The sequence below is a fragment of the Hemitrygon akajei genome, unplaced genomic scaffold, assembly GCF_048418815.1.
Source record: "Hemitrygon akajei unplaced genomic scaffold, sHemAka1.3 Scf000062, whole genome shotgun sequence".
Taxonomy (NCBI): Eukaryota; Metazoa; Chordata; class Chondrichthyes; order Myliobatiformes; family Dasyatidae; genus Hemitrygon; species Hemitrygon akajei.
This window is the reverse complement of record NW_027331948.1, coordinates 4,077,404-4,149,492: the sequence shown is the minus strand read 5'-3', so window position 1 is coordinate 4,149,492 and position 72,089 is coordinate 4,077,404. Positions and strand designations below refer to the sequence as shown.

The 72,089-nt window shown below is 45.9% G+C and overlaps 1 protein-coding gene across 4 annotated transcripts; it reads right to left on the bottom strand.

Annotated features, from left to right (window-relative positions):
• Positions 1–14,318: 14,318 nt before the first annotated feature.
• LOC140721815 (uncharacterized) lies at positions 14,319–66,305 on the bottom strand. Of its 4 annotated transcripts, XM_073036622.1 has the most exons (10): positions 66,154–66,305; positions 33,750–33,824; positions 32,810–32,881; positions 29,177–29,242; positions 28,524–28,569; positions 24,339–24,450; positions 21,926–22,047; positions 21,076–21,224; positions 18,879–18,911; positions 14,319–15,403 (listed from the first exon to the last, which is right to left on the bottom strand). In XM_073036622.1, the coding sequence occupies exons 1-10, from the start codon at positions 66,213–66,215 to the stop codon at positions 15,352–15,354; spliced, it is 789 nt and encodes a 262-aa protein (XP_072892723.1). In that variant the 5' UTR covers positions 66,216–66,305; the 3' UTR covers positions 14,319–15,351. The 4 variants fall into 4 exon arrangements, with proteins under 4 accessions (XP_072892723.1, XP_072892722.1, XP_072892725.1 ...); XM_073036621.1 differs by lacking the exon at positions 66,154–66,305 and having other exon boundaries at positions 33,750–34,149; XM_073036624.1 differs by lacking the exon at positions 32,810–32,881 and having other exon boundaries at positions 14,320–15,403; positions 66,154–66,300.
• Positions 66,306–72,089: the final 5,784 nt, after the last annotated feature.

Sequence of the window (72,089 nt, the reverse complement as noted above, 5' to 3'; positions counted from 1 at the left end):
GTTAAAAATAGACTGCAGACAAGGAGAAGGAGAGTCCAAAAGGTTTCTACGGATACGTTAGGAATGAAACAATTGGGGCAGGGTGTTTAAGAATTTGCTCAGTATTTAAGAGGAGGTTGTATAATGGATTATGCTTTGGATTTATGGGAGGAACCAGCGAGTGCCTTTAGAAGGTTGCCTCTGACTGGAGGTCTGTGACATGGGGCGTACCGCACGGATATCTGGTGGGTCTGGTATTTGTTATCAATATCAGCGACCTGGATGATAATATGGTCAACGGCATCAGCATAATTGCGGGTGCCTAATATCGGTGGTGTAGATGATAGCGAGGATGTCTGTCAAAGCCTGATGGAAAATGAACTGAGAAATAGGAGATTAAATTTAATGCAGACAAGTACGATATGTTCCACTTCAGTAGACCGAAACAAGATAGGTCTGAAACAGTGAAGAGCGAAACACTGACGTGTGCGCTAGAAAAAAGGGAACCGGGGATACTACTTATTAATTTATTAACAGTGGCGTCACTGTCAGATGGGGTCGTAACTAAGTTGTACAGGGCGGTAGTGAGGCTTAATTATAAGTATGGTGTGAATTTTGTTCACCTACCTACGGGAAAAAGAACGCAAGTACTTTTCAAAGAGTATAGAGACAATATACACGGACTCTTCCGGGTCTGGAGGACAAGTGTTGTAAGGAAATAGTGAGTAGGACCGGGCTTTATCCCTTGCACTGCAGAAGATGAGGAGAGGTTTGAGGGATGTAATCAGAAATTGTGAGGGGAATAGATATGGTAAATGCAAGCAGGTTTTTGACCAATGAGGCTGGACGGAACTACAACAGGAAGTCGTGGGTAAAGGGTAAAAGGTAAAAGTTCATGGGAACATGAGTAGAAATCTCTTCACTTATAGGATTGTGAGATTGGGAACGAACTCGCAGCGCAAGTGCTGCAGGGAGCTCGTTTGCCATTTTTAAAATAGTTGGAAAAAATACTGAAATTCTCGGCTGGTCTGGCCTCGCCTTGGAGAGCTGCAACGACCCATGAGCCTTCAGGAACACTGGGAATGAAAGAAAACAAGATGAATTTGTGTTGCAGTATTAGTGGTGTGCAGCAGTCAGAACCCGAACACACTTTCTGGGAGGACGTTCAACAAGAAAGTAATTTCACAGTTCGGTTAAACTTGCAGCGTGGGTGATAATTGTAAACGCCATTCTCGAATGGTCCGCACTAAACTCCTTTGGAAGAGGAGCACCAGTCTAGCTGAGACACTGCACGAATGGTGGAAATATGTACACGTTTCCTCAGGAAGGAATAGATCGCTGTTTCTAATCAGAAGTCTACTGGGTTCACTGAAGACCTGCAAAGACTTTTAATAAGAGAGACGAAGGCGAGATGGAATGGTTTTACTTCATATAAGAAATTCCTGGAGCAATATTAATCCAAACGCGAACACAAAGAAACGCAAAACCGCAATTATTCGGAAATCTCAGTGAGACGACAGGTCAGCAACACAAACCAACACTACTGAAACTAAGGGGATTGGCAGCAGAAATATAGACGTGAAGTAGTTAGGCAGGGACAATAACAACAACAACGACAACGACAGTAACTACAATAACTTCAACAACAACGACGACGACGACGAATGACGGATACAAACAATTACTCTATCGAATGCGTAGCAACATATATTTCAAACCTAAACACATAGAATGCAACACAAGGTTGTCACTTGTCATAACCTGCTCCATTTCAGCTTTCTTGGATACGTCCGCATGCTGATTTTGCTTGGTCAACTGTGGAAAACTTGGTAACAGAAATGTGGTGGTAAAACTAATCCTGCTTGTTTACCAGGAATTATTATATTAGATCGGTTATGGGGATTTTCTCATCGGTAATAACGCATTGATCATAATAGAATTTGTGGGACTCTGACCCTAAATCTGGGTCAGGTGTGTTTAGAGTAAGTTTGATTTCTTTTACGAGTTTCTGTTTTAAAGAAAGATTTTGGTGAACGATGTTTGACACAATAGTGCATGTGTAATTAATCTGATTGTGTTAAACTGCTACAGGATCCTACAATGTGTAGGATTGTTTCTGGTTTACGTCGGCATTTTCTATATTCATCGCCTTCAGTCTGTTAGACTCATGCTGCAGTTTTGATTTTTTTTGTGTTAACAACCTGGTCCTCTATTACCACAAGGAACCCTTGGGTTTCTGGGACACGGTCTCCACTCTGAGACAGACGCTCGACGATTCCTTGTTTACACCTACTCTGCTCAGATCGCTGTGAAATCTTCCATGGAGAGTCATGCTCTTCCATTGATTGACTTCTCCTTCTGTAGTGATCAATTCTTCATTCCGTTTCTGGGTTGTGCTTTTTGCAAGTACTACTTTCTCTCAGAATTGCATTTGTTCGTTTGAAGTGCTGAATCCTCTTTTTCAGATGAAAATATATATCGCTGGCACTTTTATCTGACCGTTGTGCATTTGTTATATGTCTGCTCTTCCTCCTGCCTCGGGTTGTGTTAATCGAAGCGCAATTCGAGCGTACAGAAGCTTTTTTTTCTCCTGTTTGTTATTTATTTTATTTTGCTTTTTAAATGTTCATGATTGGTTTCCGCTCCATACGTTATGACAAAAGAACACGTTAATTTGTACTATTATATTTTTTTCTCAGATCAGTCTGGTACAGCGCAAGGTACGGGCAGAGCCACGCATAATCATTTATCAGTAGCTAAGATATTTCGCACGAACATTGGCATAGCAAACGTGTCTATTTCCTCTGTTATATTTGTACTATTGAGATATAATTGACCGATTTCCTTAAGCCTTGAATTGTATATTGTCAAAATATTTCCTTTGACCGCACGATGATCTATTTTCTTTGCTTGTTGCTATCGCAGAGACTCATATATTTCAAATCTATTCATCGGTTCTGTTGTATCATGTTTCACCGAGGCTACTCTGTTTAATATTCTACTCCCTCTATTGTACCGTGCTTTGTGTTTAATATTTTGCACTTATCTAGTCTAAAATATTTAAATCTTGAAGTAGTTGTTCCACTGTTTGAAATAATAGCTTTAGCTTTACTGATGAAGTTGTGGGAAATTTCAATTCGTCAACGTTTAGCACTTCTGCCACGGGATAATTAATTTGATTGTTTCTGACTTGATACACTCTTTTTCGTCCGTTTCAATAAATTGGAGAGTGGCATCTTTTCTTCTCTTCTGTAAGAATATTGTGGTTTTCTATGTTAGTGGCTCAATTATCATATTATTATTATTATTATTATTATTATTGTTGTTGTTGTTGTTGTTGTTGCGGCTATTGTTTTTTTTCCTCTGATCAAGCTGTTAAAAACTGAGGTGCGGCATAGCCAAACATGCTCATTTGTTAATTGCTGAGAATTTTCGTAGTATTTAGTGATGTTTCGTATTGTGCCTTTCGGAAACTTTACATAGATATTATTGTGTATCCATAATTGTTTAATGCTATTGTTCGGTGCCTTTGGGATGATATCAGTAGGAGATACTGCTAACGGACAATGTGCACCCCGTACATGTTCCGAAGACTTTCAATTTCTTCTTTTAGTGCAGCGTATTTCTGTTGTTTTTCCATTAATGATTTAGTAAAGTAAGTATACTGGAATGCCTGTATATGTTTATCAGACTGTTCTTGCTCGTTTGTGCTGAATTATTGTGAATGATCAGTTATTAGAGATTGTCCTATAATTTGTGGTAATTTGCCTCTAAAACTGAATCAGGCTGTTACCTACTGGTAGGTGTGATTTCATTTCTCAGATTGCATTTTAACTCAAGATTTTGATAATGGATGTTTACCACGTGATTGTACCTATATAAGTTATAGTACTGAGTTAAACTGTTGCAGGATCCTGCAATGCGTGGTATTGTGTCTACTGTTTCTTGGCATTTTCGACATTTATGATATTTTGTTGTGCACTTCAGGCAATATTCTGTGTTAACATTCTGGTCCTGTACTGCCACGAGGAACTGCCCTGTTTCTGAGAAGTATTTTCCAACTTTGAGCCAGGCTTCCTACGCTTCCTTGTGGATATCTCGCCTGCTCAGATGGTGAGTCTTTTTTTCCATGGAGGACAATGCTATTCCATTGGTTATTTTATTTTCAATGATGATAATATAGTGTTGTTTTTGTTGTTTTGACGATGATGATGATGATGATGATGATGATGATGATGATGATGATAATAATAATAATAATAATAATAATAATAATAATAATAATAATAATAATAATAATAATAATAATAATAATAATAATAATAATAATAATAATAATAATAATAATAATAATAATGGTAGTAGTAGTAGCACCATCGACATCTTCTCCGAGAGAGTTGTGGGGGTTTGGAATGCACTGCCTCGGAAGCCAATTCTCTGGATGCTTTCAAGAAGGAGCTAGATAGGTATCTTATGGATAGGGGAATCAAAGGATATGGGGACAAGGGAGGATCCGGGTATTGATAGTAATTGATCAGCCATGATCTCAAAATGGCGGTGCAGGCTCGAAGGGCCGAATGGTCTACTTCTGCACCTATTGTCTATTGTCTATTGTCTATAATTTTGTTTGTGTCTGTCTGGTTTCTTGTTCAGAAAGCTGTCATTAATTCAATTATGGGAACTGGATTTATTTGAGTATACTCGCAAGAAAAGGAATCTCAAGGAATATGCCGAGCTTGAAAGTGCGGTTGAAAGTGAATCGGTGTGTCTGTGCATTAAGTCCTTGTGTATTGCATTTGGATTCTGTGAAACAAGGGCGGCCTTTAACGTAAGGTTTTGCTCGCAATTGTTGCTGAATGTGTAAAACTAATTCAAGTTCAACGATTCAAAATCAAGAGATGCATTGGATTTCACCACACGCGAATTTATGTGTGTGCACGCGCGCGCGTGTGTGTTTCTGTGTGTCTGCATGTGTCTTTAAGCGAGAGTAATTAACGTTATTGCAAAAGAGGTCGGGGAGTCGATGCATGTTAAAGCGAGACCGCTTTGTTTCAGCAATCACATTAGATCTTCGCAAGTGGGCAGTTCGCCAGGTGAAAGAAGGAAAGCGACACCTCCTTACCGATCGTTGCAAGGCGCTCACTTGCAGGATGGGACGCCGTCTTCTGGTTTATTTTCCTTCTCACGATGGCGGTGGAGAAGGCCAGATACAGAATATCAGTGGATGAAACATTCAAGTGTGGTAAAAGACGGAGCTCAGTATTAATCACGTGGGCCGCGCGCGCAAGTATTCCACAGTCCGAGTACATTAATCCTGCGGCCATGTTTTGTTCTCCAATACAGTGGAAGCATCACTGTGAACACTGAAATCGCAGTAGCCTAAGTCGGCAGGTATGCAACTCAATTGCTGAGACATTCTCTTCCATCAGATTTAACCGGAGAAATTCAACACCTTTCGCTATGGTACTCCAGTCAGGCCAATATTATTGCATCATGAATTTTCCCGTCCGTGAAGGCAGGTATTCGGAATGTGTTGAACACCACGTTATCAACCTGCTTGATTACCACCATTGATGTTGGAACTTCAAGTTCCTTGTTTATCTCTACATCAGCCCTCTTGGGAGCCCCATCACTGATTGTGAGTATCCCAGCCCTACTCATCCACGGAAGGTAATCACCAAGCACCTCATTGTTAACCCCTGCCTGTCCTTCAATGGCCGTCTGGCAAACTGATCAATTTCTTTCCAGAACTAACAAACGAATCACTTTCTACCGGAAAGTCCTTTCAAAGCCACGGATTCGGCAGCGCAGTGGAGAGGGTAATTACGCTTGCAAATTTGCACGTTTCAGCTTTTTTTTAAGTTTAGTCATGATAGTATTTAACTTCATACTTGCCGTCGTAGTGCTTGTCCAGACTTGGACAGAGCATAGCAAAGTGTCGCCGCTGTTTTGCTTTCGGCCTTCCCTGAGCTATTGGACTTACAAATCAACTCCTTTTGAGAGCTTCAGTTAACGGCCCTGTTCGGCCCAGCGTTTATTATTTATTTTCCCTTTAACACTGTTCGTATTAATGTCAGTTGACTATCGACCTGACTTTCAGTGTCTCTCACTCTGCACTTGGACCATATCCGAAGCCGGTAGCAAGTCTTTCTGGACACAGTGAAAGGTGGCATTTAAATTAACTGACGGGTTCAATGCGTTCAGTATCATCGTAAGTCTGGATGCTATATTAGTTTAAAACTCTTCACTGTTTCACCTTACGAACAAACATTCCCAGAGTGAAACTGAGCTGCCCAATAGCAGGAGATCATTGGTCCATATGAAAAATTCCCTGGAGCTTGGGAATGGACAAGATCAAAGATTATAATCATGAAACCGAGAGGTGAGCCTGAGAGCGTTTTGCAACAACATTCACTGACTTCTCCAATCGTCGTCTTCTCCTTTGAGATTGTGTAATTTCCTGTCAAACTATCCATACCTGATCACAACTGGGATTTTACTTTAATTACATGATGTTTATTTTCACCCCAGCTGTTGGAAGACACGTCAGCCTTGTGTAGTATTGAATATTCAGGGTCCTGGAGCAGGTATAAATGAATAAAAGTGGAGATTCATCAGCTCAGAGTTTCTTCAGTGATATCGTGAGCGGCTGGAAGACAGACTGAATCTCACACAGAATACGTGAAACATTTTACCGTGTGAGAAAGATATATTACATGCTCATTGCCGTTATTGGTGTTCCTGGTAAGAACACAGGTGAACCAACATTAGCAGTTCTGTGTGAATGGTCTTTGGACTCGTTCAGTTACCGACAGCATTGTGATGCCGGTGTATCAGTGAGGGCGATGCAGACATTGTGACAAAGCTCTCCGCTCGGTCAGAAGTGCCCTTGCAGTTTAATCAGTTGCCTAGGCTGAAACTAAGCTCGCAATTAAAACGGATGTACAGTGAAGATGGAGGAGATGGATTCCTGTTGTGAAATCATGGCAGGCAGTTTTGACTTATCAATGCAAAGCCGTTCTCAGAGTAATCTCCGATACTGCAGCGGGCTCGGTGCCGTTTCGGGGCTCTTGCTGTTATTCCATTTCAACAGTGTAGCATATTTTAAATTCACGAAATTGCTGCAGGTTTACAGGCGATGCTGGAAGCGGATCGCCGGTGAGATTCAGGCGAGAGGGTGAGAGTCAGACAGCACTTGTGAGTTAATCTCCGAACCACCGGGAGTTTTGAAAATTGATATAATGGTCTGTGTGCAGTTTCGTGTACCACGGTTTGCTTCCATACCCTGATTGAAGAGAGGTTTACGAGCTAACCCAGAGATGCACGATGGAGATCAGACCAGATAAGTTTCTTGCGATACTCCGCTCTGGAACAATAAGCATCAACGCATTTAGAATAATGTTGCAGTGGCTTCGAGCAATCCCAGAAAAGGGAACATGTTTTGAAAGATCAATGTTGTTCTTCCTTGGAAATCAGATGTTTTGAGCACTAAATTCCAGAATACCCGAAACATTCGGCGGACAAGGTAAGACGTTAACAGGCGAAATTTGAAAATTTCTGATCGGATACCATAACGTGGAGTAAAGGAACCGCGGTCATGCGCAGTTGCAAAATTTAAAATAAGGGAGACAAGCGAAGCTCCTGGACGCAAAAGGCAAACGGGAGTTGAGGTGGCGCCGAAGACATACGAACGGGAGAAATAAATTTTCTCGGAAATTTGTAAATAGACTGGAGCGGAGGAAGTGGGGTTTAACTGCGTGGGGAGATTCCAGAACTTACGTGATAGGAACGGGGCAATGATGATCGCTGAGAAGATCCTGATGGTGGCAGATTCAAGTTGATTTCTACAAATCGCTTTCGGTGATCAGTTAGCAATGCCCTCTTCCCGAACCCTGCTCCTGTTCCAGTACCGAGTACCATACCCTTTCACCCAGTATAAAAACGTTTGAGGGATCTCCGACTCCCGCCTTGCAACTTTGAATCCTCCAGAATTAAGCTGTTTACTCAGTTTGATTGTTCTCAATTTCCAGATTTGTTGTGCGTGGAGACCCATGGAGCGGCGAAGCAGTAATTCACTCGTCTTTTTTTTCTGTTCCTCCAGTAAATGTAGTGGCGATGGTGATCCTGTCCCGGGGAATATGCGGCCTCTCCACCTGCACCAATCGCTACCTGGTGGCCATGGCAACGGCGGATCTACAAACCATCATCGCTGAGGTCATATTGTGGCGAATCAGTTATTATTACTTCCCCGGAACTTTTCTTGATATCACCCCCGTATGCAGTGTGCTCTCTGCCCTGGGAGAGGCTGCCACGGACTGTTCTGTCTGGTTCACCGTCACTTTTACGTTTGATTGGTTTGTCGCCGTCTGCTGTCAGAAGTGGAAAGCAAAGTATTGCACCGGGACAACTGCGGCTGTGGTTCTGACAACAACCGGCGTTCTGCTCTGTTTTAAAAATGTGACCTTCTGCTTTAAATATAATCCTGCGAAAGTGATTGACAGTATACCCTGGGACTGTATTATTAAGCCGGGATATGATTGGCTTTCTACCTTTCTAACGCCATTACTCCCTTTCTCGTTAATACTGCTGTTCAACGCACTGACAGTCAGTCACATTTTAATGACTAGTCGTGTCCTTAAGGGGCTGCGGGGTCAGAGCAATGCCGAGAACCATAGTGACACCGAGATGGAGAGCAGGAGGAGGTCTGTGATCTTACTTCTCACCATCTCCGGTACGTTCATCATCCTGTGGTCGGTAAATGTTGCCGAATTTCTTTATTTCTCCATTACCGGATTAGATCACAGTAATTACAACGATTCGGAATACATATTTTACTAATCGGGATACCTGCTGATGATATTAAGTTGCGGCACAAACACGGTTATTTATGGGGTAACGCAGTCCAAGTTCAGAGAGCAGATCATCAGCGCAGCGAAATATCCGCTCACGTCAATTATTCAATTAATTAATAAACAAAATACCTTAGTTCTTCTCAGTCGAGAGGCGCTCGCAGAGTTATCCATCTTCACACTACCGAACTGGCAGTCATCGGAGAGTGTAGAAACGAGACACTAGTTGGGGGGAAAAAAACTGGCGTCACAAGGAGAAAGAGGAAGTGGGAGGGATGAATTGAACATTTGGGAAGCTGAGTGGTGAAAGAGATATAAGGCTGGAGAAAGGAGTGTCCGACAGGAAACATGTTCCCGATGTTGGGGGAGTCCGTAAACAGAGGCCACAATTTAAGAATAAGGGGTACGCCATTTAGAACGGAGTTGAGGAAAAAACTTTTTGACGCAGAGAGTTGTGGATCTATGGAATGCTCTGTCTCAGAAGGCAGTGGAGGCCAATTCTCTGAATGCTTTCTAGAAAGAGTTAGATAGAGCTCTTAAAGATAGCGGAATCAAGGAATATGGGGAGAAGGCAGGAACGGGTTACTGATTGTGGATGATCAGCCATGAAAACATTGAATGGCGGTGCTGGCTCGAAGGGCCGAATGGCCTACTCCTGCACCTATTGCCTATTGTCTATTGGTTAAGCTACCCAGATGGAATATAAGGTGTTGTTCCTCCAAACAGAGTGCGGCCCCATCCCGACAGAAGAGCAGACTATGGATTGACATATCGGAATGGGAATGGGAAGTGGGCTTAAGATGAGTGGCCAGTGGGAGATCCCGCTTCTTCTGGTGGACAGAGCGTAGGTGCTCGTCGAAACGGTCTCCAGGACTACGTCGGTTCTCACCGAGATACCGGAGGCCACAGTCTATGACTCCAACAAACTTACAGGTGCGGTGTCGCATTGGGGCTGTTTAGGGCCCTGAATGGTAGTGACGGGGGAAGTGCACCGGCTGGTGTAGCACATGATCAGCTTGCAAGAGTAAGTGCTCGGAGGGAGATCAATAGGGAGGGACAAATGAATAATGGAGTCCGGTAGGGAGCGATCTCTGGGGAAAGCAGAACATGGAGGGGAGGGTTAAGGGAAAGATCTGCCTTGGGCCGTGATCCCGTTGGAGGTGTCTAAGTTACGGATAATTATGTGCTGGACGCTGAGGTTGGTGGGTGGTAGGGGAGGACAAGAGGAACCCTATTCCTGGTAGGGATAAGTGGGTGGGGTAAGAACAGACATGCGTGACATGATGAGATGCGGTAAGGGCATCGTTCGTTGTAGAGGAAGGGAAGCCACTTTTTTTGAAAAACAAGGAAAATCTCCATCGTTCGTGTGAGCAGAGGCGGTGCAGACGGAGGACTGGAAAGAAGAGAATGCTTCACTATCAACAACGCTGCAACTTTTGTGCATCTGTATAACAATTGCCACTGTTGGTAAAAATGTAATGAATGCGGTGGTTCCAATTCGAGGATCATACATGGTGATTGATCTGCTTTGCTTCATACTGATGCGAAACGAGATGCGAGCCCGGTTTACCAGGTGAGGGACGAGGAAATAGAAAAAGCTGGAGGAATTCAACAAGTCAGAAGTCAATAAACAGTTGACTTTTCGGGCCGCGACTCTTCAGCAGCACCGGAAAGTAAGAGGGCGGATTCCAGAATAAGTATGTTGTTATGGGGGAGGGAGGACGAGCTAGAAGCTGATAGGTCAAACCAGGTGGTTGGGAAAATTGTACGAAATCAAGTGCCCGGCTAGTGATAAGGGCAGAAGGCAAAGTTCTGGAAAAGAAGGAATCTGATACAAGAGGGGAGAGTTCCTCATGGCAAAACCCGGAAGTAGGAGGGAATCAGGGGGAAGTGATAATGAGTGAGGAAAAGAGTAAGAGGTCAGAGTAGGGAAATGACGGAGAGGAGGAGGAGAGGGAGAAATACAATCAGTTGGAGAAATTCATATTCATGCCATAGGATTGGAGGCTACATAAACGGAATGTGATGTGTTGCTCTTCCACTCTGAGAGTGGACACATCATGGCAGAACAAGAAGGCATGAACAGACATGCCGGGACGTAAATGGCGGATGGGAATTGAAATGAGTGACCACTGAAAAATGCTTCCTTTTATTGACAGATCTGAAGTACTCGACGAGGCGGTAATTAATTTGTGAGGTCTCGGACAGAAACGTTGAACGTTTATTAATTTCCATAGATGTTGTCTGACCTGTTGAGTTCTTCTAGCATTTCGGACCATACGACCCTAATAGCATAAGATGTAGAAATCGAATTAGGCCATTTGCGGGTCTCATGTCGAGTCTACACCGCCATTTCAGCATGGCTGAAGCAATTTTCCTCTCGGTGCCAATCTCCTGTCTTTTCTCCGTCTCAGTCACAGAAGTTAGGACCTCTGTGCACGTGGATGTTGTCTGCTCATAGCGTGTTGAAGGGCGTGCCGATGTAGAGTGCAATCAGCTAAATCTCTTTGCCGTGCTGCCCACTCAATCCGATCAGGAACCAGGCCCGATCTGTTCTCAGGAGTGCTCAGGGCGAATTCCGCCAGTTCCCCTCGGGACGGCAGTATTTCCGCTAGCATTTCCTTTTCCTCCATGTCACAGGAAGCTACGGCTTCGTCGGTCACTTGACCGATGGAAATTTACACTGGGGTATGGGATTCATTATCGAACGTGCTGTGGTTCTGACGATACCGGAGATATAATGAAAAAAGAAAAATAAAAGGGAGGAAGAGTTTAGTAATCGGTAGGAGGTGAAGATCGGGAGCTGTGTTCGCCGAAGGTTCTGTTGCCGTGCTCTGTCACTCCCGGATTCTAAACTAGTTTTATTCTACCTGCTGCCATGTTCTCTGATGAGCGCCAATTCTATAGTGTCAAGATGGAAAACACTGCGACTGCCTCCGGGAAGAACTTAGATATTATGTTTATCAATTAATGGAATAATTGACAGAAACGGACATTTCTTTACACTGATGAACTGTTGCTTGAACTTGGTCTTCGTTACCCCGTAAATAAAAGTGTTTGTGCAGCAACTTAATGCCAGCAACATCTCTCCGGAGTTGTTCTGCGCGTTAGATGTGGGAATTCCGGGATATCTCCAGCGTTCCTGATATACACATCTGCTCCAGGGTGGGGAGCAGGTGGTCGCAGTGATATGGTGTCTGGCACTTTGGTAGCATGGAAGAACAGAGAGATGAAGAGGACTGCGGTGGTGATGGAAGATGAAATAGTCAGAGGAAAAGAGGCTAGATTCTGTCGACTCGACAGTGGCTCCTAGACGGCATGTTTCTCCGAGGCGTCAGGGTCAGGGAAGTCTCTGATCGCTCCACGGCATTCTCACGGGGGAGTGTGAGCAACCAGAAGCCGAGATACATCTGACCACCGGTAACATACACGGGGAAATAAGCAGACACTGTAGAGAGATTTTATGGAGCTAGACAGAAAGCGGACGGACAGGACATTCAAGGTAGTTATATCTAGACCACTGCCTGTGCACTCGCCAGTGAAGGTAAGGATGGGATGATCTGACAGGTACATGTGTGGCTGAAGAACTGGTGTAGGAGGGAGGGATGGATTATCGGGATCTTTATTTTTAGGGAGACAACTGTGGAGGCCGGATTATTTGATATATAAAAGGCAGAAATTGATAGATACTTGATTAATCGGGGCATGAAGGGTTACGAGAAGACAAGATTGGGCTGAGAGAGATCGGAGCAGACTCGATGATCCAACTGTCTTAGAGCTTTTTTCGTATATGTTACGGTCTTATTGTCTAAAACAGAGCTAGACCGGAAGGGTCAGTTGGGAGATAACCCGACAGGACGCGTCTGATCGCAGAGTGTCAGCAGAGGATGGAAACCGGAGGGATTCGGCGAAAGGTATTTGGCGGGGAGGGAGTTGAGTGATGATTGCAGAACGCAGCAGAAATTGGACAAGGGGCATGGATAGCGAGGGTGGCACTTCACATTGGTTTAGAGCGGAACAAGTTTCAGCCTTGAGCGCGGCACGGGGTCATTTGTTCTCTCATGCAGCTGCATCCACTAGTTAAAGTGGAGACCGGTGCATACTTAAATGATGGAGGAGCTGTGGGCGATGGGGTCCGGCATAGGAGAGGAGCTGAGACATGGGAGGATTAACCATGGTCATGCAGATTGCCAGCGCTAATTTTAGGGGCCGTTTGGCCTCCTGTGCTTTTCTCTGCTGCGAGTACCGGAACAACCACAGGGTCGGTCCATTGCAGTTCGCAGGCAGCCTGTGTGCTCCGCGTCCCTCACTGTGTTAACGAGATGGGTGGACAGTCAATCTCCCAGAACTGCTACTCCTCCATGAACTCTCAGTGATCAACCCTCCGACGCTCCACCCATTCCTCAGGGGGCCACTGCGCAGGATCGGAAAGGCTACAGAAAGTTGCAGTCTCAGCTAAATTGATGTCGGACATTGTCCTCTCTCGCTCCAAATGCATCTTCGACAGGCGATGATCAGAGATAGGGCATGGATCACTAAGTATGTCCATCACCCAGGGCACGCACTCTTCTCATTGCTACCGTCAGGGGGAGTTAACGGTGCCTGAACACCCACATTCAACAGTTCAGATACAGTTCTTACCCTACGCCATCAAATTTCTGAATATTAAATGAGTCCATATGTACGCCCACATAATTTTCCTGCCTTTATGAACTACGAATACATTGGAAAATACGTAATTAATATTAATACATATTTCTCAATCTAATTTATTCTTTTATAACTTTGTATCTTCTGTCTTAGTGCCATAAGAGAACAAATGTCTAGATACGCGCCAGTGATATTAAACCTGATTCTCACATCCCCACCGTCAAACACACGGCGCTCCCTCCCGGGACCCTCGGTCATAAGACTCTCCGAACTCATCCACATCCCCCGCCCCCCCCCCCCCCATCACTTCCACAGTCACGCCCAGCCACAGCTCCCTTCTCAGATCTGTTACTGATTACGTCTCCGAGCCCCTCGTCCAACCCAATCCTTTCTCTCTAAACAATTATCACCCCCTCCGAAAGCAATATCCCCTCCAACGGTATCCACACCACGCCCCTCCCTGGCCCCTCATCGAATGTCCCCTCTCCACGGGCAGATTCTTAATATCACTGTTCTCTGATTCTCACACCTCCCATTCCAGATGTCACTGTCTCTCTGCAAGATACCGTTATGGGCTTGGTGTTTCGCCCCGAGTAGATTGACAGCCGTGCGAAAGGATGGAGGTGGTTAAGAGGGGGAATGTTGTGGGTATGACGTCTGTCCAGTGATAGCTGCTAAGTCTGGCATTACCCCACCGACAGGTTATCCTCCTGCGCTCTGACTATCCGAGCCGTCAACTCAGACCTATCTAACCTCACGGAATGTGATACCAATATGTTGGGAGAGACCATTTGGTTATAGGCCCACGTTAGTAATGTGACTGCTCGCATTTTCCCTGACGGTGTACCGCTCCGGTTCCACACGACCCTCCCCGCACCCCAGGCGGCGTCACTATCAGCTGACAGTTTTCCACAGAGTGGCTCAGTGTTGGAAGGGAAGAGGGGTGAGCTGTTAGTGTGGGTGTGTCAGCATGCTGTTTTCACTGCCCTAGGAGCTGGTTATTCCCGGTGGGGCTGAATGTACCTTCCCAATGAACAGTCGGATTTGACAGCAGCGAGCGTTTGACAAGAGATGCAGACCAAGTTAATGCAAACAGCGTTGGCTTTATTGATTCATGCAGTTAAGTTGGGAAATGGTTATCCCACCGCGGGACAGATGTCAGAAAGGCAGTGTGGTCAGTAGTGAGCTCCGAGAAGGAGCTGCCACATGCCGTGGAAAAAGAAATATTAGAACCCCTGCTACCATCAGAGTACACGAGAGTGTTTACAGTTACATCAACACAGGAAGTGGATCATATCAAACATCCGCCGGCTGTTCTGCCCAGTATTTACACAGCTCTGGTGCCGAAAACCCGTGCGGTCCGACAAAAGTGGCCCGTGTCTCTTGACTTTCCGTCGTGGACTCGCATTAGAGACACAGACATCCACTCGAACCTCAAACGTCAGTCTGGGATTCCTCGCGGTTTTGGACGTGTTCACTATCGTACTGTTACGCCGGGAATGAAAGAGATCCTAGGAAACGTCCAATCTGTCTGGTAATCGTGACAAATCGAATCAGGCTGACAAGGTAATATCATTTCTGGGCCACATCGCATTACAAAGGTCAGATAGTCCTGTGTCAGCCGAAGGACCACAGTTGCCAACGTCCCAGAACTGGGCTCCCAATAAAGCCACTCTGCGGCCCCTGTGAGAGTAGTTGATGATCCCACACGGGTTGGTCACGGGTATTCGATGTCTGGCATTACCCCACGGGTGAGCAGGCCACTGCTGAGATTACTGAGTGGCGGTGTTGGGAGTGAATTAACAGTGGAGAGCATGTAGAAAGTGGCGTTTAACAGGAAGCAAGTGGAGGATCCAAAGCGTTCTCGTTGGCCTCACGGGGCCGGGCAGTCGAATCCGCCGGTGGAAACGAACCATATCTCCTGACTGAAAGATATAAAAGAGAGTTGAGGGGAATGTTCCTGAGTGTGGAGGAGCAGTGCCTTTACTGAAAGTATTGTTCTCTTCATCATTAAACCGGTCCTCCTCCAAAGAAAAAAAAACAGCGGCGTCACAGAAGCAACGGGTGACTTATTGCTAGAATTTTCTAATCTAGAAACTCCCGTGTCTGTAGTTTGACTTCCTACGCCCATGGGATTCTTTGTTTCCACCCTCACAAGCAAAATCACATCCCTTCAATATTATAGTGACCACAGGTGTACACAATCCTGCAGGTGAAGTCTAAACAACATGATGAACAGTTGTGAGGTGACCTCCCAACTCTGGGTGCCAATGATTTTACAGCTGCAGGGCAACGGGTCAGACATCTTCACCATCTCTCTGTCTGTGTCTCCAATCCCACCGATCCACCTACATTTATCCAGAGGGATCCATTGTATGTCACCTTTCAGCTATCTTACAATTTGGGACCGTGTCAGACCTCTTGTTTATCTGTTCAAAACACCTGATCAAATTTATGGAACATGATTTTCCTTCTACAAAGACACCCTGGCTATGCCTAATCACTCCAACCTTTCCAAATAGAGGTGGATCCTGTATCGCAAAACCCGCTTCGGTAACTACTTCGCCTCATGAACTGGAGGGAAATCTTGCAGACAGGTTTGATAGAGGTGGTGGGGAACGGAAACATAATTCAGGAGGGGAATGGGATATGTCAGAGGAAAAAAACAGTGGCGTATTAGGACATTGTGAGGAAGGAGAGGTGGTGAACCTACAGACTGTAGGTTGGATTGTACTGCGCCTATTTTAATGCGAGAAGTGTGGGAACAAGGGAGATGTATTTCAAGAGCAGCTCAGTACATGGAACTACGGAGTTATGGCCATAACTGAGGCTTTGTTGTTACAAGGGCAGGAATCGCTTCTGGATGTTTCAGTGCTTCTATGTTTCAAACGGGACTGGGGGAAAAGTGCAAGAGTCGGATAATCTCACAGCAGCACAAATGGAGGAGTCGTGATCGGATCATTCAGTGAGTCAATGTGGATGGAGGCAGAATCCGGAAGAGTAGATATGCTATTGGAAGTATGAAGTAGACGGACCAGTTAAATAGCCAAATAATGACCGAGGAACAATTCAGAAGATTGATTTTGGAAATATGTAAGCATAAAGACGTTTATTATTGTGACATTAATTTCCCTTATATTGACTGGAACCTCCTTAGAGAAAAAGGTAGATTGGCAGAATCTGTTCGAGGAACCCATAAGTGGTTTCGACTCATTAGTGGCAGTACATCTGAAGGAAACGCCATATTAGACCAATGAACCAGGTCACCTGCCATATTTCCCGATGCGATACTGCCAGACCTCCTATCACAGACAGTGACCACAACTCCTATTCTTTACCCTGGCATTGAATGAGGATGGGAAGAGACGGTATTATAAATCAGTTGATTGGTGGGAGAGCGAATTACGATGCTATTAGTCAGGAAGTTGGAAACGTAAATTGGGAAGAGATATACACAGGGTAATGCACAACTGAACTGTGGAATTTTTTTCTTAAGGAAGAGCTAGCATTTTCTTCTGGATAGGTTTGTCCCATTGAGATAGGGTCGGCGATGGTAGAGTAAAGGAGTCATGGTTGATAAGAGATAGTCCAGAGAGAGGAAGAAGCAGACTTAAGATTTAGGAAGCAGGGATCAGAGAGGTTTCAAATGAACTACAAGTTAGCCAGGCAGGAGCTTTGAAACCCAAAGGCCATTTACACCTATGTGAAGAACAGATGGATGAATGCGTAGGACTGATCAGGAATAACAGCGGAAATATGCGCTTGAGGTCGGCCCGGATAGTGAAGGTCCTTAATGTATATTTTCTTTCAGTGTTCACAATTGAGAGGGAATTTTTCAAATTTGAGCATGATGTAGAAGAGGCTGATATACTTGAACATATCAATGTTTAGAAAAAGGATGAGCTGAAATTTTCGAGAACATTAGGGTACATAAATTCCCATTGCCAGAGGGGATCTATCCCAGTTTTCTACAGGAAGGGACGGAACATACTGCTGCGCCTTCGGTAATGACCTGTCTGTGTCATCCGGCTATTGCAATAGTATCACAGGATTGGACGTTGCCAGCTGTTATTCCTTTGACCAAGGAAAGAAACAGGGAAAACGCTGGGAATTACAGACATGTAGGCCCAACGTATGTGCGGTCAAACTGTTGGAGGATATATTTCAACAGTATTTCTGGACAGTTGAATAACGATAGTCTGATCATGGCTGTGAGAGGGGCAGGACATGTCTCAGGAACAGAATCAAATTCTTAATTATTAGACAAAGCACACTGATGAAGATTTTAGGAAAACTTTCTCAGCTATGGGTGGCAGACAAACGTGGCTACTGTAGATAGAACTAGCTTACCCACAGAAAACAGAGTGTGGTAACAGGTGGAGGGTATTTCGCTTGGAGGTCGGTGACCAGTGGTGTTCCACAGAAATCTGTTCGGGAAGCGGGTGATTAGGCTGTTGCATTTCCAGATGACATTTCGGGATAGTGTGGATTGTGATGTAGGTTACAACAGGGCAATGAGGAATGCAAAGTTGGGCTGAGAATTGGCAACTCTGAGCTCAATGTGGAAAAGTGTGAAGTGATACACTTTGCAAAGTCGAATTTGAATGCCAAATGCAGGGTTCATGACAGGTTCATTATCACTGTGCAAGAACAGAGTCATCTTTAGTTTCACACTCATAGACTCATCAAAGTTGACACGCAAGTTGAACAGGTTGTTATGAAACTGTATGAGATGTTGGCCTCAATCGTCAAGGGGTTGAGTTCAAAGCAGCGAGTAATGTTGCCGCTCATTTAAACTTGGGATATTGTGCTCAATTCTGGTCGCCCCATTACAGGAAGTATGTAACAGCTTTCGAAGCTGAAAAACTGAGATTTACCAGTATGCTGCCTAGACTAGAGGGATATTCATATGAGGATAGGTTTAGCGAGCTATGGCTTTTCCTTTTACAGAGAAGTGGGTGAAAGGCGACTGCATAGGGTTGTACAAGTTAAACGACATAGGTCATGTGGATGGCCAAAGACATTGTTCCCAGTGTGTAAATAACTATCAGGAGATATAATTTTAATGTATTTAGACGGAGGTATAGGGGCTGCCTGGCGTATGTATTTACACATAATGGTGGGTGTGTGGAACGCTGTGTCAGGAGTCCGGTAAGAGACATATCTATCAGGTACATTTAAGAAACTCTTAGACACATGGATAATAGAAAAAAAAAAGACGGCTCTCAGGAATGAAGGTCTTGAGTCGGCAACAATCAAGGATAAAGGGCGAACATAGAGGTCTAGTGTTCCATATTTTCTGTTCCTGACCGACCGTCAGCATGAGCACCCACCTGATACTGCAGCGTCTCTGATTCATTAACTGACCCGATCACAGTCACAACATTCCCCTGCACTTACCCTTGCGACAAACTTTGGAGCACCCTTGAATCCCTAATCGTGGTTGTGGAAACAACAAACAAAGAATTAGAGACCGCACATCAACCAGTTAACTGTGACCAACTCTTCCCTTATCACTGCCACCCGACGCCTGAACCCTTCCAAAGATGCTCAGTGGCAGCGCCGGGATGCCAGCCCACCTTCCCTCTGGGCACACTGACCCCTTAGAAGTCAACATCAAGTTCAACAATCCCACCAAATTCCTTCCCTCTATTGATGCCTGAACCGGAGAGTTCTCTGGAACACTGACCGAGCTTCTCTCCTGGGACACACAGTGTAGCCTTTCACACCGTTTCACCCCTCGGAGGAGCAGTGTGATAAGCGAGCCTTCTATCTGACAGCGCAAGAGCGTTCCCACCATTCCGTAGGGACGGACACCCAACCGATACTGCAGCGGCTCTGGTTCATTCACCGCCCCGCTCGCACACAGAACATTCCACATCCATTTAAACTCTTTTACCTAAAGCTACAGACTGTTTCAAGGATAAGATGAAGGTATAAAATTAGAGAGAGACTCTCAGCTCAACGATAGATGTAGTTTTGAAGAATGAGCTGGAAAATCATGGACCATTGAATGGCCTGGTTAGAGTAGCTGGAGAGAGGACGTTTCCTATGGGGGATTGTGGATTGGAGCAGAGTGCGTCGCCTAAGAGAGGATGAAGAATTCCTTTCGCTAGAACATAGAACATAGAATAGTACAGAACAGTGCAGGCCCTTCGGCCGCAATGTTGTTGTCGACACTTAAACCCTGCCTCCCATATGACCCCCCAGCTTAATAGAACATGCTGTAGTACAGCACAGCACATGAGGATCAGTAGATGCTGAATTTGAAGAATTCATCGCCATGGATGTGGAGGCCATGTTTGTGATTTTATTTAAGGTGGAGTTTGATCGGCTTTTGATTCGTAAAGGTAACAAAGTACAGAGATTAAAACAGGAGAAATGAGGCGAGCGGGATAACAAATGAGGCAAGATAACATTGTGGAGAGTCTCGATGGGCCGAATGGTTCAATACTTCTCCCACATCTCATGATCTTATCGAAAACTAATTATAAATCGTCCGTGTACAGCTACCTGCTGATGAGATTTTTGAGTCATTATTGAGGGTGAAACTTTGGAGTATCTTGTGATAAAACAGTCTCAGACCAGCAGTGTTTTGTACAGGGGAGATCTTGACTGAGAAATCTGTCCGGAAAATTTGAAAAGCTTAAGAATTTATTGCAGTGCTCTGCGATCGAACAGCATTCAGCCATTCACTTTTAGAGTCGAGGACAGTCGTTCAAACGGTCCCTTCCCTTTGAAAGAGCAGCGTGAGGAGATGGGTTTCACCACGGGAGCGTTTCCACCCCTCTGTCAGCGTGAGAATCCTAATGATACATTGCCTCTGATTTATTTATCGCCTCGCTCCCAGAGACAATCTTCCTCATGCATTTAATCGCCAATTCCGAGCCTTTGGCCGCTAATTGTTTTTTTGGCGCCAGAATCTGAAGAAGCCTCAGTCGTGTGCAGCGAGGTGCACCCGGAGACTTGGTTCACTGCTCGCTCAGCAGGACGTACACAATGCCGCCTCGCACAACACGGTGATTCATGGTGCCTTCATGCGAGGTGTTGTCTTTAGATGGGACAGTGATAATGGTCTGATTCTGACAGTGCATGAAGTGACTTTGCAGGAAGGTGGGACAAAGATGCTGACTAACTGTGTCTGGGCATCCAAAACGGGACACTACATGGTGGCTCTGCTTTAGGCTCTCCGTTGTCTCGGAGCACCAGCAATGAAATTCAGATCTTTTGCCCGGGACAGGGATTGGGAGACGGAAGAGTGGTTGTTTGTTAACCTAGGTGAAATCTCGTGTTTCACTTTCCAGTGCTGTATCTGCATGGGGTTAAGATATTTGCTATTGGTGACGTGTTGAGAGTGATGGATTCACCCTCGGAGTAAGTGTTCCTCACACCACAGGTGTGGGGTTGTCCTGTGTGGAGGCATGCTGCTGTCATTGGATATTGGGAAACTGTGGGTTCTGATGAGGAAGCTGTGCAAATGATATGTTAGCTCCGGAAACATGGCAAAATCTTGCGAGCCGCCCCAGTACATTCTAGGAAAGCCCGTTGGCCACAGATCGTAGAAAAACCTAAATAAACGTGTCGCTGTATGACCTACCTCATGCAGGAATACACGAAGAATTTGGAATTGTTGACATGGACATTCTGCACAGTGAGCGTGCGGTTGAAATCACCTACGTCGGAAAAGAGAAGCCAACGGATTTTCCTGGCGAACACATCCATCATTGGTAAACGAGTGACGAACACCTGAGAGATGCAAACAGCGTAATATGGCAACAGGGAAATTCCGATTCACCAGCTCCCCGCTTTCCACCCCGTTCTTCCATTCAATCAGTTGTCAAGTCATATCTGAGATCACTTTGCAGTTCCACTCAGCGCCCAGATTCCGGACCCGCGATACATTCCCCTACACGTCCTCTCCCTTCAGTATCCCGGAACAGAAACAATCCGTTAGAAACGCACCCACCATGACTCACTGCATCTACCTCAGGTTCAGATTCAGATACACTGATTTATCACACTTCCTCGCCTTTTTTCAGACCGGCCTGTCGTTTCCTCAAAGAATACCTGCATATTTGTCAGGCATGATTTCCCGTTAAGATAATCATGCTCTGTTCGTCCTTTTGCACCGTGTGCATTTAAGTAACCCCAAACTCTTCCTTCATATTGGACAGCAAAAGCGTCTTGAGGTGCCGAATTCCACACCCTCCTGGAAAACATTGATCTTATTCTCTGCTGACAGATCTCTGGGACTTAATCTCAAACAACTAAACCAACTCCAGCTTTTCCTCCTGGTCAAGTATTTGTGTCTGATTTCAGCAGCTGATAAAGAAGAAACCATCAGACTATTCCATAGGGCTCCTTCCTGAACACCTGCCTCTCTAGAGATTGGGGGGTGGGGGGTCAGACATAATACAACGTATTGACAGCTTTCAGCTGGTACTCACTCGTGTATCGGTTGCTGTTGGAGGATTGTCCCAGAGCTCTTCGGGAAGCAAATTGTAGATTGCAAGCACTCTATACCCGGTCAATGAAACGAGAAATTGTCCAGTGTACGGGATCCACATCTCTAAGGGTTTTGTAGAATGTTATAATACTTCATACAGGTCTTTGGAAACACTAATGTACTTAAGCATTAGTTTCAAAATAGAACCCTACGTTCCGCGATGTTGTGACCTCATTGTAATCTATTTTAAGATCAATCTGAATCTTCGCTCCCACACAGACCTCCATATGCTTATCAAGGAGTTTCCTAAGTGATCCATTGTGTCTGCCTCTGCCACCACCCCGGGAAACACACCACACGCCTTCTCAATAACCCTGTCAATTTCTGCTGCAGGTTTGATGGACCTGTGGTGCGGATCCCAGATTTCCTTCTGCAATCTAACTTCACACTTGTCGGGCTTTAACAACAGCTGCCATTTCTCAGCCCACTGCCACATCCTGTCACTATCTGCTGCAGCTGACAGCAATTCTCTACATTATCTCCAAGTCAGCAAAGCTTCTTGTCATCTGTGAACTTAATATCCCAACCTACACTGCCTCATCCAGTTCATTCCAAGTCGTGGAGTCAGCGGATCATTGAACAGAACAGACAGAAACAGGCCATTCGGCCTATCTGCTCCGTGTTGACCGAGTTAAACTGCCAGCTTCCATCGACCAGCACAGGGACCCTAACCCTTCATACCCCTCCCATCTATGTAAGTGTCCGAACTTCACTTAAACTTTGAAGACAAGCTCGCATGCACAACTTCTGCTGCCAGGTCTTTAAACATTGCCATAACCTTTGAGTGAAGACCAAACTTTTCACCTTTCACCCTTAACCTCTGCTTGTATTCCCACCTAGCCTCAGTGGAAAACGCCTGAATGGTTCAATCTATCTATACCCATCATAATTATTAAACCTCTGTGAAATTTCCTCTAAATATTCTGTATTCCAGAAATTAAAGTCCTAACCAATACAATTGTCTCTCATAGCTAAGGTCCTCAAGACCACGAATGCCCCTTAAAATTTATTCTGCCCTCTTTCAATCTTGTTTAAATCTTAGTTTAGACAAGTTAACTTTCCATTTCCTTTACTCAGTTCTTTTATTTATTAACACCAATGTACAAACATCTTGAATTACGACCCGATCAACCTGTGATGCTACTCTCAATCAATTGTGGACCTGTATTCCCAGATCCCTTTGCTCTGCCGCACTCCTCAGTGCCCTGTCTTTCACTGTTTAAGCCCTACCGTGGTTGGTCCAACCGAAGTGAAAAATCTCGCACTTGACTGAATTGAATTCCATCTGCCGTTTTAAGCACAATTTCCAGCTCGCCCAAACCCCGCTGCAGGCCATGACAGTATTCCTCACTGTCTACTACATTCCCGATCTTAGTGTGGTCCCTGAATTTTACTAATCGACTTAACCACATTATCATTCAGATCCCTTAGATAGATGGCAAACAACAACGGACACGACATCAATCCCTACGGCTCTCTACTAGTCACAGGTCTCCAGCCAGAGAGGCAACAATGTACTTCGCTGCTCCACAAAGCCATTGTCTAATTCAAATTACTACCTAACCTTGAATGCATCGAAACTTCTTGACCAAACGCCCACGCGGGCCCTTCTCAACTGGAATACTGAAATCCATGTATACAATGTCCACAGCCTTGCTTTCATCAACTTTAGTGGCAACGGCCTCAATAACTTAGAGGCAGGAAACTAAGCTGATTAAACTTCATCCATGTCAAAACAAATACTTATGTATCATTTGTTTAGAATACCTTCAACTAATTACAGCAACAACATTACCACTTTTCCACTTGCATCCCTAAGATGCGACAGGACAACAAACACGTCCTTCTCTGTGAAGATGTTGCCACTTTGCCTCTGTGCTATTGACTCTGTAGAGGTCTACTGACTAAATACAGATGAAAAAGAAAAATCATTTATGATCTCCCTACTTCTTTTATCTCCACATGTCTCCATACAGTATTAGTATCCCCAATCATCCCGATCATTCCCTCCCCTTGTCTGTTGGGGAAATCTCATGTGCTCCATTGTTGCTCCTGATTCTTTAAAAAAAACCTATTCCATTGCATTAAGGTTACTCCATAAATAGATATGTTGTTCCTACCTGCTTATACGTGATGCACATCTCCACTTTTTCTTACCAAGCGCCTCCACATCTCTAGAAAACGACGGTTTTCTACACTTATCATCTTAAACTTTTACATAAAAGCATTGCACTCTCTCGACGGCAATGTTCTAATACTCCAACTTATCAAATACATATGTGTCTGGAACAGTCTGCCCCAGTTGACAGTCGACAGATTGTTTCTGATGTCATCAATATTGGCCGTTTTCCTACCTTCCAGGTTTCGCCCAGCGAGATATAGGTACAGCGGTGCGATATCAGTTTTAACATTGTGGACGGAGCTGCCGTGTATTCCAACCCAGACCGAGTCTTTGTAACGGCGGAACTGTTGAGAGAGAATGGAGTTCTTACTATAGGAGTTGTAAGAGGGGTTCGGTGATGTGTGTTTCGTGATTGAGGAGCAAGGATGGCACACGACGAGGCAGAACGAAGTGAGCACAGCGACGGATAGAATGTCATGACACTGAGCAGCGTAAGGGCTTAAAGTGGCACAAGTTCCTCTGAATAGGTACACTCGGTACTCCGCACATGTGTCAATAGTCCCTTCGTGCACCGAAGGTACCCTGGCCAGGCGGCAGCGTATTGTAACAACCAACGTAGGGTTTTATAGCACTCGCAAATGGGTTCAATTCCCCGCCATCCACATAATCATTCTCGGCTGTAAAGAATTCTCCGTTCTCCCCGTGATCGCGTGGGTTTCCTCCGGGTGCTCTGGTGTCCTCCCATATTACAAGGACGTATTGGTCATGGAGAGTCATTGGTGGGAAGATATGTTGGCACCCGAAGCGTGACGATCCATGTGAACTGCCGCAGCACATCCTCAGAATTTGTTGGGCGCAAATGATAACAACGGATTCACTGTCTGGAACAAGGTAGTTGTGACAAATCAAACATAGAACAGGAACATAGAGAAGTAGAGGGACCGGCCTTTCAGCCCACAGTACTGTGTCAGGTCAATTAAATTTGTAATCATCTGGCTGACTAAACTAAGTCCCTCTCCCTTCACATTGACCGTACCCTAACATTTTCCTTCAGGTGCCTGTATAAACGCCATGGAAAAATCTCTAATGTATCTGTTTCCGCCAGCATGAAAGGGATGAAAGGGTTACCTTATGAGGAAGGTCTGGCAGCTCATGAGCTGTATTCCCTGGAGTTCAGAAGAATGAAGGGGGATTTCCTAGAAACATTTAGAATGTTAAAAGGCCTGGACAGATTAGATATGGTAAAGTTATTTCCATGGTAGAGGACTCCAGAACAATTTGGCACGGCTTCAGAATTGAAGAAAGTCCTTTTAAAACTGACATGCGGAGAAATTACTTTAAGCAGAAGGTGGTAAATCTTTGGAATTTGTTGCCACGAGCGGCTCTGGAGGCAAAGTCATTGGGTGAATTTAAGGCAGAGAGAGATAGGTTCTTGATTAGGCAGCGCTTTCAAGGGTATAGGCTGAAAGCCGGGCAGTGGGGATGACTGGGAGAATTGGATCACCCCATGTTTGAATGGCCGAACAGTATCGATGGGCCTAATGGCCTACTTCTACTGATATACTTTATCGCCTTATGGTCTATCAACGTAGATCGCACACTCGAAGCATTCAGCGCACTCGGGGTGACAAACCTTGTCCGTACAATCTCATGGAGAAATAGAGAAGTACAGCACAAGCCCTTCAGCACATCTAATCCATGCAATGACCATTCAAACTGCTACTCCAATCGACCTTCACCGAGACCAAAGACTTACATAACCCTATCATCATATAACGATCCAAACTTTTCTTAAACGTTTACATCGAGTTCGCATGCCTCGCTTGAGCTGGGAGCTTATTCCATGCTCTCACGATCCACTCAGTGAAGTGGTTTCCCCTCATGTTCCTTTATAACTTTTTAACTTTTCACACTCAACCCAGGACACTGGTCGTTGTCCCACGCAACACCAGTGGAAAGAGCCTGCTTGCATTTACCCAATTGACACCACTCGTAATATTGTAAACATCTTTCAAAACCACCCTCAATCTTCTGTCTTCTAAGAAATACTGACAAAACCTTTTCAATATTTCCTTAAAGTGCAAATGTTCTGGACGCGGCAATATCTTCGTAAGTTTTCACTGTGCTCTTTCAATCTTAATTACAACTCTCCTGTATGTCGGTGACCACAACTGCAGACAATAGTCTAAATTGGGCTTCACTAACGTCTGGAACATCTTCAACACAACATCTCATCTCCTGTACTCAATACATTGATTAATAAAGGCCAATGTGCTGAACGGTTTCTCTAGGATCCTATCTACACATGGCGACACTTTCAACGATTTATGGACCGTATTGCAGATCGCTTTGTTCTACCACACTCTTCAGTGTCCTGACGTTCACCGTGTAAGGCTTACTGTGTTTAGTCCTGCCATAGTGTATAGCCTCACACTTGTCTGCATTAATTTCCACCTGCCATATGTTAGAGCATTTTTCCAGCAGTTGTATATCCCACTGGAGCCAAGATAGTCTTTCTCGCTGCCCATTACACCCCCAGACTTGGTGTCTTCGGCATTTTGCTGACACAGTTAACCACATTATCATCAGCTGCGTTGCTATAGATGAAATAAAACAACAACAAACACAGCACAGCCTGTAACACATTAATACGCCCAGGTCACAATCTGAGAGGCAGCTATCTACTGTACTATCTGGTGTCTCCCACAATGCCTTACCTTCATACATTTTCCTGGTAAGTTCCTGAAAAAACTCGATAATTTGGTTAGGAATAACCTACCAGGCACGACGCCATGCCGACAGTACTTATTTAGTCAACTGATATCCAAATACTCCTACATCAGGTCCCTTGGAATACTTTCAGGTAACGTTTCCTCCGCTGATGTCAGAAATTGCGGCCTAGAATTTTGTGGTTTATGTTTAAACTCTTAAAAATAGTCTTAAAAATTGGTTGTCCTCTCCTCCTCTGGTATCTCTCCAATTGCAAAGGATGTTTTAAATGTTTCTGCTCGGGCCCAAGCATTCCAGGTTATGATCCGGTCCGCGGATACCGGACTCCGGGTCTTGCAGCCGTCCCTCCTGTCACCCTTAAGCCAAATAAGATAATCTTTGCTTAAGGAGGCGCACCTGTTGCCTATCAGCTGGCAGGTGGATATAAGGGACTCTGGTACCGAGTCTGGTTGGGTGGGTGGGTTTCCCTGCTCTAAACCTGTTTTGTCTTGTTCGCTGGTTTGCCATGTTCCGAGGTGTTTCGTCCGATCGGCCCTGTTCGTTCCGGTCGTCCCGGCTTGGAGTACCTACAGTCTCATCCTCAGGTTCTGTGAGTCAGTCTTGGAGTCACCCCGGACCAAGTTCCATTCCGATCCCTTGCCTCGGTCGGGTAGCAGGCCGGTCTGCCGTTGCCCGGCAAGGGGAATCTGTCCCCTTCCTACCCCTCACCTCTGATGGGTTGTGCCCGTTACCTGCCCAGGTGTCCTGCGTCTTGCCCCGGACACCGTGTTCCCGCCCTGGAGGCGGCCCTGCCCAGGAGTGATGCGGCCGCCCAGGCAGCCCTCCTGCCCTGCCACGAGCTCTTTCTGAACCCCATGATTACCTCGCACGCCCTGTCTCTTTCGCATGCCCTGGTCGCTCCATCTGTTTCTATCCTTTAGTTATTACTGTCCTGCCCCTAGTACTTCAGTGCCTGCGTCCTGCACTTGGGTCCACCCTCCTGTCCCCCCTGTGACAGTTTCTCTGCACTTGTTACCCTCCCCTCTTGTTCTGACAAGCACATAGAAGTTTTGTAGTCTCAACATGTTGTTTTTGAAGTCCTTCCATGTACAGACAAAAATAAATCACATTTGACGGCCTCCTACATACTTCTTTTTAACGCCTATCACGTACAATATATGCCAGCGTTACTTATCAAACTTTTTAACCCTTATTGACATCTCCTCAGCTACCGCCGCTGCAAAGAAAGCATTCCGAGTGTGCACAAATTCCTACTGCAGCATGGACCCACTAATTCAGTAAACATCCCAGTAAAGCTCCTTCGTACCCTCTCCAAAAGACACATCTTTCTTATAGCCCTTAATTTACCTTTCACCCTTCCCTCCCTGGGTGAAGTGGGGCCAGGGTGGGTAGTCAGCAGGCTGCAGTACTCCAGCTGCGTCTGACTCCCCGGGTGCTGCGGGATCAGCAGCTCCAGGGTTCAGAACCAATGACGGCGGAGCGGAGACAATTCGTCCCTACGGCCTGAGGAAGAATGACGTGGACGGGAATATGCACGTGGCGGTGTCGGGTAAATAGAGGCTCAGATGTCAACAGTGAGCAATGATCTGTGGCAGGGAGATTCTCTGGGAAACGGATGTAGCTGAAGGAGAGACGGGACGTCTGGGGGAAGGAGGAAAGGAAAAGTAATAGTCAGCGATCACATTACCTGATAATCCGCAGTGGTGCAGAGGACATCATATCCCAAGCAAGGACTGGAAGCAAAAACACAATGAGAGAGTCAGAAGCTCAATAGACAATGCAAACAAGCATCCCACACATTCCACAAAACAGTGGATTCTCTGATGTGTGCCATCAGAAGAGAAGGGCTCTCAGATCAAACCCGACAGTGTAACAAGGTACAACATTAAGAGAGCCGTGCGCTAAACATGGAGGATGTTATCTGGTGGGAGGCTGGTTTGCAGAAGGACGCCGTGCTGGAGGGGAGTGCGAATGTATTTTGTTAAAGGAGCTCGGATCTTAGCTCTCATATTGTATGTTGCCGATTGTCTACCGTTACTGCTTGGGCTCGGTACAAATGTTTAATCCAACTACCCAGTTGTGGTTCTTGCCTCGGTTTCCGTCGCAGGGAGAATCAGGATTTAAGCGATATGGATTGAAGAGGTGGAGTTTGTGAATGGAATCCGAGTTGGGGAGGGCGGCTGGTCCCGGAAAACTGATTGAAGGAGGGAGGCGAGGCAGGCAGTGCCTGGTCGGAGGCACTGCAGCACACGGAGGCAGCACTAGCAGGGATACAAGGTATCGGGATAGAGCGGCAGATGGTGGGACTGCGGCAGGAAAGGAATTTGATTCTTGTCTTACTCTTTGCTCAAGCCTTCCACGCTGGCCAGCGAGGCGACAAGCAGAAACACGGGCAGCATTGTTACCCTATGAGAAACAGAAACAGAAACTATCCAGTATTTGCCATGGACATAAGGCCATTCACAGGGTTATACAGCAAACAGCCCATCGGCCCGCCGAGCCAGTTCTAGTACTCAACATCGTTGTATTCCGAAATAATTCGTACATTGGCTATAATCCCAGAAATTTAACTGGCTCATCTCGATGCAGGGGATGGAGTGTTTGTGTATCTCTACCCAAGCACTATCCTTCCCACTGCACCGAAGCGGATTCTGGTTAGCATCCTCGACAGCAGGAGAGCCAGCCCTAGTTCATTCCGGTCTCGTAACAATCCTGGTGAGCCTCTCACTCCGCCTCTTCGATCTATATTGTGTGCTACTGAAGCCTCTGCTACATGGGATAACGTTCCCGCCGTGTGGACTATGCATGCCCTCCATCGGTTAGAAAACCTCAGGTAGCCTCCTCCACTCCAGGAAAAGACAGAGTTTCTGTCAGAGAGATGGTGAAGGAGGGAGTGCGAGAGAATAGGCGGGAGAGGAGGAGTGATTGAGTGGAATTGGATGAACACGGTAAGGAAGATGTAAGAGCGGGTTGAGGGTAGGGCTGGTTGGACAGAAGGAGAGAGTTTGGTGTGGAGTGTAAAAATAAGCTTTACACTGTACCTCGTACATGAGATAAACCAATTCAGTCAAATCTCAGCCGAGCAGAGATGTTGCATTTCTAAAGAGCCTTCCCACCTTCTCTGCTGCCCAGACTAACTTACGTTTCTCTCCCTCCTCAGTTCTAATGAAGTGTACTTCATCGAATGTCTCTCCCCTTCCTCTCCTGACAGCTCCTGTCTGCCGTAAGTATTTATTTATTGCAATTTACAATGTTTCGCTCTCACGCTGTGCTTTGGAACAGAAGAAGAAATTGCACCAAATATGTTAATGATGATACACTTCATTCTGAGATTGATTGCCAATGTAATCCCTTGATGATGGAGCAGGTCCCTGATCCAAAACATCTGAGTCAGGGAAAACATCCTCGCTGACTCCATCCCGCGGAGACGTTGCCCATTGGAGCGTGTCCATCTGTCTATCCATTTATCTATCAATCTATTGATCTACACATCTGTCGGTCTGTTTATCTATCTATCTATCTATCTATCTCCCTTTACTTATATACTTATTGGGAATTTTCTGTCTTTGCACTGTATTGCAGCTACAAAATCACGTTTCACGTCACACAGTGAATGTCAGTGATAATAAATGTGATCCCGAATTCTCAAACAAGACAAAACCTGCAGAAGCCGGAAATCAGAGCAACACACACAAAATGCTGGAGGAACTCTATGAAGCAGCAGCATCTATGGGGGGATAAAATGTTTGGTGCAAGAGACAGATGGCCATAGAAGAAAGAAAAAAAATTGGGGAGGAGCACTAGAGGGAGGTGACAGGTGGGCAAGGATATTTGGTGAGAGGGGGAAAGGTGGATGGGAAATGGTGAAAAGGGGAGGGGGCGTGGGGACATTGGTTTTGGTGCCGTCAGGTTGCATCTACTCAAACGGAATATAAGGTGTTGTTCCCCCAACCTAAACGTTGCCTCATCACGACAGCGGAGGAGGCCATGGATGGACATATCGGAATGGGAATGTGAATTGGAATTAAAATCAGTGGCCAGTGGGCGATCCCGTTTGTTCTGGTGGACGGAACGTAAATGCTTGGCGACGCTGTCTCCCAATCTATGTCGAGTCTGGTCAATATACTGGAGGCCTCACCGGGAGCGACAATGGTCTTCATTCTGAGACAGATGTCCATGGAAGAAAGAAAAAAATTGGGGTGTGGGGAGGACTACCAGAGAGAGGCGAATGGCAAGAAGCAGATAAGGTGAGGGGCCGGGTAAGGGGATGGGAAATGGTGAAAAGGAATTAAGCGTGACCTCATCACGACAGTGATTGATGGACATGTCGGTACAGGAATTGGAACTGGAATTAAAATCGCTGGACACTGGGAGATCCCGCTTGTTCTGGCGGACTGAGCGCAGGTCTTTTTCAAAGCCGTCTCTCAATCTACGTCGAGCCTCGTTGATGTACACGAGGCCACACCGGGAGCACTGAACACAATAACAAATTCCAACAGACTCACAAGTGAAGTGTCACCTCATATGAAAAGACTGTTTACAGCTCTGAATGTTAGTGAGGGAGGTGTAGGGGCAGGTGTAGTACTTGTTCCGCTTACAAAGATAAGAGCCGGGAGGGAAATTCAGTGGGGAGGGACAAATGGACAAGCGAGTTACGTAGGGGCGATCCGTATGGAAAGGGGGGAGGGGGAGCTAGAGGGACTATACCTTGTTCAACCCTGCTACATGTAAAAACTCCATCCCCTTCTCTCAATTCCTACGTCACCGCTGCATATGATCTCAGGATGAGGATTTTCATTCCAGTGGTCATCCATTTTAATTCCGCTTCCCATTCCCATTGTTGTATGTCCATCCATGGCCCTCTCCTCTGTCGTGATGAGGACACACTTAGGATGGAGGAACAACACCTTGTATTCTGTACGGGTGGCCTCCAACCTGAAAAACTGAACATCGATTTTTCAAATTTCCAGTAATGCCCTCCAAACCGCCGACCCTACTCCACCCCCCCCACATTCTATGTCCCATCTCCTTTTCCCTCTCTCACCATATCTCCTTGACCGCCCATCGCCTCCCTCTGGTGCTCCAACATTTTTTTTGTCTGTTTTAAATGGTCCTGTCTCTTTCACATTCCAAGCTAATTTCTTTATCACCACTCCCTCCCCTCCAGGTTTCACCTAACACCTGGTGTTTCGCTTTCCCCTCCCGGCGCCCTTTAAATCTACTCCTCAGCTGTTATTTTTTCTCCAGTCCTGCCGAGGTGTTTTGGCCCGAATCTCGGACTACACTTCTTTTTTTCACTGAAGCTGTTTGGCCTGCTGAGATCCTCAAGCATTTTTTGTGATTCTCATTCTGGTTATCAATAGAGGAGAAACCAGTTTCCATCCCTCGGGAATTTTCACCAAAGCTGTCAACAATACGACGGGTACATCAGCAAAATAAAATGCACGAAATTAGACGGGTCGACGTGCCCGGGGTGAAGTACAAGGTATAGACTGGGTTAGCGACTGTTCCTCTACGGTGATCTTTATTCTCTGGGTATGGTGCAACAGCTCCACTAACTGGGCATCACCAGCAACAGATCTCTTTTCATTTAATAATGACTATGTCTTCTACACCAAAGACGATGCCCTTATAGCTATCCACAGGGTTTTCCATTGCTGGGGGCGGGTTATTGCATAATGGGGACAGAGACGGAGGGACGAATGGCGGCGAGATAGACAGTGAGAGTGAGATAGAGAGAGAGATGAAATTGTAAGATGGATACGGGAGGAAGTGGGAAAAAACTAAATATTAACAGAGATAGAGAGGAGACGGTGTGAGTTAGATGGAGTGGGATAGAGAGAGAGAGGGGAGAGATATGAAATTGAGAGAGAGAGAGAGAGAGAGAGAGGACAATACGTACAGCATAATCCCTAGTCTTTATCATCCAGTGACTGTAGTTCCACTGCAGAGACTCTAAGTGCTACGGCTTACCTCAGAGCTGACTTGCTGTACTGGGTGTGCGTTTGTCCAGAGTCTCTAGATACGGAGAAATGACACAAGCTGCTGCTATCCGGAACAGCCAATGCAGGAGAAGTGAAACAAATTGTGATTTTAAGTATCTTTCATCTCTGCGTATGGTGCAACAGTTCCTCAAACTGGGCATCACCACCAACATATCTCTTTTCATTTAATAATGACTCTGTCTTCTGTACGAAAGTAGATACCCTTATAATAATCCACAGGATTTTCCATTGCCACCTTCCCACACACTCACTCAGCCGCTCCATATCCCCTTTCATCATCCCACGCCCTGCCCTTCGCTCATACCATCACACTGGTGAGTGTGGTCAGAAACCTTGGTAATAGAACCTGTGGCACCCCTCAGTTCATGGGCTGACGTCGCTGTGACCTGAGCACCACTGACCGTGATTTCCCTCTTCCCATAAACTGCGCACATGACAGAGATGCATGTAGACCCAGTGTTCCTGGTGTAATTATTAACCGAGCCCCAGGTTTAACCTCACAAACATCTCCGGCATGCTGATTTGTCTGAAACAGAGTCTCTTTGGGTGGGATGAAGACGATATTAGAGGGTAAAGATCTAGGTGGATACATATATTCCAGTAGAAACGGAGGGCTGGGTGCGGGATATTGCATAATGGGGACAGAGACGGAGGGACGAATGGGGGAGAGAGTCAGAAAGAAAGAGAGATGAAATTGTAAGACGGATGCTGGAGGAAGTAGGAGAGAAAGGAGCCGGAACAGAGATAGAGAGGTAGGAGTCGGTGTGAGTAAGAGAGAGAAAGAGAGGACAGAGAGACATAGAGAGAGAGAGGGATGGAGAGGGAGAGGGGGTGAGAGAGAGAGAGAAAACACGATACATACAGCATAATCACTTGTCTACTGCCAGACGTTAAGTGCTTCGGCTTACCTCAGTGTCGACTTGCTGTATTGGGTGTGCGCTTGTCCAGAGCCTCGATATATGGAGGGATGACACGTGCTGTTGCTATCCAGAACAGCCAATGCAGGAGAATAAAAAACAACTCGTGATTTTAAGTATTCCAACCGCAAGTATTGCATCATCGAATGGAGCGACATTGTGCAAACCGAAGCTCATTAATTAACTAGGACACCACATCAATATCACAAACATGAGCGGATCCAGACAGCAGCTGAACCCGCCACCTACTTTGCCTACTGTGAGGACAGTATGTGAGACCCCTCACAGTTTTTCACAAAGCTTCCAAATTAACCTGAATCACTTAAGCAAATGAGAGAAGGCATCAACATCGTTAGAGTCCCAGGTTGGTCGTCATTGCTTTTCCGCTGCACCTGTTCTGTTGTCCAGGTAATGACACTCAGTGTCTGTTATTGGAGTAGAGTCCAGGGTAGAACTGTCCACCCACAGGTCGGATCCAGTGGCAGGAGTTGAGGAAACGACCTCAGATAAAAACCCTCCGTGCAGCAATGCCGACTGCGAAACTGTGCGCTCATGAAGACTCACGGTGAAAAATGACCCCGGCACGTTCGACCGCACAAGAGACGGTGGCGCAGGTTCTCCATGCGTTTAAAATTAAACCAAAGCATTTTTCCGGGCGACACTCAATGCTGATTAGGGTTTGGACTGTCTGCGAACACGCTCTGTAATTGACTGAATCAGAGAAGCATAGGGTTTCAGATCAGAAACAACCAAGCGATTTTACCTTAACACACCTTCCTGGACGATTTGAAATTAAATGCTACATCACCAATAAAGCTGAAGAAATTAATACAATAGCAGATCCCTTTTCGAAAATTAGGAACATATGCGTGAGTGCGTGCAATGCGCTGCTGGCAATGGTGTTGGATACGGATACGGTAGGGTCTATTAAGATATTTAGGTAGGTTCATGGATCTTAGGAAAATAGAGGGCTATAGGTAAGCCTAGTAATTTCTCAGGTAGGGACATATTCAGCATAACTTTGTTGGCCGCAGGGCCTGTATTGTGCTGTAGGTTTTCTATGTTTCTATGTTACTCTGGACAAGGTAAGTACAGAACATTAAACAGTGAGAAAGAAGTAACAGAGTTAGTCGAATTTAAAACCGATTAGTATGATACCATACAACAGATAGATGACAATGAAATATATAGGTATCTAGGTGTCAAAGCAAAAAAATCCGACTGCTACAGAGTCAAACATTTCCACAGAATTTACTTCAGACTTAAGAAAATCTGGCAAACAAAGCTCAATAGTAAACATAAAACAAGTGCAATAAACACTTCCGGTATATTCGAAATAACGTCTTCGCTTGGCAACAAATTTTGGCTCGATATCAATCTGGAAAAATTACAAAGAAAAATAAGACCTCAAAGGAGGAAATTTTAGAAAGAAAAATGTACACTCCAGCACACTTAGATTAACATTACCGAGGACAGAAGGGGAAGAATAATAACAGACATTAAACAATAACATGAAACCCCGCTAGTTTCCCTGGCTGTGTAAGTCTAGTTTAATATACACTCCGGTCTGGCCTAACCCGTGATACTGAGAGAGCTCTCCCACCCGATGCACCGTTTTGTGTGGATGCTGTGTAGTTTGCTGCCCTGTTACAAAGTCAGTGCCAAGAAATAATAGACAGCACGCGGCATAAGATAGAAGGAATTATATTCAGGAATCTTAACTAAAGGTTTAGAAAAGAAAATAAGGATTAAAAAAAACAAAAGTGCCAATTATAATTAAACTTAACTCTTCCAAGTGACATATTGACCAATCCTCTGTCAACTGTGAAGCCCTTGCTCCATCTAATCATGATTACCGTAACAAAAGATCCAGTTCACTTTCGAAAACACCCGTTATCGCGAACCATAATCCAAATTCAGCTGCTACAGAAAGACCATTACATTAGCAGTGGAACCTCTTCCGGGGTGTTAAATACTAAACAGTCAGATAACACTTCTAATAATATAGTTTCATCAAAAAAAAACGGAATTTATACCTGATGTGCACATATACATTCTGAAAAGAAGTACCTGCCATTATACCTAAAGGAAAGAACAACTCAGAAAGCTTATGACATAGTCACTACAGGAGAAGAAGTTAACAAATGGGGCAAATGACCCTCCCTGGAACACTAGTCCATCATCTGAGCAGACTAGATGTCTACAATGAAGCTTCCAAAGCCTGGCTCACATCGGGAGACCTCATCCCAGAAACAGAGGGCCCCTTGTGGCATTACAGGGCACCTGGTGAATACAAAAATATCAAAAATACAGAATAAATGAAAAAGAAATATGTCAGAAATTGGAGAGTGTCAAGGACAATGCGTGTCAAGTTGCCATTGGAAGAGAGAAGGTTCTTTAGATATCGAAGCCTGAAGTTTTAAAAGTCTCCTGGACAAGCTATTATACTCCCCAGGGTCCTAATATGTGGAGCACGTGATTGTGGAAGCAACAATAGTGATCTTTCAAGTGTCAATTGAATCTGGCATGGATCCGGGAAAATGGAAAATTGCAAACGTCACTCAAACTGTCAGGAAGGGAGAGAGCCAGAAGAAAGGACAGGACAATTAGGCTGATTTCAGTGTCAAGGAAGATGCTTAAATCGAATATTACAGTTAACATATTTTCTGACATGTGTCAGCAAGTTTTCCTCAGGGGAAGGTTTTGCTTGACAAAGCTTTTGGAATTCCTTCAGAGGTTATCAAGCAGAATAGATAATGTGGAATCGGTAGCTGTTCTGTTCTTGGATTCTTAGAAGACCTCTGATAAGGCATCAGACATGAGGCTGCTAAAAACGTCAAGATCCACGGTATTACATGATAGATGCTAGCATTGAAAAAGCAATGACTGTTTAGCAGGTAGGAAAGAGTGAGAATAAAGAGAGCCTTTTCCGGTAGGCTGTCGGTGACTAGTGGTATTCCACAGTGGTCTGCGTTGGGATCGCTTACGTTATACGTAAGAACGTTTTGGATACTGTTGGTCGGGACGACCTACCAGGGACAAGTTGCAGCGGTGGCATCTCTGGCACTCAGACTGGACCCTCGGCTCAGAAAGGAAGGAGGGAAAAGAGGAGAGCAGTCGTGATTGGGGATTCGATAGTTAGGGGAACAGATGAGAGGTTCTGTGGAAGAGATCGAGAATCCCGGATGGTCTGTTGCCTCCCAGGTGCCAGGGCCCACGATATTTCGAATCGAGTTCTCAGTATTGTCAAGAGGGAGGGTGAGCAGCCGGATGTCGTGGTCTATGTAGGGACCAATGATGTGGATAGGAAGAAGGAGGAGGTCCTACAAAGAAGATTTAGGGAGTTAGGTTCACAGTTGAAGGGCAGGACCTGCTACATGCTAGTAAGGCCAGAAATAGGAAGATAATGCAGCTAAATACGTGGCTAAGGAGTTGGTGCAGGAGGGAGGGCTTCATGTTTCTGGACAATTGGGCTTTGTTCCAGGGAATGTGAGACCTGTTCCGATGGACGGGTTGCAGCTGAACTGGAGGGGGACTAACATCCTTGTGGGAAGGATTGCTAGTGAATCCCCGGGGGGTTTAATCTAGATATGCAGGGGGAGGGGAACCAGAATATTAGAGCAGATAGTGAGGTGGAGCAGGATAAAGGTCATGCGAGATCTTCAAGTATAGTGCATGGAGTAAAGCCAGCTCTGACATATAAAGAGGCTTTGAAGAAAGAGAAGCAGAATAAAACGTGTAAATGTAGTAAGGTAGAAGAGGGGAAAATGGCTTACTTCAATGCAAGAAGCATCAGGAACAAAGGTGATGAACTGAGAGCTTGGATACATACATGGAATTATGATGTAGTGGCCATTACAGAGATTTGGCTGGCACCAGGGCAGGAAGGGATTCTCAATATTCCTGGATTTCAGTGCTTTAAAAGGGATTGGGGGGAGGGAGGGATGAAGGGTGGCATTACAGGTCAGGGATACTATTACAGCTACAGAGAGGGTGGGTAATGTAGCAGGATCATCTTCTCTGTCAGTATCAGTAGAAGTCAGGAACAGGAAGGGAGCAGTTACTCTACTGGGAGTATCCAATGGACCCCCTGGGAGCAGCAAAGATACGGACGAGCAGATTGGGATTTTGGGAAGGTGCAAAAATAACAGGGTTGTTATCACGGGTGACTTTAACTTCCTTAATATTGACTGGCACCTGATTAGTTCTAATAGTTCATAAAACATAGAACAATACAACACAGTACAGGAAATTCGGCCTACAATTTTGTGCCGACCCTTAAACCCTGCCTCCCATATAACGCCCCACCTTAAATTCCTCCATATACCTGTCTAGTAGTCTCCTAAATTTCACTACTGAATCCGCCTCCAACACTGACTCAGGCAGTGCATTCCACGCACCAACCACTCTCTGAGTAAAAAGCTATCCTCTCATATCCTCTTTGAACTTCCCTCCCTTTACCTTAAAGCCATGTTCTCTTGTACCGAGCAGTGGTACACTGGGGAAGAGGCGCTGGCTGTCCACTATATCTATTCCTCTTAATATCTTGTATATCTCTATCATGTCTCCTCTCATCCTCCATCTCTCCAGAGAGTAAAGCCCAGTCTCCCCTAATCTCTGATCATAATGCATACTCTCTAAACCAGGCACCATCCTAGTAAATCTCCTCCGTACCCTTTCCAATGCATCTACATCCTTCCTCTAGTGAGGCGACCAGAACTGGACACAGCACTCCAAGTGTGGCCTAACCAGAGTTTTATAGAGCTGCATCGTTACATCGCATCTCTTCAACTCTATCCCTCGACTTATGAAACCTAATACTCCAAAAGCTTTCTTAACTACCCTGAACTGAACTGGAAGGGGACTACAATCTTGCGGGAAGTTTTGCTACTGCTGCTCCGTGGTGTTTAAAATAGATTTGCAGGGAGAAGGGAAACAGAGTGTTAGAGCAGATAGTGAGGTGGAGGAGGATAAATGTCATGCGAGAGCTGCAAATATAGTGCTTGGAGTAAAGCCAGATCTAGCTTACGAAGAGGCTTTGAGGAAAGAGAAACAGAATAAAGGGTGTAAAGGTAATAAGGTAGAAGGGCTAAAGTGCATGTACTTCATTGCAAGAAGCAACAGGAACAAAGGTGATCAACAGAGAGCTTGGATACATACATGGAATTATGATGAGGTGGCCATTACAGAGACTTGGCTGGCACCAGGGCAGGAATGGATTCTCAATATTCCTGGATTTCAATGTTTTAAAAGAGATAGAGAAGGGGAAATGGAAAGGAGGGGTGGGCATTACTGGTCAGGGATACCATTACAGTTACAGAAATGGTGGGTAATGAAGCAGGATCCTCTTTTGAGTCAATATGGGTAGAGGTCAGGAACAGGAAAGTAGCAGTTCCGCTATTTGGAGTATTCTATAGATCTCCTGATAGCAGCAGAGATACCGAGGAGCAGATTGGGAGCCAGATTTTGGAAAGGTGTAAAAATAACAGGGTTGCTACCATGTGTGACTGTAACTTCCCTAATATTGATTGGCAACTGATTAGTTCCAGTGGTTTAGACGGGGCAGAGATTGTTAAGTGCGTCCTGGATGGATTTCTGTCACAGTATGTTGACATTCCTACTAGAGGTAATGCCATAGTAGATCTAGTATTAGGTAACGAAACGGGTCAGGTCACAAATCTCTGTGTGTGAACATCTGAGGGACAGTGACCACCGCTCCCTGGCCTTTAGCATTATCATGGAAAAGGATAGAATCAGAGAGGACAGGAAGATTTTTAATTTGGGAAGGGCAAATTATGAGGCTATAAGTCTAGAAATTGCGGGTGTGAATTGGGAAGATGTTTTTGCAGGGAAATGTACTATGGACATGTGGTTGATGTTTAAGGATCTCTTGCAGGATGTTAGGGATAAATTTGTCCCGGTGAGGAAGATAAAGAATGGTAGTGTGAAGGAGCCATGGGTGACAAGTGAGGTGGAGAATCTGGTCAGATGGAAGAAGGCAGCATACGTGAGGTTTAGGAAGCAAGGATCAGATGGGTTTATTCAGGAAATAGGGTAGCAAGAAAGGAGGTTAGGAAGGGGCTGAGGAGAGCAAGAAAGGGGCATCAGAAGGACTTAGCGAGTTTCGTAAAGAAAAACCACAAGGTATACTTCAATTATGTGAAGAAGAAAAGGTTGACAGGAGTGAAGATAAGGCCGGTTAGGGATAAAGGTGGGAAGATGTGCCTGGAGGCTATGGAAGTGAGCGAGGTCCTCAATGAATACTTCTCTTCGGTATTCACCAATAAGAGGGAACTTGATGACGGTGAGGACAATATGAGTGAGGTTGATGTTCTGGAGCATGTTGATATTATGGCAGAAGAGGGGTTGGAGTTGTTAAAATACATTAGGACGGATCAGTCCCCGAGGCCTGATGGAATATTCCGCAAGCTGCTCCACGAGGCGAGGGAAGAGAATGCTGAGCCTCTGGCTAGAATCTTTATATCCTCGTTGTCCACGGGAATGGTACCGGAGGATTGGAGGGAGGCGAATGTTGTCCCCTTGTTCAGAAAAAGGTGGTAGGCATAGTCCGGGTATTTATAGACCATTGAGCCTTACGCCTGTGGTGGGAAAGCTGTTGGAAAGAAAATTTAGAATAGAATTTATGGGCATTTAGAGAATCATGGACTGATCAGGGACAGTCCACATGGTTTTGTGAAGGGCAGATCGTGCCTAAGAAGCCTGATAGAGTTCTTTGAGGAGGTGACCAGGCATAAAGATAAGCGAAGTGCAGTGGATCTGATCTACAGGGATTTTAGTAAGGCATTTGACAAGGTACCACACGGTAGGCTTATTCAGAAAGTCTGAAGGCATGGGATCCAGGGAAGTTTGGCCAGATGGATTCAGAATTGGCTTGCCTGCAGAAAGCAGAGGGTCGTGGTGGAGGGGGTACATTCAGATTGGAGGGTTGTGACTAGTGGTGACCCACAAGGATCGGTTCTGGGATTTTTATTAACGACCTGGAAGTGGGTGTAGAAGGGTGGGTTGGCAAGTTTGCAGACGACACAAAGGTTGCTGGTTTTGTAGATCGCATTGAGAATTGTCGAAGATTACAGAGAGACATTGATAGGATGCAGAATTGGGCTGCAAAGTGGCATATGGAGTTCAGACCAGTGAAGTATGAGGTGGTACACTTTGGAAGGACAAACTCCAAGACAGAGTACAAAGTAAATGGCAGGGTACTTGGGAGTGTGGATGAGCAGAGGGATACGGGGGTACAAGTCCTCAGATACCTGAAAGTTGCCTCATAGGTAGATAGTGTCGTTACAAAAGCTTATGAAGTGTTAGCTTTCATAAATTGAGGGATAGAGTTTAAGAGTCGCTGGGGAATGATACACTCTATAAAATTCTGGTTACGCCACACTTGCTGTACTGTTTCCATTTCTGATTGCCTCACTGTAGGAAGGATGTGGAAGCTTTGGAAAGAGTACAGAGGAGATTTACCAGGATGCTGCCTGGTTTAGAGAGTATGCATTATGATCAGAGATTAAGGGAGCTAGGGCTTTAATCTCTTGAGAGAAGGAGGATGAGAGGAGACATGATAGAGGTATACACGATGTTAAGAGGAATAGATAGAGTGGACAGCCAGCGCCTCTTCCCCAGGGTACCACTGCAAAATTCAAGAGGACATGGTTTTAAGGTAAGGGGAGGAAAGTTCAAGGGGGATATTAGAGGAAGATGTTTCACTCAGAGAGTGGTTCTTGCGTGGAATGCACAGCCTGAGTCAGTGGTGGAGTCAGATACACTAGTGAACATTAAGAGACTACTAGACAGACATATGGAGGAATTTAAGGTGGAGGGTTACATTGGAGGCAGGGTTTAAGGGTCGGCTCAGCATTGTGGGCCGAATGGCCTGTAATGTGCTGTGTTGTTCTCGTTCTATATTCTATGTTCTAGCATTCTGCGGAAGTGGAATAGATGGCTTTGTGGCAAAACCTTCAGATGATGCGAAAATAGGTAGAGGGGAAGATAGTTTTGAAAATGCAGACAGGCTCCACAATGATTTAGATGGATTGGGAGAATGGGCAAAGAGGTAGGGAATTGAATGCAGTGTCTTCTCCTGTATGATTAAATAAAAGCACGGAATATTTTAGAATTCCTTAAACGTTTATTGGCCGGTTGAGTCGCTGCTGTGAAATGCCAATGCGATATTACCATTCATTTCAAGAGGAATAGAATATAAAAGCAAGAATGAATGAAACATAAGAAAACTCTGGGCAGGCTGTTTTTGGCGTACTGTGACCCGTTTTGGTCTCACTAAGAAGGGATGTGCTAGAAGGTGAGTGCGGTATCATTTGTAAAGGAGGGGAATTATATTTAATTAATTAATTTTGAAGGATTAAAATGCAGGAAGAGCTCAGAAAATCAGGCAGCAACTGTGGAAAAGAGTGCAATATGTACTTACGGCCGCAGAGAGAAGGCAGCTCTGATCTGGAATGGAGGCCCCATTCTTGGAGCAGATGCGGATGAGATGAAGGAAAGGAGAAAAGGGAATGGTATTTTTAAAGGAAACTGCAAGGGAAGAGATATGGACCAGGTAACAGTTGGAGCCGGTATGTTTCTAATGAACAGGGTCGACAATTTATCTCCAGTGATGGAGACACAGAGATCGAGCAAGGGAAGGGAGTTGCTAAAATGGACCAAGTGTGGTTAAGGTCAGTGTGGACGTTGGTGGCAAATGTGATGAAATTCACGGCCTCAGAGCAGGTGCATGAAAAGCATCAATGCTGTCATCAGTGTTCTGGAGGACAAGATGGGGAACATTTCTGGGGAAAGTTTGGCACAGGGACGAAGCCCATAGACAGCCTTCGTGCCTGGATAAAGTAGAAGGAGCCGAAAGAAAAATATTGAGGGTGAGGCTGAATTCTGCCAGACAGAGGAAAGTGGTGGCGGATCAGGGTAGAGGCGTATTGAGAGTGGTTATTCACGCTGAAAATGAGGCAATCGTGGTCAGGAAATTGATCATTAGAGAGGAGATCACGAGCATGATAAGCTTCGCCAATGTAGCTGGGAAGCGACTGAACCTGGGAAGACAGAATCGGTTTGAGGTACGAGCATTGGAGTACAGTGGGTCAGGAACAGGCAGCAAATGGGCCTACCCGGAACAGTCGCGATTATGGATCTTGGGTATTGGGGCAAAATAAACAGATCTGGGCGAAGGATCTGTGAGTTTGGTGACAGTGGATGGGAGTTCTGCAGAACTGATGAGGTCACTAACAGTGTCTTAAACAGTTTTGCGACACTGCGGAGCTGGGCTTTCTTTATGTGGTAGGGATAAGGAGGTGTTGGACTCCACAAATTCAGTCCGAAACATTACAACAGCACAATCTTTGTCTGGGGTTTTTTTGGTAAGTTTGGGATAGGCGCAGAGAGAGCAGAGTTTAGAGTGGGTAAGACAAGAGGAGAAATGAGGCGTGGTAGTGTACCTGACTGATGTATCGTTGGGAATTAGGGATTAAAAGATCCAAAGCAGGGCAGCGAAACAATGCGATCTGTGGAAGGAGTTTTGCAGAAGGGAGAAGTAGAAATCTGTGCGTCGGCTAGAAAGAGCAGCACCTTGTATTTATTACTGTTAACACTGACTTAGACAATTTGGACGTTGTGTGTTAAAAAAAGTATGACTCTCCCTTCTCAGGCTCAAATTGCACAATCAAATAAACACGAAAAACAAAGTTTGTTTGCAGCATTCTGCGGGAAGATTTTACTTCAGAAACTAGCAATATTGCACAGTCGACTTTTATAGCAGAGCCACTTGGTTCTCGGACCGAGGTGTTGACTGTAGGAAGGGTCGCATCATGCTTAATAAGTTATTGTGTCTTTTTTAAATCCAAAAAAGTGGCCAGGAAACTCAAAATAATCGAAAAAATTAAATATGTGGGCAAACTAGCCAATGACATGAAGTAGGATGCTAAAAGTCTGTTTTTCAGTTACGTAAAGAGTAAAAGGGAGGTGACAGCTGAAAATAGACCACTGGAAGTATTGCTGGTGAAGTAGTAATAGGGGGCAAAGAAATGGCATATGAGCCGAATGAGAACTTTGCATTAGACCTTACTGTGGAAGACATTACCACTGTGGCTAAGGACCGTGCGTGCCAGGGAGAACAAGTGAGAGCCTTTGCTATTACAAACGAAAAAGTGCCAGGGAAACGAAAAGGCATACATTGTACAACAAGAAGCTCCTAAAGATGTTGCCGAAGAGATAGCAGATGCATTTGTTATGATCTTCCAAGAATCACTCGATTCTGATATGGGTTCGGAGGACAGTAAAATTTCAAATGTCACTGCACACTTTAAGAAGGGAGGAAGACAAATAAAGAAAAACATTTTAAGACTGACAGACTAACCTCAGCAGCTTTGAACATTTTGGTGTCCAGTAATAACAATGATGTTTCTGATAATTGGAGATTAATGATAAAGCTGTCAAAAACAGCATGATCTCTGTCAACGGACATCGTGCCTGACAAATCTGAAACAGTTCCTTAAGGACGTAACAAGTAGGATGGAGAAAAGGAAAGGCAGTGGATGTCCTTTACTTGGATTTTCGAAAGGCAGTTGATATGGTGCTACTCATGATGCTTCATAACAAGATAAAATCACATGGTATTACAGAAAAGATACTGACGTGGTTGGAGGGATAGTAGAATAGCAGGAGTCAGCAAGTGGAATAAAGGAGGCATAATATGGTTGGCTGCCAGTAACTGGCAATCTTCCTCAGGGGCCTGTATTTAGAATGTTACCTCCCATATTGCTTGTCAATGATTGAGATAATGGAATTGATAGCTTTCTTGCAACATTCAGAGATGTTCTGAAGATAGTTGGATGGGTCGGTAGTGCCGAGGAAGCAATACGATTGAGGAAGGAAATTTGAGCATCAGGGTATATGGTGAGAGGGCAGGTGTATGGGGTTGAATCGATCCGGGATCAGCCATTACAAAATGATAGACGGGATCATTGGTTTGAATGGATTAATTCTACTCCTTTGTCTAATGGCTTCATGGTCTAAGGGCTTATACAAATTGGCAGAATGGTCGAAAAAAATAGCAGATGGGATATAGTTTTCAGAAAGGAATGAAAATGCATTTTGGCAAAAGGAACAAACGTGCAGAATGTTATCGAAGACAATTCAAACATGAGAGGAGCAGAGGGCCTGAAGAGACGACTTGCTAGACTCCGTGAAGGGTGATTTACAGATGGAGCTCGTCGTAAAGAAGGAAAGTGCAATGTTGTGATTCATTTCAAAGTGGAATATAATATAAAAACAACAAGATGTTGCTGAGGTTTTATAAGATACTCTTCTGCTCTTGGAAATATTGCCAATAAGGTTGGCCTTTTAAGTTCTTCCAGTATTTTAATCCTTCAAAGATATGTTTTCCCTTCCTCTGCGATTGATGCTGCACTGCCCTTGTCTGATGATAGCACATCCGTTCATAGTGGGACCAAAACGGCTCACTGTACTGCATGAGCGGCTTCCCCAGCGCTCGATAAAGCTTCATTCAAAATTATGCCTTGCTTTTATATTCTATTCCTTCTAAAATGAAGGTTCCACTGCTAATGTAATGGCCATTCTGTAGAAGCTGGGTATGGGATATGGTTAGGGATAATGGGTGTTTTGGAATGTGAACCTTTTCAGTTCTTACTGTTCTTTGTAAATTTTTGAGAATGATTTCGGCCGAAATATGTTGCTAAAACAAAAACGTTAACACGGATATCACGGAAGCTTTCTTTGCCTTTGTTGTAAGTTTACTATTGAACTTTGTTTGGCAGATTTTCGAAAGCCTGAAGTAAATTATATGGAATGCTTTTTTCATTTGTCGGAATATGATCCATTTTGCTTGTTGTAGACACCTAAATACCTACTGTATATGTTTCATTTTCATCCATCTGTTGTATCCTCTCATGGTACTCATTTTTGAATTCAACTAACTCTACTACATCTTCCCCTCTGCTTTATGTTCTGTGGTTATCTAGTCCAATCTATATGTCAGATTTTCTTTCGAAAAAAGTTCTACTATTTGCATTCATTGCTTTAGCTTTAAAGGTGAGCTAGCATTTAATTTCAAATCATCAGGAAGGTGTTTTAAGATGTAATTGGTTTTGTTGCTTCTGAACTGAATCCCTATATTCCTCTGTTTCAGTTGAATTCGAGAGCGGATTTGAAGACTGTCAAAACCCCAGTAGTCTGAGAGTGTCGCCCGGAATCGCATGGGTAACCTGCACTGCTGTCTTAGGGGCCGGAACAACGTGCTGGGGTGATCTCTTACAGTGACTCTACCTGAGCACACAGTTCTGCAGTATGGATTGCTGTACGAAGTGATTTAACCTGAGGTCGGTGCCCAGAACTACTGCCACTGGAACGGACCTGTGATTTGACAGTTGTTTTCCAGACTCACCCTGCTCGGATTAGAGACAATGACGGTCAGTAGCTCGACAACAGAATAGGTGCAGTTCTGTGTAACGTCCGAAATGTGATGACGATCAAACTAGGATTCTAACGACACAGATGTCTTCATCCATTTGCATAAGTGTCTGATGTTCATTTGGAAGCATTGTGGAGAACGGTGAGGTGTCTCACATACTGTCCTCCTCGTAGGCAAAGTAGGTCAGCTGCTGTCTGGATCCACTCATGTTTGTGACATTGCGGCGGTGTCCTAGTTAATCAATGAACATCTGTTTGCACAAAGTAGCTCCATACGATCATAAGAACATTAAAAAAATAAGAAATAGGAGCAGGAGTAGGCCATCCGGCCCATCCAACCTGTCTCGCTATTCAATAAGTTTATGGTCGATCTGTCTGTAAAGTCAGCTCCATCGACCTGCCTCTTCCCCATAACCCTTAATTGTCTTACAATGTAAAAAAAAACTATCTAACTGTTTCTTAAATATAGTTAGTGAAGATGCCTCAACTGCTTTCCTGGGCAGAGAATTCCACAGATTCTCCTCATGTCCGTGCTAAATCTTCTCCCCTGAATCTTCAGGCAATGTCCCCGAGTTCGAGTCTCACCTACCAATGGATACAACTTTCCTACTTCTATCTTATCTATCCCTTTCAAAATGTTGCATGTTTCTATAAGATCCCCTCTCATTCGTCTGAACTGCAGAGAATATAATCCCAAGCTACTCAATCTCTCCTCATAGGTTAACCCCTTCATCCCGATGCAATATTTGCGGGCAAAGTACTTAAAATCACGAGTTTCTTTTTTTTTCCGTCTCCTGCACTGGCTGTTCTGCATAGCAACAGCCTGTGTTATCTCGCTGTATATAGAGGCTCTGGGCAAACACACAACCAGTACAGCAAGACAACACTGAGCTAAGCCGTAGGACTTAGTGTCTCAGCATTGGATCAGTAGTCACTGGATGTAAGAAGCAAGGGGTTATTCTGCACTTATCGCCCCCAATTTCCACCTCTCTCTCTCTCTCTCTCTCTCTCTCTCTCTCTCTCTCTCTCTCTCTCTCTCTCTCTCTCTCTCTCTCTCTCTCTCTCATTTTCTCTCACTCCTCTCTCTCAATTCCATCTCTCTCTCTTTCCCCTTCTCTCTCTCGCTCTCTCTCTCTCTCTGTCAGTCTCTCTCCCTCCCCTTGCCTCGCTGCCTCTTCAACTATGCTTTCCCTCTCTAATTCACACTCTTACATCTCCATCTCTGTTCCAGCTGCTCTCTCTCGCAACTCCTGCAGTCTCTATTGAGCAATTTCATCTCTCTCCCCCATCCGTCCCTCCGCCCCTGTCCACATTTCGCCATGTTCCGTCCCCAACCCTCTGTCTCCGTCTGGAATATGTGCATCCACCTCGCTCTCTACCCTGCCATATCATCTTCAACCCACCCGCAGAGACTCAGTGTCAGACAAAACACCGTGCCGGAGATGTTGTTGAAGTTAAGCCTGGGTCTGGGTTATAGATCACACAAGAAACACTGGGTCTAAATGCACCTCCAGCATGTTGGCAGTCTGTAAGAGCGGGAAATCACGGTCAGTGGTGTTCAGGACACAGCGACGTCTCCCATGAACTGAGGAGTGTCACAGATCCAAGGACCAAAGTTTCTGACGACATTCACCATGTGTAGGAGTGAGCGCAGAGCAGGGCTTGGGATGATGAAATGGAATATGCAGCGGCCGGGTAAGTGTGTGGGAAGGTGGCAATGGAATATCGTGTGGATGGCTGTAAGGGCATCTACCGTGGTGCTGAAGACAATGTCTTTATTAAATAGAAAGTGATCTGTGGATGCTGATGCCCAGTTTGTGGAGCAGGGCCACCACACCAGAGACTGAAAACCAGCCTGGGAGAACAGTCGCTAACTCACTGCACTGATGGCGCTGGGCTTTCTCCCCAAAGAGCTTGCTCAGTGAAGTGGAAAAGTTCGTTCGAATTGTGCGCGACGTTTTTGCAGATGTACCGAGTGTATTGTGGACAGTGTTAGTCTCGGAGAGGGCAGTGAAGATTACCTAGGGAGGGGTACTGGTCTGTCCTCTGGAGTAGATATTAACAAATAGAATCAGAATCACAAAAATTGCTTGAGGAACTCAGCAGGCCAGGCAGCATCTATGAAAAAACAAGTCCAGTCGTAGTTTCGGGACGCAACACTACTCTAAGACTGGAGAAAAAGAAAAAAGCTGAGGCATCGACATAAAACGTGGTGTGGTGGTAGTGTCCTGAGGTTAGAGCGAAACGCCAGGTTATAGGCTAAATCTGAAGGGGAGGGATGAAGTGAATAGCTGGGAAGTTGGTTGGTGAAAGAGGCAGAAGGACATAGAAGAAACTAATAATGAGGAGCAGCACCAGAGGGAGGCGATGGGCGGTCAAGTAGATAAGGTAAGAGAGGGAAAACGGGATGAGAAATAGATAGGGGGTGTTACTGGAGGGCATTACGGGAAGTATGTAAAGTCAATGTTTGTGCCATCAGTTGGATGCAACCCAGGAGGACTATAATTACTCCATCCTAAGTGTGGCCTCATCACAACAGTGGAGGAAGATATGGATGGATACACCGCAGTGGGAATGGGAAGTGGAATTAATATGTCTGACCATAGAATGAAAAGCCTCATCCTGAGAGAATATGCGGCGCTGCTGGAGGCATCGACATAAAACGTGGTGTGGAGGAATTGAGAGAATGGAATGGTGTTTTACAAGTACCAGTGTCAGACGAGGTATAGAGCAAGTACCAGCGTTGAACGCCATCCCCTTCTCTCAGTTCCTCCGTCATCCACAACCAAGCACACCATTCCCTCTCTCCTTATCCACGTTCTGCTATCCATACGGACCTCCCAGTGTGCGACTTTCGTATCTTTGCTGGCAGAAGAAGTGCCACAGATCCTTACCTAAACAATCCTTCCATGTGAGCCGACATGTGGGATCTTGCAGTGGCCACCGACTTTAATTCCAATTCCCATTCCAATTCAGATTTGTCCATCCATGGCCTGCTCCACTGTCCTGACGAGGCCGCACTCAGGTTTGAAGAACAACACCTTATATTCCATTTGGATATCCTGCAACCTGATGGCAAGAACATCGTTGTCTAAAACTTCCAGCAATGCGCCCAGGCCCTTTCCCCTTTTCTCCAATTCCCATCACCTTTCCCCTCTCTCACTTCATTTGCTTGTCCGCCCGTCGTCTCCCTCTGGTGTTCTCCCCAACTTTTATTCTTCTTTCTACCATGGCCTCCATCCTCTTTCAACAATCAACTTCCCATCTATTTACTTCATCACTCCCCCTCCAGGATTCACCTATCACACGGCGTTTCTACCTCCCCTCCACCCAACTTTTTAATCTACTCCTCAGGTTTCTGTTTTCCAGTCCTGCCGAAGGGCTTCGGTCGGAAAACTCCAGTGTATTTGTTTCCATAGATGCTACCTAGATGGGAAATATAAAGGTTTGCGTGTGTTGGAGAGCATTACTGGAAGTTTGAAAAATCACTATTCATGTCATCGGGTTGGAGGCGAGCCAATCAGAACATCAGGCGCTCTTTCTCCATCCTAAGTGTGGCTTCATCACGACAGAGTGGAGATCAGGGATGGACATACCTCAATGGGAATGGAAGTGGAAGACCAGTAGAATGAAAAGCCTCACCCTGAGAGCATATGCAGCGGCGACTGAGGACTTGAGAGCAGGGGATGGTGTTTTAACAAGCAGCAGGGTTGAACAAGTTATAGTTACTCTCGCCCTCCGCCCCTTTCCATACGGATCGTATATTCGTCTCTGCCCACCGATCTTCCTCCTGGCAAATGGAGCAGTTGCTACACCTGCCCCTACACATCACCCTCTCACTGACATTCGGTGGTCCCGGTGTGACCTGTTGCATATCAACGACACTCGACATAGATTGGGAGACGGATTTGCCAAGCATCTACGTTCCGTCCGCCAGAACAAGCGGGGTCGGAAACTGGCAACCGAGTTTGCTTCCATTTCTCATTCCCGTTCTGATATGTCCATCCATGGCCACCTCAAATGTCGTGAGAAGGCCACGCTGAGGTTGGAAAACAACACCTTATATTCCGGTTGATTAGATGCAACCTGACACCACGAAAATCGATGTATCAATCTTCCTGTAATATGCCACGCGCCCTCTCCCTTTCACGATTTCCCATCCCCTTGCACCCCTCTCACTTTACCAGAGAAAGGGAAACTATTTGCGATTGAGTATATTTCATTAGAACTGAGGAGAGAGAGAAAAGTAAGTTGGTCTGGGCAGAGAAGTTGCGAAGGCGCTGTAGTAACCAAATAAATATCCCTGTTCGGGTGAGATTTGAGCACTCCATGTGGTAAATAATTTGTTTTATCTGATGTACGAGGTAGAGTGCAAAGATTTTTTTAAGCACTGTGCCAAACACTCCGCAACTTCTGTCCGACCACCCCATCCCTCTATCCGCCCTTAAACCTTGCAAATCTTCCTCGGCAGATTTCACCCAGTCACTCTTCCTCTCCCGCCTAATCTATAGGAACTCTCCTTCCCCTTCTCTCTAAGAGAGATCCCAGCAGGTTTTCTGTCTTTTTCTGGAATGGAGAAGGATGGCTGGGTTGTTCTAACCGTTGGAGGGCATGGATCGTTCACACATTGGGAACGTTATCCCATGTTGCAGATGTGTTTCTAAGGTACACCATCCAGATTTAAGAGGCTGGGTGAGAGGTTCACAGGTTCACTAGCCGTAGGGCTAGCTGTGGTGGTGCTGGGGTTTCTGGAGCCGGATTGCGGTGCCCTGGTGGGGGAGGGTGGATATATTCTTGCCTGCAATCCCTAGTATCGAGATGAAAAAATAGAATTGTGGCTTTTTTGCCACTATACGAAATCAATGCGAAGCTGTTGGGTACCAGAATTGACGCAACGGGCCGAAGGATTGCCTGCTGTATGACCCTATCAATGACCCTATGCTGATGGCAAATACTGGGTAGCGACTGCTTCTGTTTTCGCAGGGTGACTATGCTGTTCTACGTACGGCCTGACTGGTCTTCAAAGCTGGCTTGTGCGAAAGGTGACCTGTGAGCGAAATCGCTTTCCTTCCGCAGTCCTAAATCTGCCGCTCAGTTCCGATCCCTGCCTCGCCCGGCCTCCCTGCCCTGTACCGCCTCCGACATGAACCCTGCCAACGGCCAATATAAGAGCTACGAAGCGAGCTCCTTTCACAAAATATATTCACACTCGAAAACCAAGTCAAAACATGTGTAACTCCTGCACGTCAAAGCATTGGTTTCACCCGCATGGGCACTCACCACATCATCACTATCGATATGATGTAGTACTCTATCCAGTCTCACCACTTATCAGCCCATTTCCTTCTTGGCTTCATACTCATTTCTGTGCTGATACTCAGCCCATCTTACCAACTTTCTATACCCAGTGAACATCCCCTTTCATACCTACTCTCGAGACCATCCAGCACGCCTTCTATTCCTACTCACCAATCTTATCCCTTAGCCCACCTTCCGCGTTTCACTCTCCAGGACCCTCTCCTCACGATTGCTCTATGTACAATGTCCATGTTTCTTACAGGCGTTTCTTACATCATTGAGTTCTGCATCGCTGCCCATCGCGACTGAATACCAGCCCAATGACCCTCTACAAACGTGGCTCAATATAAATGTTCAATTGGACTGTTCCCTTTGCGTTTTTGGCCCAGCATATTAATCAGGGAGAAACTGGAAATAATAAGTGTGAATCGGAGAGGGGGAGTTTTTCTGAAACGAAGCATGTTTGGGTAAGGAGACTGGTCCAAAAAGACGGGACGGGAGAAGGGAGACGACGGAGACGGCCGGTTATGGGGTGGGTCAGGCCAGGACAGGGAATAAGGAATCAAGTCTTTCTGACATTCTGTGACTACAGTTCCACTGCACAGACGCTAAGTGTGACGGTTTACCTAAGTGTTGACTTGCAGTACTGGGTCTGCGATTATCTACAGCCTCTATATACGGAGAAATGACAGAGGCTACGGCTATGCAGAACTCCCAGTGCAGGGGGACAAAGACAACTCATGATTCTGAATACATTTGCCGCAAGTGTCTCATCATCGAATGGAGCTACCTGTGCAAACCAAAGCTCATTATTTAACTAGGACACAACATCAATATCACAAACATGAGTGGATCCAGACAGCAGCTGAAACTGCCACCTACTTTGCCTACTGTGAGGACAGGATGTGAGATACCTCACCGTTCTCCACAAAGCTTCCAAATTAACCAGAATCACTTCAGCAAATAAGAGAAGGCATCAGCATCGTTAGAGTCCGAGGTTGGTCGTCATTGCTTTTCCCCGGTTACACGGAGCTGCACCTGTTCTGTTGTTCCGGTAAAGACGATCAGTGAGTGTTATTGGAGTAGAGTCCAGGGTAGAACTGTCCATCCACAGGTCGGATCCAGTGGTAAGAGGTGAGGAACCGACCTCAAGTTATAACACTCCGTAGAGCAATGACTACTGCAAAACTGTGCTCTCATGTAGACTCACGGTGAAGAATGACCCCGGCACGTTCGACCCCACAAGAGACGATGGCGCAGGTTCCCCATGCATTTGAAACTAAACCAAGGCATTTTCCCGACGGCACTCAATGCTTGCACGGGTTTGGACTTTCTTCGAACACGGTCTGCGAAATAAAGCTCTTTAGTAAACATAAAAAGTGCAATGAAGACTTCCGATGTAACCAATGTATCACAATGCCATTAGTTTCAATATAATTATGAAGAAGGATAGGTCTGGACACAGGGTTGAGATTTTTGATTGGAGAAAGGCTAACTTTGAGGATTTAGAAGGAGTGGATTGGGACAATTTGTTTTATGGGAAGGATGTAATAGAGAAATGGAGGTCATTTAAAGGTAAAATTTTGAGGGTACAGTTTCTTTATGTTCCTGTTAGGTTGAAAGGAAAGGTTAAAACTTTGAGGGAGCCATGGTTTTCAAAGGATATTCCAAACCTGGTTCGGAAAATGAGAAAGATCTACAATATGTACAGGTAGCATGGACTAAATGAGGTGCTCGAGGAATATAAAGAAAGTAAAAAGAATATTAAGAAAGACATTAGAAAAGCTAAAAGAAGATATGAGGTTGCTTTGGCAAGTAAGGTGAAAATAAATCCGAAGGGTTTCTACAGTTATATTAATAGCAAAAGGATAGTGAGGGATAAAAGTGCTCCCTTAGAGAATCAGAGTGGACAGCTATGTGTGGAACCAAAAGAGATGGGGGAGATTTTGAACAATTTCTTTTCTTCGATATTCACTAAGGAGAAGGATATTGAATTGTGCACGATAAGGGAAACAAGTATGGTAGTTATGTAAACTATGATGATTAAATAAGAGGAAGTACTGGCGCTTCTAAAGAATATAAAAGTGGATAGAACTCCGGGTCCTGACAGGATATTCCCTAGGATCTTGAGGGAAGTTAGTGTAGAAACAGCAGGGGCTCGGACAGAAATATTTCAAATTTCATTAGAAACGGGGATGGTGCCGGAGGATTGGCGAAATGCTCATGTGGTCCTATTGTTTAAAAAGGGTTCCAAGAGTAAACCTAGCAATAATTGCACTGTAAGTTCGATGGCAGTGGTGGGTCAATTAATGGAAAGTATTCTTGGAAACGGAATATATAATTATCTGGATAGACAGGGTCTGATTAGGAACAGTCTACATGGATTTGTGCGAGGAAGGGCATGTTTGACAAATCCTATTGAATTTTTTGAAGTGGTTACAAGGGAGGTTGACGACGGTAAAGCAGTGGGTGTTGTCTATACGGACTTCAGTAAGGCCTTTGACAAGGTTCCACACGGAAGGATAGTTAGGAAGGTTCAATCGTTAGGTATTAATATTGAATTTGTAAAATGGATTCAACAGTGGTTAGATGGGAGATTCCAGAGAGCAGAGGTTGATAACTGTTTGTTAGGTTGGAGGCCAGTGACAAGTGTTGTGCCTCAGGGATCTGTACTGGGTCCAATGTTGTTTTTCATATGCATTAATGATCTGGATGATGGGGTGGTAAATAGGATAAGTAAGTATGCAGGAGACACTAAGATAGGTGGCGTTGTCGATAGTGAAGTAGGTTTACAAAGCTTGCAGAGAGATTTAGGCCAGTTAGAAGAGTGGGCTGACAGATAGCAGATGGAGTTTAATGTTGATCAGTGTGAGGTGCTACATTTTGGTAGGACTAATCAAAATAGGACATACATGGTAAATGGTAAGGCATTGATGAATGCAGTAGAACAGAGTCATCCAGGAATAATGGTGCATAGTTCCCTGAATGTGGAATTTCATGTGGATAGGGTGGTGAAAAAAAACGTTTGGTATGCTGGGCTTTATAAATCAGAGCATTGAGTATAGGATTTGGAACGTAATGTTAAAATTGTACAAGGCATTGGTGAGGACAAATTTGGAGTATTGACTACAGTTCTGGTCACCGAACTAAAGGAAAAATGTCAACAAAATTGAGAGAGTACAGAGGATATTTAGTAGAATGTTACCTGGGCTTCAGCACCTATGTTACAGAGAAGAACAAGTTATTTCTTTATTCTTTGGAGCGTAGAAGGTTGAGGGTGGACTTGATAGAGGTATTTAAAATTATGTGGGGAAAGATAGATAGAGTTGACGTGGATAGGCTTTTTTCATTGAGAGAAGGGGAGATTCAAGCAAGAGGGCATGATTTGAGAGTTAGGGTGCAAACGTTTAGGGGTAACTCGAGTGGGGACTTCTTTACTCAGAGAGTGGTAGCTGTGTGGAACGAGCTTCTAGTAGAAGCGGTAGAGGCAGGTTCGATTAGGTCATTTAAAAAATGGATAGGTATATGGACAGGAAAGGAATGGGGGGTGATGGTCTGAGTGCAAGTCGGTGGGACTAGGTGAGAGTAGGCTTTCGACATGGACTAGGAGGGCCGATATGGCCTGTTTCCATGCTCTAATTGTTATATGATTCTATGGTTATATCCGAATTAACGTCTTCATTTGACAAAATATTTTGACACGATATCAATCTGGAAAATTTACAAAGAAAAATAAGACGTCACAGGACAAACTTTCTAAAAAAAAAAATACACTCCAGCACAGTTAGATTAACATTACCGAGGACCAAAGGGGGAAGAATAATATTGAAAGGGCTCTGCCACCGCAAACCCCGTTTTGTGTGGATGCAATGCACTTTGCTGCCCTTTATAAAGTCAGTGCCAAGGAATAATAGCACGTGGCATAAGATAAAAGGCATATTGACCAATCCTCTGTCAACTACGAACCCTTGCTCCATCTAATCACGGTTACTCCAAACAAAAGTTCTAGTTCACATTAGAAAACTCCCGTTATCGCTAACCATAATTCAAACCCAGCTGCAACAGGAAGCTGCTACATTACTTTAGCCGTGGAACCTTTCCCAGGGTGTTACATACTGAGAGGTTAGGTAACCCTTCTAATAATATAATGACATCAAAGAAAGCGGAATTCATAGCCCATGTGAGCATATGCATTCTGACAAGAAGCACACGCCGTTATACCTAAAGGAAAGAACAGCCCAGTAAACATGAAATAATCAATACAGGAGAAGAATTTAACAAATGTGGGAACATGAACGTCTCTGGAACAATACCCTGTCAACTGAGCAGACTAGATGTCTACAAGGAAGCTTCGAAAGCCTGGCGCAGATCGGGAGACCTCATCCCAGAAACAGAGGGGTCCCCTGTAGCATTACAGGGCCACCTGGTGAATACACTAATATCAAAAATACAGTATAGACAACCGAGAGTTATGTCAGAAACTCCAGAGTGTCAAGGACAATGTGTGTGAAGTTGCTATTGGAAGGGAGAATGTTCTTTGGATATCGAAGACCGAAGGTTGAAAAGTCTCCTGGACAAGATATTATGCCCTCCCGGGTCCTAATATGTGGAGCACGTGATTAGGGAAGCAGAATAGTCATCGTTCATGTGTCATTTGATTCCGGCATGCTTCTGAAGAAATGGAAAATTGCAAATGTCACTCAAAGCTTCATGAAGCGAGAGAGCCAGAAGAAAGGACAGGACAATTAGGCTGATCTCAGTGTCTAAGAAGATGTTTAACTCGATTATTAGAGTCAACATGATTTCTGACAAATGTCAGCATGATTTCTTTCTCAGGGATCGGTTTTGCTTGACAAAACTACTGGAATTCCTTGAGAGATTATCAAACAGAATAGACAATGTAGAATCGGTAGCTGGTGTGCACTTGGATTTTTAGAAGACCTCTGATAGGGCATCAGACATGAGGTTGCTTAAAAAGTAATGATCCACGGTATTGCATGACCGATGCTAGCATAGAGAAAGCAATGACTGTATAGCAGGAAGGAAAGAGTGAGAATAAAGAGAGCCTTTTCTGGTAGGTTGTCGGTGACTAGTGGTGTTCCACAGAGGTCTGTGTTGTGTCCGCTTACGTTATACGTAAGAACTATCTGTGAAAGTGGAATAGATGGCTTTGTGGCAAAGTCTTCAGATGATGCGAAGATACGTAGAGGGGTAGATAGTTTTGAGAAAGTGGGCAGACTCCATAATGAATTGAAAGGATATGGAGAATGGCAAAGAGGTAGCTAATTGAATGCAGTGTCTTCCCCTGTATGGGCATGCATTTTGTCAGATTAAATAAAGCGCTGGGCAGGTCAATTTTGGAGTACTGTGAGCCATTTGGTCCCAATAAGAGGGGATGTGTTAACATCGGAGAAGATGAGTGCAATATCAATTGACGAATAAGGGAACATATTTTAATCATTTTTGATAGATTGAAATGCAGGAAGAACTCAGAAGATCAAGCAGCAACTGTGGAAAAGAGTGCAATCGATGTTTAGGGCCGCGGAGAGTAGGCAGCTCTGATCTGGAATGGAGGCCAAATTCTTGGAGCAGATGCTGATGAGATGAAGGAAAGGAGAAAAGGGAATAGCATTTTTACAGGAAACTGCGAGAGAAGAGATATGGACCAGATAACTGTTGGAGTCGGTATGTTCCTAATGAAGAGGGTCGGCAATTTGTTTCCTTTGATTGAGACAAAGAGATCGAGCAAGGTAAGGCAGTTGTTAAAATGGACCAAGTTTACTCAAGGTCAGTGTGGACGTTCGTGGCCAGTGTGATGAAATTCACGGCCTCAGAGCAGGTGCCTGAAACAGCATCGATGCAGTCATCAATGTCATAAGTGGACAGGCGGCTGGACACAAGTGCAGGACGCAGACACTGAAGTACTAGGGACAGGATGGGAACAGCTAAACGATAGACAAGATGTGGGGACCGTGGTGTACGTGAGGGACATGGCGTTCAAGGCGACTCTGGGGTTCCAAGAGAGTCTTAGAGTTCAGGCAAGGCAGGATCCCGGAGTTCAGGCAAGGCAGGATACCGGAGTTCAGAGGAGTTTTATGGAGGTCCGGCTGGGTCTAGGACTTCTGGCAGAATCTTGGAGTTCTCTGGGGGAGCCGCATAACTTCTAGGCAGGGCCCAGACCTCCGAAGAAGGAACACGGGCCCTGCGCAGGTGGCAGGGCACATGGGTAGCTTGCGGAGCACAACACGAATGCAGCAAGGGGTAGGAAGGGGCAGAGTCCCCCGTCGGGCAACAGCAGTCCGGCCAGGTTTGCCCAACGGAGGCAAGGGATAGAAAGGAAACCTCGCCAGACTTACTCGAAAAATTCGTCTTTAACGATGGTACTCCAAGCCAGGGCAAACCCGAGGAGCAGGATAAGCAGTACAACCAGGGGTGAGCAGGATAGGCAAGACAACCAGGGGTGAGCAGGATAAGCAGGACAACCAGGGGTGAGCAGGATAGGCAGGACAACCAGGGGTGAGCAGGATAGGCAGGACAACCAGGGGTGAGCAGGATAAGCAGGACAACCAGGGGTGAGCAGGATAAGCAGGACCACCAGGGGTGAGCAGGATAAGCAGGACAACCAGGGGTGAGAAGGATAAGCAGGACAACCAGGGGTGAGCAGGATAAGCAGGACAACCAGGTGTGAGCAGGATAAGCAGGACAACCAGGGGTGAGCAGGATAGGCAAGACAACCAGGGGTGAGCAGGATAAGCAGGACAACCAGGGGTGAGCAGGATAAGCAGGACAACCAGGGGTGAGCAGGATAGGCAGGACAACCAGGGGTGAGCAGGATAGGCAGGACAACCAGGGGTGAGCAGGATAAGCAGGACAACCAGGGGTGAGCAGGATAGGCAGGACAACCAGGGGTGAGCAGGATAAGCAGGACAACCAGGGGTGAGGAGGATAAGCAGTACAACCAGGGGTGAGCAGGATAGGCAGGACAACAAGGGGTGAGCAGGATAGGCAGGACAACCAGGGGTGAGCAGGATAAGCAGGACAACCAGGGGTGAGCAGGATAAGCAGGACAACCAGGGGTGAGCAGGATAAGCAGGACAACCAGGGGTGAGCAGGATAGGCAGGACAACCAGGGGTGAGCAGGATAAGCAAGAAAACCAGGGGTGAGCAGGATAGGCAGGACAACCAGGGGTGAGAAGGATAAGCAAGACAACCAGGGGTGAGCAGGATAAGCGGGACAACCAGGGGTAAGCAGGATAAGCAGGACAACCAGGGGTGAGCAGGATAGGCAGGACAACCAGGGGTGAGCAGGATAAGCAGGACAACCAGGGGTGAGCAGGATAGGCAGGACAAGCAGGGGTGAGCAGGATAAGCAGGACAACCAGGGGTGAGCAGGATAGGCAGGACAACCAGGGGTGAGCAGGATAAGCAGGACAACCAGGGGTGAGCAGGATAAGCAGGACAACCAGGGGTGAGGAGGATAAGCAGTACAACCAGGGGTGAGCAGGATAGGCAGGACAACCAGGGGTGAGCAGGATAAGCAGGACAACCAGGGGTGAGCAGGATAAGCAGGACAACCAGGGGTGAGCAGGATAAGCAGGACAACCAGGGGTGAGCAGGATAAGCAGGACAACCCGGGGTGAGCAGGATAGGCAGGACAACCAGGGGTGAGCAGGATAAGCAAGACAACCAGGGGTGAGCAGGATAGGCAGGACAACCAGGGGTGAGCAGGATAAGCAGGACAACCAGGGGTGAGCAGGATAGGCAGGACAACCAGGGGTGAGCAGGATAAGCAGGACAACCAGGGGTGAGCAGGATAGGCAGGACAACCAGGGGTGAGCAGGATAAGCAGGACAACAAGGGCTGAGGAGGATAAGCAGGACAACCAGGAGTGAGCAGAATAGGCAGGACAATCAGGGGTGAGGAGGATAGGCAGGACAACCAGGGGTGAGCAGGATAAGCAGGACAACCAGGGGTGAGGAGGATAAGCAGGACAACCAGGGGTGAGCAGAATAGGCAGGACAACCAGGGGTGAGGAGGATAAGCAGGACAACCAGGGGTGAGGATGATAAGCAGGACAACCAGGGGTGAGGATGATAAGCAGGACAACCGGGGTGAGCAGGATAATCAGGACAACCAGGGGTGAGCAGGATACACAGGACAACCAGGGGTTAGCAGGATAAGCAGGACAAACAGGGGTGAGCAGGATAAGCAGGACAACCAGGGGTGAGCAGGATAAGCAGGACAACCAGGGGTGAGGAGTATAAACAGGACAACCAGGGGTGAGCAGGATAAGCAGGACAACCAGGGGTGAGCAGGATAAGCAGGACAACCAGGGGTGAGCAGGATAAACAGGACAACCAGGGGTGAGCAGGATAAGCAGGACAACCAGGGGTGAGCAGGATAAACAGGACAACCAGGGGTGAGCAGGATAAGCAGGACAACCAGGGGTGAGCAGGATAAGCAGGACAACCAGGGGTGAGCAGGATAAGCAGGACAACCAGGGGTGAGCAGGATAAACAGGACAACCAGGGGTGAGCAGGATAGGCAAGACAAAAAGGGGTGAGCAGGATAAACAGGACAACCAGGGGTGAGCAGGATAAGCAGGACAACCAGGGGTGGGCAGGATAAACAGGACAACCAGGGGTGAGCAGGATAGGCAAGACAAAAAGGGGTGAGCAGGATAAGCAGGACAACCAGGGGTGAGCAGGATAAGCAGGACAACCAGGGGTGAGCAGGATAAGCAGGACAACCAGGGGTGAGCAGGATAAGCAGGACAACCAGGGGTGAGCAGGATAAGCAGGACAACCAGGGGTGAGCAGGATAAACAGGACAACCAGGGGTGAGCAGGATAGGCAAGACAACCAGGGGTGAGCAGGATAGGCAAGACAACCAGGGGTGAGCAGGATAAGCAGGCCAACCAGGGGTGAGCAGGATAAGCAGGACAACCAGGGGTGAGCAGGATAGTCAGGACAACCAGGGGTGAGCAGGATAAGCAGGACAACCAGGGGTAAGCAGGATAGACAGGACAACCAGGGGTGAGCAGGATAAGCAGGACAACCAGGGGTAAGCAGGATAAACAGGACAACCAGGGGTGAGCAGGATAGGCAGGACAACCAGTGGTGAGCAGGATAGGTAGGACAACCAGGGGTGAGCAGGCTAAGCAGGACAACCAGGGGTGAGCAGGATAGGCAGGACAACCAGGGGTGAGCAGGATAAGCAGGACAACCAGGGGTGAGCAGGATAGGAAGGACAACCAGGGGTGAGCAGGATAGACAGGACAACCAGGGGTGAGCAGGATAAGCAGGACAACCAGGGGTGAGCAGGATAGGCAGGACAACCAGGGGTGAGCAGGATAAGCAGGACAACCAGGGGTGAGCAGGATAAGCAGGACAACCAGGGGTGAGCAGGATAAGCAGGACAACCAGGGGTGAGCAGGATAGGCAGGACAACCAGGGGTGAGCAGGATAAGCAGGACAACCAGGGGTGTGCAGGATATGCAGGACAACCAGGGGTGAGCAGGATAGACAGGACAACCAGGGGTGAGCAGGATAAGCAGGACAACCAGGGGTGAGCAGGATAAGCAGGACAACCAGGGGTGAGCAGGATAAGCAGGACAACCAGGAGTGAGCAGGATAAGCAGGACAACCAGGGGTGAGCAGGATAGGCAGGACAAGCAGGGGTGAGCAGGATAAGCAGGACAACCAGGGGTGAGCAGGATAGACAGGACAACCAGGGGTGAGCAGGATAAGCAGGACAACCAGGGGTGAGCAGGATAAGCAGGACAACCAGGGGTGAGCAGGATAAGCAGGACAACCAGGGGTGAGCAGGATAGGCAGGATAACCAGGAGTGACCAGGATAAGCAGGACAACCAGGAGTGAGCAGGATAAGCAGGACAACCAGGGGTGAGCAGGATAAGCAGGACAACCAGCGGTGAGCAGGATAAGCAGGACAACCAGGGGAGAGCAGGATAGGCAGGACAACCAGGGGTGAGCAGGATAGGCAGGACAACCAGGGGTGAGCAGGATAGGCAGGATAACCAGGAGTGAGCAGGATAGTCAAGACAAACAGGTGTGAGCAGGATAAACAGGACAACCAGGGGTGAGCAGGATAGGCAGGATAACCAGGAGTGACCAGGATAAGCAGGACAACCAGGAGTGAGCAGGATAAGCAGGACAACCAGGAGTGAGCAGGATAAGCAGGACAACCAGGATTGAGCAGGATAGGCAGGACAACCAGGAGTGAGCAGGATAAGCAGGACAACCTGGAGTGAGCAGGATAAACAGGACAACCTGGGGTGAGCAGGATAGGCAGGACAACCAGGGGTGAGCAGGATAAGCAGGACAACCAGGGGTGAGCAGGATAAGCAGGACAACCAGGGGTGAGCAGGATAAGCAGGACAACCAGGGGTGAGCAGGATAAGCAGGACAACCAGGAGTGAGCAGGATAAGCAGGACAACCAGGGGTGAGCAGGATAGGCAGGACAAGCAGGGGTGAGCAGGATAAGCAGGACAACCAGGGGTGAGCAGGATAAGCAGGACAACCAGGGGTGAGCAGGATAAACAGGACAACCAGGGGTGAGCAGGATAAACAGGACAACCAGGGGTGAGCAGGATAAACAGGACAACCAGGGGTGAGAAGGATAAGCAGGACAAGCAGGGGTGAGCAGGATAAGCAGGACAACCAGGGGTGAGCAGGATAAGCAGGACAACCAGGGGTGAGCAGGATAAACAGGACAACCAGGGGTGAGCAGGATAAACAGGACAACCAGGGGTGAGCAGGATAAACAGGACAACCAGGGGTGAGAAGGATAAGCAGGACAACCAGGGGTGAGCAGGATAAGCAGGACAACCAGGGGTGAGCAGGATAGGCAGGATAACCAGGAGTGACCAGGATAAGCAGGACAACCAGGAGTGAGCAGGATAAGCAGGACAACCAGGGGTGAGCAGGATAAGCAGGACAACCAGCGGTGAGCAGGATAAGCAGGACAACCAGGGGAGAGCAGGATAGGCAGGACAACCAGGGGTGAGCAGGATAGGCAGGATAACCAGGAGTGAGCAGGATAGTCAAGACAAACAGGTGTGAGCAGGATAAACAGGACAACCAGGGGTGAGCAGGATAGGCAGGATAACCAGGAGTGACCAGGATAAGCAGGACAACCAGGAGTGAGCAGGATAAGCAGGACAACCAGGAGTGAGCAGGATAAGCAGGACAACCAGGATTGAGCAGGATAGGCAGGACAACCAGGAGTGAGCAGGATAAGCAGGACAACCTGGAGTGAGCAGGATAAGCAGGACAACCAGGGGTGAGCAGGATAAGCAGGACAACCAGGGGTGAGCAGGATAGGCAGGACAACCAGGGGTGAGCAGGATAAGCAGGACAACCAGGGGTGAGCAGGATAAGCAGGACAACCAGGAGTGAGCAGGATAGGCAGGACAACCAGGGGTGAGCAGGATAAGCAGGACAACCAGGGGTGAGCAGGATAAGCAGGACAACCAGGGGTGAGCAGGATAAGCAGGACAAACAGGGGTGAGCAGGATAAGCAGGACAACCAGGGGTGAGCAGGATAGGCAGGACAACCAGGGGTGACCAGGATAAGCAGGACAACCAGGGGTGAGCAGGATAAGCAGGACAACCAGGGGTGAGCAGGATAGGCAGGACAACCAGGGGTGAGCAGGATAAGCAGGACAACCAGGGGTGAGCAGGATAAGCAGGACAACCAGGAGTGAGCAGGATAGGCAGGACAACCAGGGGTGAGCAGGATAAGCAGGACAACCAGGGGTGAGCAGGATAAGCAGGACAACCAGGGGTGAGCAGGATAGACAAGACAACCAGGGGTGAGCAGGATAGGTAGGACAACCAGGAGTGAGCAGGATAAGCAGGACAACCAGGGGTGAGCAGGATAAGCAGGACAACCAGGGGTGAGCAGGATAGGTAGGACAACCAGGGGTGAGCAGGATAGGCAGGACAACCAGGGGTGAGCAGGATAAGCAGGACAACCAGGGGTGACCAGGATAGGCAGGACAACCAGGAGTGAGCAGGATAAGCAGGACAACCAGGGGTGAGGAGGATAAGCAGGACAACCAGGGGTGACCAGGATAGGCAGGACAACCAGGAGTGAGCAGGATAAGCAGGACAACCAGGGGTCAGCAGGATAGGTAGGACAACCAGGGGTGACCAGGATAAGCAGGACAACCAGGGGTGAGCAGGATAGGCAGGACAACCAGGGGTGAGCAGGATAAGCAGGACAACCAGGGGTGAGCAGGATAAGCAGGACAACCAGGGGTGAGCAGGATAGGCAGGACAACCAGGGGTGAGCAGGATAGGTAGGACAACCAGGGGTGAGCAGGATAGGCAGGACAACCAGGGGTGACCAGGATAAGCAGGACAACCAGGGGTGAGCAGGATAAGCAGGACAAGCAGGCGTGAGCAGGATAGGCAAGACAACCAGGGGTGAGCAGGATAGTCAAGACAACCAGTGGTGAGCAGGATAAGCAGGACAACCAGGGGTGAGCAGGATAGGCAAGACAACCCCCCAACTCCACTCAGTCCCTGAGGCCCCTCTATACACCGACAGCCGATGGGCATCATGGGCGCCACCTTGAGCCCCAACAAGCCAAGATGATCCACAGGTGTGACTAATTAGGCTCAAGGGTGAAAGGCGGACGGCTATAAGACCCGGAGTCCGTGGCCCGGACCAAGAACCGGAACACCAGCTCGGGACCGGAGCATAACACATCAATGTTCTGGAGGAACAAGATATGGAACATTTCTGGTGAAGTCTTGGAATAGGGACGTAGCCAATGTCCAACACACGAGCTTGGATAATGCAGACGGAGCCAAAGGAAACATTGTTGAGGGTGAGGGCCAATTCTAACAGACAGAGGAAAGTGGTAGTGGATCGGGGGTAGAAGTGTATTGGGAATGATCATTCATGGTGTAAATGAGGTAATCGTGGCCACGGAGTTGAACGCTAGAAAGAAGATCGCGAGCATGAGAAGTTTCACCGATACAGATTGGAAGGGAATGACCGAGGAAGACAAAATCGAGTCGAGCTATGAGCATAAGAGTGCAGTGGGTCAGGAGCAGGCAGAGATAATATGCCTACCCAACACAGTCAGGATTGTGGATCTTGGGGTATTGGGTCAAGGTAAGCAGTTGTGGGCGAATGATCCGTGAGTGGATGGGAGATCTCCAGAACTGATGAGGTCAGTAATGGTGTCAGAGACAGTTTTATGTAGTTCTGGAGCGGGGTCCTCCTCATGTGGTAAGGATGAGGAGATGCTGGATTTCACAAGTTCACTCGGAAACAGTCTAACAGCACATCCTTTGTCTGGGGGTTTGATTGTAAATTTGGGATATGCACAGAGAGAGCGGAGTTCAGAATCGGTAAGGTTTGAGGAGGAATGAGCTGTGCCAGTGTGGCTGATTGATGTCTCGTCGGGAATTCCGGATTAAAACATCCAGAGCAGGGCAACAAACCAGATCGATATGTCGAAGGAGGAGGTTTGCGGAAGGGAGAATGGGACATCAGTGCGTCGAGTGGGAAGGGAAACACATTGTATTTTTATTTTACTGTTAACACTGCTTTAGACAATTTGGACTTTGTCTGATAAAAATGACTCTGCCTTCTTAGGGTCAAATTGTACAATCAAATAAATACATAAAACAAAGTTGTTTGCATCATTTTTCTAGATGATTTTACATCAGAAATTAGAAATAGTGTGCAGTCGACGTTCTGGGTGAGGAACTTGGTTCTCGGCCTGTAGGAAGGGTCTCTGCATGTTTGAGAATTTTTTTTAATCCAACATAAGGCCACTAAGAAAGCCGTACGAATCCAAAAGAATAAACATGAGGGCAAACTGACCAATAATATAAAGTAGAATGCTAAAAGTTTGTTTTTCAGTTATATAATGTGTAAAAGGGCGGGTGAGAGTTGAAACTGGACTACTGGAAATAAAGCTGGTGATGCAGTAATGGGGGATAAAGAAATGGCATATGAAGCTCATGAGTACTTTTGTGAAAGACTTTAACAATGTTCCTGAAGACCGTGAGTGCCAGGGAGCATGAGTGAGTGCCTTTTCTATTACAAAGGAAAAAGCGCCAAAGAAACGCAAAGGTCTTAAATAGAACAAGTGGACCATATAGCTGACATCCCACAGTTCTGAAAGAGGTTGCCGAAGAGATAGTGGATGCAGTGGTTATCATTTTTCAAGAATCACTGGATTCTGTTATGGTTCCGGAGGAATGTCAAATTGCAAATGTCTCTGCACTCTTTAAAAAGGGAGGAAGGCAAATAAAGAAGGAAATTATAGGCCCGTTAGGCTACCCTGCCTGACAAATCTGACAGGGTTCCTCGAGGACGTAACAATTAGCATGAAAAAAATGAATGGAGGTGGATGTCTTTGGCACAAATGTAACCCTCAGGCTCGCCCAGCTCCTGTTCATCTAGGGGAGTCGGCCTTCAGCCCCGCCAAACTGGGTAATCACGTTGTGTGGATGTTGTGCAATGTACCCCCAGCTACAAACCCACAACACAAAATACCAGATAGAACACCATATGCAATTAAATGATAGAACGTTATGAATATAGTACTGAAAATAAAAAAAGTGCCCAAGTCAAGACAAAGTCACGTTTGAGCTCACTCAGTAGTCATTCTTCCACCATCGGTCTCCTCCAAGCGTCGCCGAACTTCGGACTTCCACATCCCAGTCCACTCCGCCTGGTGGTCTACCCGCTCTCTCCACACGCGTCCTCCCTCTTCATCTCTCCTCGACAAAAAACCGCGAAGACAACGTCCTTCCTGATACACAAGACAAAGCAACAATCTCCGATGGGCTAACAGGCATAACCCAAACATTGCTGCTACAGAGAAACAATTACTTCAGCAGGGAACATTACTGAGAAGCCATTACTTTTGCCTTAGCAGTGAAACATTTGAAAGAAGTTATTACACAGAAACATAGAAAGCCTATAGCACAATACAGGCCTTTCAGCCTACAACGCTGCCCCGAACATGTCCTTACCTTAGAATCCACTGAGGTTATCCATAGCCCTCTAATTTTCTAAGCTCCATATACCTATCCAGAAGTCTCTTAAATGACACTATCATTTCCGCCTCCACGATCGTCGTCGACTGCCCATTCCGCGCACTCACCTTCACTGTGTAAATAAACATACACCTGGCATCTCCTCTGTACCTACCTCCAAACACATTACAACTGTGCCCTCTCGTGCTGGCATTTCAGCCCTGGGAAAAAGCCTTGGCTATCCACACGATAAATGCCCTTCATCATCTTATACACCTCTATCAGATCACCTCTCATCCTCCGTCCCTCCAAGGAGAAAAGGCCGAGTTCACTCTAACAATTCTCATAAATTATGCCCTCCAATCCGGGTAATCCAGGTAGCATTACCTCTCGGCTCCTAAACTTGATCCCACGATTGGTGAAGGCCAATACACAGTCTGCCTTCTTAACCACAGAGTAAACCTGCGCAGCAGCTTTGAGTTCCCTATGGACTCGGACGGCAAGATCCCACTGATCCTCCACACTGCCAAGAATCTTACGGTTAATACTATATACTGCCATCCTACCAAAATGATTATCTGGGATGAACATCATCTGTCATTTTGCAGCTCAGTTTTACATCCTATCAATCTCCCACTGTAATCATTGACGGCCCTCCAAACTATCCACAACACCACCAAACTTTGTGTTATCAGCAAATTTACTAACCCAACCCTCCACTTCCTCATCCAGATCATCTATAAGGATCGTGAAGATTAGGGGTCCCCCAACAGATCACTGAGACACACCACTGGTCACTGGCCTCCTTGTAGAATGTGACCCACCTGCAACCACTCATTGCCTTCTGTGGGCAAGCCAATTCTGGATGCTCAAAGCAATGTCCCCTTGGATCTCATGCATTCTTATTCTCTCAATAAGCCTTGCACGGGGTATCTTGATGAAATCCATATACACTACATCTACTGCCTTGCTTTCATCAATGTCACATGTTCAAAAATTTCAATCAGGTTCATAAGACACGACCTGCCTTTGATAAAGTCATGCTGACTATTCCTAATCATATTATACGTCTCCAAATATTCATGAATCCTGCCTGCAAGGATGTTTTCTATCAACTTGCCAACCACTGAATGGAGACTCACTGGTCTATAATTTCCTCGTCTATCTCTACTCCCTTTCTTTTCCCTTTCTTTAATAAAGGAGCAACATTCACAAGCCTCCAATCCTTTACTTGTATTTCCAGAAGGCATTTCACACTGTGCCACGCATGAGGCCGCTTAACATGATAAAATCTCATGGAAATACAGGGAAGATGCTGACATGGTTAGAGGGATGGCTGACAGGCAGGGGCCAGCGACTGGAATAAAGGGGGGCATTTCCTGGTTGTCTGCCAGTGACTAGCAGTGTACTCCAGAGGCCAGTATTAGAAATCTACTTTTTATACTTTTGTCAATGATTTAGATAAAGAAATAGATGGCTTTGCAGCAACGTTGTCAGAAATTATGAAGATAGTTGGAGGGGTATGTAGTTCTGAAGAACCAATGTGATTGCAGAAAGAAACTGGGGCATCAAGGGAAATGATGAGAGGGCAGGTGTATGGGGTTGAATTGATCGGGGATCAGCCATTATGGAATTCTAGATGGACACTGGTTTGAATGGCTTAATTCTACTCCTTTGTCTAATGGTTTTATGGTCTAAGGATATAAAAATTGGAAGAATGGGAAAAAATTGGCAGGTTGAATACAATGTTCAGAAATGAGCTGGTCGTAAAGAAGGCAAATGTTGGTATTCATTTCAAAGTGGAATATAATATAAAACAGCGAGATTCGCTGAGTACTTATAAGCAACAGTCCGCACTGTTTGCACTTGGCGTACTGTCAACAGTTTTATGCCCTGTATCTCAGAAAGCATGCGTTCACAGCGGGGGGAGTACAGATTACGAGGATGATTCCGGGAAAGAAGGGTTAAGATGTAAGAGCTTTGGCCCTGTACGCACTGGCATTTAGAAGAATGTGGGTAGGTCGCATTGAAATCTACCAAATGTTGAAAAGACTTGCTTAGGCGGATGTGGAGACGATGTTTCATATACAAAGTCTCCAGAAATTGCAGGCACAACCTCAAATTTGAGAGGGACCACTTTAGAACAAATTTAAGTAGGATATTGTTTTTCCAGAGAGCGGTGAACATGCGGAATGCTCGGCCACAGACAGGTGTGCAAGCCAAGTCCGTGGAAATATTGAAAGCAAAAAAAAAAGATAATTTCCTGATTCGTCAGGGCATCAAAGGTGATCTGGGATTAAAAATAATTGATTGACGAAGCAGCTTTGATGGGCTGAATGGATTGTCTTAATGTACCACACAGTGACTGCCATTTCGTTGCCAGAAAGCCAGGTGCAGCTCACCGTCATCTCATAAATGGGCGGGTGATTGAATCACCGAGTTAGCAGATGCCTTGCCAGCTTTGCATATGTGATTCATGCTGAGTTGGAAGCTTTGAGCAGAATGGCCAGGTGCTTCAGAAACAGTCTTCCCAATAGGCAAAGTAGGTGGTGGCTTCAGCTGTTCTCTGGATCCACTAGTATAGGTGCTACTGATGCAGTGTCTCCCGGTGAATTAATGAGCTTCTGTTTGCACAAGGTAGCTCCATTGGATGATGCAAAACCTGCGGCTGGAGACACTAAAATCATGAGTTGTTTTTCTTCTCATTTATATCAATATCCCGTGTTATCTCTCGGTATGTACAGGCGCCGGACAAGCACACACCTTGTACAGCAAGGCGACACAGAGGGAATGCGGACCACTCATGGCCTTTGCAGTGAAACTGTGAACTCAGGATATGAGAGCTCAGAGAAAATGTAATCATTCGGTATGAGAGACAAGAAATCATACTACATCTATTGTTCTTTTCCCCCTTTCTCTCTGGGTTTCGTGCTTCACTGTATCTGTCTAACGCACACTGCAATATCTTGCTCTCAGCTCCTCCTCCCTTCTCCTTCCCACTGTCTCTCCAACCTCTATTTCATCAATGCTGCCTCACTTTTCCCTATTCTCTCTCTCTCCCTCCCTCCCCTCTCTCTCTCTCACTCTCTCTCTCTCTCTCCTCTCTCTCTCTCTCGTCTCTCTCTCTCTCTCTCTCTCTCCTCTCTCTCTCTCTCTCTCTCTCTCTCCTCTCTCTCTCTCTCTCTCTCTCTCTCTCTCTCTCTCTCCCTCCCTCTCTCATTCTGTCTATCTCTCACACATATCCCTCGGCATTAGTCTGTTAATATGGATATCTGTCGCGCTCTTTGACCTCCACATCGCCTTCATGTCACCCACAGGAATGCAGTATTTGACAAAACACTGTGCTGGAGATGTTGGTGAGGTTAAAAGCGGAGACTCAGTTAATGATTACACAACTGACAGTGGGATTAATTTAATTTCTGTAAAGGTGACAGGCTGAGAGTAGTGGGAAATCACGGCGGTTGTGCTTAGTTCCCAGCGATGACAGCCATTGAACTGAGGGGGGCACATGTCCAGTTCCGTCGTACGGAGGGTGAGTGAAAGTTTGTTTTGAATACCGTACAAAACACGGGTCCCCTTCCTGCACGGTCTCTCACACCAGCTCTTTCCCCTCCACCTCCTTTACTCCCGATCAGCTTTTCCCCATTCCACACTCTTCCTCTTCCTCTCCAGAACCTCTTCGAGATCGTCCATTTCCCTTCTTTTTAAGGCAGACTGCTCAGGCTGCATTGATCCTCGTAGTCCGGAATATACTAACTGGGGTGTTCTGACCGATAGGTGTGGAGGAGTATGGATGGGTTACACAGTGGTGAACGATCACCCTTGTAACACAGTTCTCAATAGTACAGAGGACAGATTGACGTGGCCGTGCAAGAGGTTCAGAGGGACTGTGAGCAATGTCACCCAGATGTGGTGGTATTGTGATGAGGGGTATTGAGACCAGGAAAACGCTGTCATGGGGCATAGACAGTGGATGTATGGCAGTGATTCTGACCTGTCCATCCCCATTATCCAGGTGAACATACAGAAACATTGGCATTGCTGCCTGCGGATGAAGTGTTTCTAAATAGAATAGTATTGTGTGTGTGCTATGGTTAATGTTTATGCTCCAAGTGTGGATTGTCCCGATTTTTTTAAGTCCTTATTTACTTCTTTACCTAATCTAAATGAATATAAGTTAATAATGGGTGGTGACTTAATTGTTGATTAAATCCTTTGATGGACAAATCTATATCTATTCAGACTTTATCTAATAAGTCGGCCACTTGTATTAACTCTTTTTTGACTGATAATGGAATTTTTGATATTTGGAGATTTCGGCATTCTAAGGACAAAGAGTTTTCATTTTTCTCACATGTTTATCATTCCTACTCGAGAATTGATTATTTTTTTATTGACTCTTGTTTTATTCCATTGGTAATTGGTTGTAATTATGATATTATAGCCATCTCTGACAATGCTCCATTAAATCTTTCTATTAAATTTACAGATACAGCTTCTAGTGCTAGACAATAGTGATTGATTCTACCTTATTGCAAGATCCGGATTTTATTAAATTTCTGAAAGAACAGATCAATTTCTTCTTTTCAACTAATTCCATGGATGATATTTCTTGCGGAACACTTTGGGACACTTTTAAAGCATATATATGTGGACAGATTATCTCCTATTCTGTTGGTCTGAGAAAACGCATTAAGATGGAAAATTTTATTGGTTGATAAAATTAAGGAGATTGACAAGAAATATTCGATTACTCCTAGCAAGGAGCTTTACAAACAAAGGGTTGAACTTCAAATGGAACATAGTTTATTACTTATATCTTCGATTGAAAATCAATTAATGAAAACCAGATCTGATTTTTATATATATAGTGATAAATCAGGTAAACTGTTAGCTAATCAATTGAAGAATGCTTTGGTTAAACGTCAAATTACTAAGATCCGTCAGCAGAATGGGGATCTGACAGTTAACCATGATGAGATAAATAAATCATTTCAAGATTTTTATCCCTCCCTGTAGCATTCCAAATTCCCTAATGATCGTAATACCATGTGTGATTTTCTTGGGAAATTGAATTTTCCAAATTTATCATCAGACGATCTTTCAATATTAGAAACTCCTATTACAGATGCAGAAATTAAAGGGGTTATTTCCTCTATGAATTCTGGGAAAGCACCAGGTCCAGATGTGTATACAGTAGAATTTTTAAAATGTTTTTTCACTACTCTTTCTCCTTGGTTATGCGGAGTTTTTGAAGAAGCAATTAGATTGGGCAATCTGCCACAATCATTTTATATAGCTTCCAGTTCTTTAATACTGGAGAAAGATAAAGACCCTACTGACTGTGCATCCTATAGACCAATATCTTTATTGAATGTAGATTCCAAGATCTTTTCCAAGTTACTGGCATCCAGGCTGGAGAAGGTATTACCCCAAATTATTTCGGAATATCAAACCGGTTTTATTAAAAATCGCTATTCTTTTTTCAATGTTAGGAGATTGTTGAATATTGTTTATACTCCTTCACATAGCACTTCAGAATGTATTATTTC

Bases quoted from the DNA above. Each gene is read 5' to 3' on its own strand.
- LOC140721815 (XM_073036621.1), bottom strand. From the start codon at position 33,916: ATGTCGCTCCATTCGATGATGCAATACTTGCGGTTGGAATACTTAAAA. The intron at 28,570-29,176 runs GTAAGACAAGAA...TTTTGCTTCCAG, and splicing joins GTGGAAGGCTTGAGCAAAGA to TCCTTGCTTGGGATATGATG. The intron at 18,912-21,075 runs GTAGGTCATACA...AACCACGATTAG, and splicing joins TTCGTGTATTCCTGCATGAG to GGATTCAAGGGTGCTCCAAA.